This window comes from Magnolia sinica, chromosome 19 (assembly GCF_029962835.1).
Source record: "Magnolia sinica isolate HGM2019 chromosome 19, MsV1, whole genome shotgun sequence".
Lineage (NCBI taxonomy): Eukaryota > Viridiplantae > Streptophyta > Magnoliopsida > Magnoliales > Magnoliaceae > Magnolia > Magnolia sinica.
In genome coordinates, this window is record NC_080591.1 from 21996729 (window position 1) to 22068817 (window position 72089).

At 40.2% G+C, this 72089-nt stretch overlaps 4 protein-coding genes across 7 annotated transcripts in view; 2 read left to right on the forward strand and 2 right to left on the reverse strand.

The window, feature by feature from the left end:
- Positions 1-14761: 14761 nt before the first annotated feature.
- Positions 14762-30484, reverse strand: LOC131234874 (mitotic-spindle organizing protein 1A-like). Of its 4 annotated transcripts, XR_009165816.1 has the most exons (4): positions 30331-30484; positions 29731-30040; positions 29442-29636; positions 14762-15191 (listed from the first exon to the last, which is right to left on the reverse strand). XR_009165816.1 is itself a non-coding variant. In XM_058231863.1 (3 exons), exon 2 carries the CDS (start codon positions 29972-29974, stop codon positions 29735-29737), a length of 240 nt encoding a protein of 79 aa, XP_058087846.1. In that variant the 5' UTR covers positions 29975-30040; positions 30331-30484; the 3' UTR covers positions 14762-15095; positions 29731-29734. The 4 variants fall into 4 exon arrangements, 3 of the variants coding, with proteins under 3 accessions (XP_058087846.1, XP_058087845.1, XP_058087844.1); XM_058231863.1 differs by lacking the exon at positions 29442-29636 and having other exon boundaries at positions 14762-15095; XM_058231862.1 differs by lacking the exon at positions 29442-29636 and having other exon boundaries at positions 14762-15185.
- A 3049-nt stretch (positions 30485-33533) lies between these two features.
- Positions 33534-52407, reverse strand: LOC131234375 (vesicle-associated membrane protein 727-like). The gene is made up of 6 exons (XM_058231203.1): positions 52251-52407; positions 49848-50039; positions 49566-49761; positions 49359-49479; positions 34970-35032; positions 33534-33963 (listed from the first exon to the last, which is right to left on the reverse strand). Exons 2-6 carry the CDS (start codon positions 50035-50037, stop codon positions 33820-33822), a joined length of 714 nt encoding a protein of 237 aa, XP_058087186.1. The 5' UTR covers positions 50038-50039; positions 52251-52407; the 3' UTR covers positions 33534-33819.
- A 7958-nt stretch (positions 52408-60365) lies between these two features.
- LOC131235234 (uncharacterized) lies at positions 60366-64244 on the forward strand. Its single transcript, XM_058232376.1, has 3 exons — positions 60366-60553; positions 60678-60761; positions 64053-64244. The coding sequence occupies exons 1-3, from the start codon at positions 60410-60412 to the stop codon at positions 64080-64082; spliced, it is 258 nt and encodes an 85-aa protein (XP_058088359.1). The 5' UTR covers positions 60366-60409; the 3' UTR covers positions 64083-64244.
- A 5014-nt stretch (positions 64245-69258) lies between these two features.
- LOC131234814 (uncharacterized) overlaps positions 69259-72089 on the forward strand; it is a 13168-nt gene continuing 10337 nt past the window's right edge. Inside the window, exon 1 of the mRNA XM_058231790.1 lies at positions 69259-69425. Coding sequence (XP_058087773.1) covers positions 69276-69425 — 150 coding nt within the window. The 5' untranslated portion in view covers positions 69259-69275. The remainder of the gene's footprint in view (positions 69426-72089) is intronic.

The following is a 72089-nucleotide window of genomic DNA, read 5'->3' on the forward strand; positions in this document are numbered from 1 at the left end:
CGAGAGGAGGACGTCCCAAAGACGGCTTTCAGGACATGTTATGGTCATTTTGAGTTTCAGGTCATGTCTTTTGGACTGACCAATGCACCCGCGGTCTTCATGCAGTTGATGAACGAGGTCTTTCGTCCATATCTTGATCAGTTTGTTGTGGTCTTCATCGACGACATTCTGATATATTCGAGGACCCGTGAAGACCATATGCAGCATCTGAAGATCGCTTTACAGACCCTCCGTGCCCACCAGCTGTATGCGAAGCTGGAGAAGTGCGAGTTCTGGCAGGAGGATGTGAGATTCCTCGGTCACGTGGGGAAGAGGGAGGGTGTCGCAATGAACCCCTCGAAGGTTGAGGCAGTGCGTCAGTGGGGCCAGCCCACGACTGCGTCCGAGATCCGCAGTTTCCTTGGTTTAGCGGGATATTATCGGCGTTTCATTGAGGGCTTCTCCCGTATTGCAGCCCCATTAACCAGGTTGACTAGGAAGGGCGCAACGTTTATTTGGAGTGACGCCTGTGAGCAAGCATTTATGGAGCTGAAGGACCGTCTGACGTCCGCTCCTATCCTCACTCTTCCCTCTGGGAGTGATGGATTTGTTGTATTTACTAATGCTTTGCGTATTGGATTAGGTGTTGTCCTGATGCAGCACGACAGACCTGTGGCCTTCGCATCTCGTCAGCTCAAGGTCCATGAACTGAACTACCCCACGCATGATTTGGAGCTGGCAGCAGTTATCTTCGCACTGAAGGTGTGGAGGCACTATCTCTATGGGGTCAAGTTCGAGCTCTTCTCTAACCATAAGAGCTTAAAGTATCTATTCTCTCAGTCCTAGCTGAACATGAGGTAGAGACGCTGGATAGAGCTTCTGAAGGATTATGATTTCGACCTTTAGTACCACCCAGGTAAGGCGAATGTAGGGCGGATGCCCTCAGCCGTCAGCCACGAGGCCTGGTGGCACATATGATGATTCAGGAGTGGAGAATGCTTGAGGATATAGCAGAGTACAACTTTGATTTTGGTCTGCAGTCTTCTATCGTTCAGTTATCGAACCTGTCGATTTAACCCTCTCTTGTAGCAAGGGTGATCGAGGCTCAGCAGAAAGATGAGTCGTTACAGGATTACCGAGCAGAGGCGGCATCTGAGAGTCAGATAGATTGGCAGATTGGTTCTGATGGTGGACTTCGCTTCAGAGGCCGATTGTGTGTCCTGGATATTCCTGAGTTGCGTAGAGATCTTATGACTGAGGCACATCGATCGCAGTTTTCTATCCACCCTGGCTCGATGAAGATGTATCGTGATATGAGGAGACAGTATTTTTGGGCAGGGATGAAGCGCCAGATTGTCAGTTTTATGGCCGAGTGTGACACATGCCAGCATGTCAAGGCCGATCATCAGAGACCCCCTGGTCTATTGCAGCCGTTGAGCATCCCGACGTGGAAGTGGGAGCACGTATCTACAGATTTTATTATGGGTTTGCCGAGGACTCAGCGCGGTCATGACGCTATCTGGGTTGTTGTGGATCACCTGACGAAGTCGGCGCACTTTCTTGCAATTCGTGCGACTTGGCCTTTGGATCGGCTTGCAAGGTTATTCATTGAGGAGATTATGAGACTGCACGGCGTTCCAGTCTCGATCATTTCTGACCGAGACCCGAGGTTCATATCTTAGTTCTGGAGGAGCTTTCAAAGAGCTATGGGCACTGATTTGCAGCTTAGCACCGTGTATCATCCGCAGACCGATAGCCAGACCGAGAGGGTCAACCAAATTCTTGAGGATATGCTTCGGGCCTGCGTGATTGACTTCGGGGGTAGCTGGGATGAGCATCTGCGATTGGCTGAGTTTGCATATAACAACAGTTATCAGGCGACCATTAGTATGGCTCCTTTTGAGGCATTGTATAGCAGACCGTGCAGATCTCCAAGTTGTTGGACCGAAGTCGGAGAGCGGCGTCTCCTAGGTCCTGAGCTTGTGCAGGAGACATCAGAGATTATTGATATCATTAGGCAGAGGATGCGCACAACTCAGAGCCGACAGAAGAGTTTTGCTGATTGCCGGCGTCGTCCCTTGAAATTTGATGTAGGGGACCATGTGTATCTCAAGGTCTCGCCCATAAAGGGCGTAGTTCGATTTGGAGCGAAGGGCAAGCTTGCCCCGAGATTCATAGGACCTTTTGAGACCACTAAGCACATTGGCGCCGTGGCCTATCGGCTTGCTTTACCATCTCAGTTATCTGGCGTCCACAACGTTTTCCACGTCTCTATGTTAAGGAAGTGTGGGTCAAACATCGTTCCTGTTATTGATTGGCAGCCGTTGAAGGTTCGTGAGGACGCTTCTTACATCGAGCAGCCAGTTCGTATCCTTGATCAGAATAAGCAGGTCCTCCAGACTAAGGTCATCCCCTTAGTGAAGGTTCAGTGGGGTCACCATTCTGTTGATAAGGCATCATGGGAGCGCGAGGCTGAGATTCGTGAGCGTTATCCTCATCTCTTTGATAATTGATCATATGTTATATCATGTATATTGTCTCCGATTTTATTGATGATGCCTTGTTTCCTCTTCTATCATGAGTTAAGTCTGGTTATAATGATTGTGTAAATTTCAAGGATGAAATTTTTATTTGGAGGGGAGAGCTGTAAGACCCGTATCCTAGTCTGTACCGTTTCGTTAGCTTCCGCGGTCCTTCCGGTCAAATTTCGGCAACCTTCGCACCTTATCCGACGATTGCGCGCGATCCTAAACCAGGTCCTGCATACCGAAGTCGATTCGAACCGAAACTTGTATCATAGTGACCGCGCCATCGCCACGGTTCCAACGCTGTGACTTGCGCACTGAACCAATACCCAGACTAGGAGATGTGGACCTACATTCATTCCGAAGAAACGCCACGCATTGAGATTATCGAGGGAATCTCTACGATATGTCCCATCAATCAATGTCAAGTACAAGCCTTACCTCAAGTACAACAACCCATCCCTACTTTTTTCAAAAGTCCACTCTCTTTCCACCTCACTATTCCTCTTTTTTCCAAATTTCAACCACAACCATACCACTTTTACAAATTTTCAACCCAACCCATCAACCATCACACCTCACCCATCCATATCACTCCCATCATCTCTCTCTCTCTCTCTCTCTCTCTCTCTCTCTCTCTCTCTCATTTCTCAAATCTCCCAAGCAATTCAAAGCCTCACACATCCAACCTCCCTCTCTCCCAAACCATAAGTGTGGCCCACCCTCTCATCTCTCATCCACACCATCAATCTCCCATCAACCTCCATCAAAAGGCAAGCTAAGGAGCATTGGAGTCTAAGGGACCAAGAAGAAGGAAGATAAGGTGGGTGATCTTTGAGTTTTCACCATTGATTTCCTGATTTGGGGGCCCACTTGTTGGTGGGACCCATTTTGATGTATGTAATGTGATGAGGGGCCCATAGTGGCGGGGTCCCTCTATCTTACCGGTTTTCTCTTTCTCCCTCTGTGTCTCTTTCTTTGGTATGATGTCTTGTGGCCACCACGGTGCAAGACAATCTTGACCGTCCGATCGTGAGGCCCACCTTTCAGCGGATCCATCGGACGGCTGAGATGAAGGAAAAACACAATATCAGCTTAATGTAAATCAAGTGGGCCACGTTCACGTGGGACCCACCTTGATGTGTGGGACACGAGCATGTGGGACCCACCACAATGATGTTTATCAGGCCGTCCAGCGTCCAGAGACACTAGACGCCTGGGTAACATGGAGTGCATACTAACATGGGTGTGTACTGACAAGCTAACAAAAAAAAAATAACTTTTAGGGTGGGCTGCCCCTGCAGGCCCCACCTTGATACATGAATCCAACCCACGCCGTCCATTCCATTCCTCTCATGTTTTTAGGCGTTAAGCAAAAATTTGAGACTAATCTGATTCTCAGGCGGGCCATACCATAGGGATTTGTAGTGTATACCATTAAAACACACCTTGAAGCTTCTATTTGCCCAAAACAGGCCGCATATTGGACTCATTTAGTCGGTCTTGGACCGTGGAATCCAATGGCTGGAGTGGATTCATCTGATGCGGGCCCTACATAGAAGATTTTGCAAAAAATTTGTTTTCAAAAAAAAAAAACAACAACAACAGCAGCAGCAACTGCTGCCGCTGACAGAAGGCGCAGGCAGCGCCTGCACTGGCTGCCTGACGGACGAACTAGTTGGGCCTCACGGCTCCAGCTGTGGGCCCCACGTGATGCGTTTCGAACATCAACACCTTGCATTTGATGGGTCCCCTTTGTCCACGGGACGTCCCCAAAAATCAATTGTAAATGGAACTCAGGTGGGCCATACCATCTAAAATCATGTGAAGATATGCCTAAACATATCAAATCATTTGGTGGGGCCTACCTGAAATTTGGATGCGGCTGAAACTTGGTCTGAACCGTCAGTCCAGTGGGACACACATAATGGGTGGACCGGATTCGGGGACCACATTCCAGTGGGCCCCCCCTGGTCCATGTGACTTTATCAACAGTTAGATGGCAATAAACATTACTGTGGGCCCATGGTCCACATGACCCGTGAACAGTTTGGATGGTAAACAAACATCACAGTGGGCCCTACCCAAGGTCCACGTGACCTTATGAATAGGTTGGATTGCAAATAAATATTATAGTGGGCCCTACCCAAGGTCCATGTGGCCTTATGATCAGTTGGGTGGAAAATAAACCTTAGGTTGGGCCCTAGGTTGGGTGGGAAATAAACCTTATGTTGGGCCCTAGGTTGGGTGGAAAATAAACATTATGGTAGGCCCCACTTGGGACCCACTTAAGTATATATTGTGATCCACACCCTCCATTAGTGTGGGCCCTACCATGATGCATATGTTTCATCCAACCGTCCAATCATTTTGGAAAATATTTTAAGGCCGTGTGATAAGGCCCATCTTGGTGTGTTTGTGGGCGGTCCGTTGAGGCCCACCTTGATACATACTAGGCCCACCTTGATTTATATAAGGCCCGTATTATGAGGCCCATTGTGATGTATGCAAGGCCCATGTGACTAGGCCCATCTTGATACATTTGTGGCCCGTCGTTGAGGCCCACCTTGATATATATATGTGTGTGTGTGTGTGTGTGTGAGAGACCCATGTATGAGGCCATTTGATATATTAGAGGCCCATGGGTCGAGGCCCAATAGGACGTACATAATGTACCTTGTAGTGTGACTCCACCATAGCATATGTATTGACATTCATAACGGGCCACGCCTTGAGAGCAATGTTGGTTTGACGTCCACATTGAATGGATAATGTTGGTTAAATGTCCGCATTATAACTCTCCCAAAGGCCCACTGATAGGCCCATACTTCTGGTGAGTAGGCCGTCTAAGCCCATCTCCATTATACACAGAGTCCATCTCTTAATACATGTTTAGTATAGACCCATGATTCATGATCATTTGCATCATATGGATGCCTGATGTGAGGAGTGACCGATCATAGCATATGCCTTCGCGCGGACTGTTTATGGGCTCCCTAATAGGCGGAGTTGCCCCATATAAGTGCATGGTACATGCAGGACTGTTGCATGACTGATAGTGTGACTCATGCACTTGCATTTGTGTGATTGTAGTTACTGTATGCCCTAGCGACATCAGGGCCATAGCCTCCACAGACACATCGTGGATGGCAGGATTGGTTACTGAAAATATTTGGTTCTAGCATACGGGCGTCATAGATGTCCCTGGGTAAAAATTCCTAAATCCGATGGTACTAGAGGATGACTCCAACGTCGAGACCGAGTGGATACACAAGCGCGCGAGGGTCGTATACCAGTAGGCCGCATCTCCCACTGTGTCATGGTCGGTTAGAAAGGGGTGTGACCTTACCCGCCTGAGTGAGGGGGTAATTTCTAGGTTGAGTTTAACCAGCTTAAGGAATCGGTCCACTATCGACGAGCCGGGCCAGATATTGGCAGGCAGATAGTGAGGTCTCTTCCACCCTCCCAGTTGTGCGTTCGGATAGGGGCGGCAAGCTGGCGTAGAGTGTACTTGACCCCGGTGATTATCCATACTGAGAAACGCACTGATTTAATGCTCTAGTGAGGAACTGCATTGATATGTGGATGAGGATTGACATGCTTGACTTGCACTCTGCATTGCATGGCTTTGATGTGGCCGATCGCATTCATGTTTTGCACCGCATGGCCTTGCTATGGCTGATTGCATACATGTGTCCATCAGCATGATCCCGCATTTCTCTAACCTTGCATCATGAGCACGCTTATATTGCGCACACACTTACACCACCCTCTAAGCTTTCTATAAACTTATGCACGATTGATGCGTGCAGGTGACGCTAGGTCGCAGCCATAGTATAACAGCAGCAGGAGTGTGCGGTCGAGCCTTGGGAGTTTTGTTATTCGCACTATCTTGTATTTCCCTTTAGACGCATTGTACTTAAAGTTGTTGATCATAGTGGATTTTGTGATAGTGTTCTTGTGGTTATTATTCATGGGTTATGCTTTTGGTTATGCTCATTATAATTAAACTGATGATTTGAAATCCTCCTTGTAGCATCCTAGGATCGGAAACTGGTGTATAGGTGCCGGGAGCCAAGAATGAAGTACTACGGAGGCTGTCGACGCCAGATTCGATGATCAGAAATTTTGTGAGCCCGGTTTCCGAGTTTGGGGCATGACAGTAGGTGCCCCACTAGGAGATCAATGTTTGGATATAACCATCCAATAATCGGATGTGTCAATCAATGGGGAAGGCTCTAACTCAGATTAATGGTTACCGAGCGTCGATCGAACTACAACTATACGAATGCGAGTAGGGTAATAATGTAGCTTAATGTCTTAAATTTGGTCATCATCTAACGATCCGAAAGCTACAACTTCGGCGAAGGGTGAACATTTCACTTAAATTCAGGTTATCACCCAAGGCACTTGCACATTCCATATACTTGGCTTGCGAGTCGAAGTTGAGCGATCCTAGACACTATCTTGGCTTAATATCCACAATGGACATTAAGTCCGGCAAAATGGCCGTTATTCTATAGTTTCGAATTTAATGAATTACAAACATATTATTTAGTTCTAATTCAGTTAATTGAGGCATTTCTACGATAAGCTAAACTTTGGGATCTCTCATGAGTGACCGTTAGCACTAGGATTAGATAAGTTCATAACGCTACATATTCATGATTAGGGAAAATTGGTATTCAACTCTAATTATCTTAAAGATGCGAGTTCCCGTGTAACCAGGGCATTAGTTGGACCAGTACGACCCTACAGTCTCGCTCATAGGTGGTACGGAATTTTTATAGAAACACACTCAGACAACTTAGCCTTGGAAAGGGGCAGAAGAGTATTCACCCCACCATAATGCATGTCTTTTATCCAGGCAGTTCATCTATTTTTCCACGTCATTTTAGGGCTTAAGACTAAAAATGAGACAAATCCAAATCTCAAGTGGACCACACCATATAAAAAAATGATAACTGAATGCCCACCTTTAAAAACTTCCTGGGACCCACTGTAATGTTTATTTTCCATCCAACCTATCAATTAGCTCACACAGAACTGGATGAAAGGAAAATACAAATATCAGCTTCATCCGAAACTTTTGTAGCCCACGAGAAGTTTTTAATGGTGGGCGTTCAATCACCACTGTTTCCTGTGGTGTGGTCAACATGAGATTTGGATGTTTTTTTGTTTCTCGTATCCTGAGATGACCTAAAACATAAGATGAACAGTGGATATACAGAGCATTGTCCAGTAGCCACCTTGCTACCGGCAGAGTTAGTAAGCAATCAGAGTCAAGATTAGGAGGGGTAGAGGATCAGAGAATTAAGAATCAGAGGCACTTTTGTGATTTTCCTTATTCTGAGAGAAGCTAACGGTCCTGTTGATGAACCGGCTAAGGCAGGCAGCTGCATCGTCCCAACAAAATTTCACTTACCTTTCTTTCTGGGAGCTCCCGATTAGAGACAAGGGTCTTTATAGAATAGATAAGTTGGTCTTGACTCTTTAAGAAAGACCTACGGGCTGTGCTCTCTCTCCTGTTTTCTGCACATGGTTGTTAAGGCTCTCCTGGCTCCTTTTTGTCCCCAGGAGTCCCTCATATGTTCTACAAATAAATAAATAAATATTTTAAAAAAGACGGGCGGAGGCCTCACCCAAGATGGTACAGCCCTTATGTGAGGCCCACCTTGACTTATGTATTCTATATCAGTGTTGTCTATCCGTTTTGCCAAATTTTTTAGGACATGATCTCAAAAACAAAACAAATATGGGTTTGATCCAAAACTTTTGGTGTCCCACAACAAGTTTCTAATGGTCAATCACCACTGTCTCCTATGGTTATGGCCCACCTGAGTTTTGCATCTGTTTCATTTTTCATTTATGTAGTTATGTTCTAAAATAATCTGGAAAAAAACGGATGTACAGAAATTGATACAGAATACTTAAGTCAAGGTGGGCCCCACACAAGGCCATATCATCTTGGGTGAGACCGGGCCGCACCTAATCCACACTCTAGTGAGAATCTCGTGAATTTTGGATCCAGATCAACCATTAAATACCAGGTCAGTCCGGGTCAAATCTAGACCACCCATTTATTTAGTGGACCAGACCCAAACCATTTATCACATGTCTGATGGGACGGTTATAGAAATTACAGTTGAGTGTTCACACCCATGATGTTCCAAATCCTTCTGTTAGTGGCGGCTTGTAATGTAGTTGATAAAGAATAAAATGCCCAGCTCGTCCAAATTCAATAGATAAAAATCAGACGGTTTTTTTTTTTTTTACCACACACCCCGACACACTCACGCTAGTGGAATTTCACCACCCATGGATACTCGAACCCTTGACTGGGTGTTGAAACCCCCGAGAGTCTACCACCCGAGCAAGAGTAACGATCCGATAAAAATCAGATGGTTAAGATAGTGCAAATGGTGTGATTTTTGGTGTATTCCCCATCAAAATGGCCCATGATCTCTATGGACCATATTGTCACCGGCGCGGATTGCATACCACCCTGCCAGTACTTAGCTAGAGATGGACGGTCCTGTCAGGGGATTTGTGGGCCCACTGTGATATATTTGTTTTATCCACGCCGTCTATCTAATTTGACAAATCATTTTAGGGGAGGAGGCCATAAAAAAGGCGGATCCAATGCTCAAGTGAACCACACCACAGGAAATAGTAGGGATTGAATGCCTACCGCTGAGGAGCCACGGAAGTTTTAGACCAAGCTGATATTTATGTTTTCCATTCTTTTAGATTTATGTGACCTTATGAAGAGGTTGGATGGCAAATAAGCATCACGGTGGGCCCTAAGAAGGTTTCAGCGGTGGGGTTCATTGTCACCACGGCTTCCTGTGATGTGGTCCACCCGAGCCTTCAATCTACATCCTTTTTTAACTCATGCCCTAAAATGATCTTTCAAAATGGATGGATAGTTTGAATAAAACACATATATCACAATGGCCCCACATAGCCTGAACATGATCCTACTTCTCTAACTTGGTCCTGATGGGGGTAGTACCCAATCCACACCCTATTGCCACAAGTGGTTGGTGGGTAAGAAAGGTGGTTATAAGGCAGGGTTTCTAGCCATGGAAGCCCAACAAGGCTTCGGCCCTTGAACTTGAATGGAGGGCTGTATATATGAGGTTGGTTGGGATAGGGTCAATGATAAATGGCCTTGTCCATCGAAAGAATGGAATATTTGAAGATATGTCTAAGTATAAAAGTATTTTTGGAGTGGGGTTTTGCTTTTATGATCAAGACCACTTGTATGATGGGACTGACTCATCGAGGATAAAGGGCATACCACAAAAATTTTAATTGATTTGGACCATTTCAAACCTTTGATCATGTCATTCTTTCTATCCAGACCGAGCCTTTGTAGTCCAATTAGGTCTAAGGGTCAGGGACTATTGCCACCCCCAGTGGGGCACTGTGCTTAATAAAAGATAGTAGACTATTGTTGTAGTCAAGCTCAAAAGAAAAACTAAAAACCCACATGCTTATTTAATTAATTTTTCTCAAATGTCATGTTTTCAGGCGTTGGGAGTCGTTGGTGAGACAAATGATCAATGGATACGTGTACCCCTTGATAGTGATTAAAGCATGTGATGTGATGTGATGTGCGTATGACATCCAAGTTGTCAAATGGGTGGACCCCACAATGGTTATCATGCCAAAAAAAATCAAGCCGATGTAATCATTAGGTGGATAATGTCATGGAAAACAACATAGACCTAAAAATATTTAGTTCCAAAGTGGGGCCCACATGATAAGTGGATTCACAAAATTTTTTCAGCTTTTTTATCATTGTGGTGAGGTGCACCTTCACGAAATAAGCTGGGTTGCATAAAATGCTCAACCACCAGGCTTTTCAAAAAAATTAATAATAATAAATAGGGAATTTTATAAAATACTCCCCGACGTCTATACAATCTACTTCTAGTGCCTTTTTAAAAAAAAAAAATTTTAAATTGCCTTATTCAGTTAATTCAATTTTATTAAGCTAACTTTCCTTAGATTTTGCTAACAGTAGTTAGATTAAGGGCTTGTTTGGTAAAACTTATTTTCTACACTTATCACTTAAATGAACTATTTTCAATGATTTTTCCAATTCAAAATTCTCCTAGAGTCTACAGTGACGCTTATATAATATCTAACCTATGCAGAAGTTGAATCCCACTAAAATTATTGGAAATTCAAAATATCGGCCCGATCCAAAGCTTCTATGACCCCAAAAAGGCTTCAATGGTAGATATATCATCCCTACTTCTCTCTGTAGTGTGGACCACTTGAGTAATGGCTCAGGTTGGTTTTTGGGAATCACGCCATAACTATAACAACCCTGAATTTTTGTGCACTTAAAACTAAAATAATAAATATTTTATTTTTAATTAAAAATAAAAATAAGTTCATAGCTGAGTTAGTAAAGATACTTGGTTGAGAGAGAGGACGAGTGATCAACTCTTGCCGCCGTGACTCTTGATTTCAGGTGAGATTGTAGAATTGATTCACCCTTGGACCCTTGGATGGCATCTGACTATGTTAAGATAGATCTGAACAAGTCATTTGATCCTAGCACCAAAAGATAATATTACCTTAAATTTTCTGACCATCAGGTTGATCGTGTCAATTAAATGGTATTTGTAGAGAAGTATAAAAAATGTCGTGTGGGCTATTGAGGTTTCAGATCAAATTGATTATTTGGCCCTATTTAAACCATTCCTTAACAGGCTATTAATCGGTTAAGATGTGACTGATGAATTTAAAGGGTATTCTAGATCTTAAATAAGAAAATTCTCAAAACTTTTATTCATCTCTAAAACATAGAGTAGAATTCCAAAGCTTGTCAGTTTGACGCATAGGATCATCGATCAAAACCGACAAAGAGATCCTAACCATATTTGACAGACCATACACTCTACTGATTCAACTCAGGCCTACTGATGGAGGGTAAAAACATACTACTTATACTCCGAATTTAAGAACTTTGATGAATTGAGTCATTTGATTTATGATTAATTATAATTGTTAGGTTAATTGAAATGTAATAAAAAAATAAATGGTAGAAACTACTTTGGTTAATCAAGCGAGCCGCATGAAATGGTTGTAATTACAAACCCTATATCAATGGTTGGATCTGAAGAGATCTAGATTTGAGAATATTGTGGACCCTGTCATGTCCTTGATCAATCAAAGGTGGACCATATCATGTGAATTCATATAAATTAAAATAATGATTCTATGTACATTTGTGTTTTAGGAAATTCTAAACTATCATATTTCGATTATTTGAAAAACAATTCATCCTTGTCAAACCATTAGGTGAGTGATCCCAACATGTTTCTTATCCATTGTTATTAAAATAGACATCCATTGTTTTGATGATTGTGATCTTTTGCATGAAATATTTGTTGAATTTGTTGATAATCAAAATGTCATATATTGTTGTGTGTATATATTTGTCAACTGTTAATACTATGCACCAGTCATTCTCGTCATGCATCGCATAACTATGCTGAATACTTAGGGCACTCCCTAAATGACCTTTTGGTACTTAAGTACAGGGTGACCTAGGGGACCATCCCTGAATGCTCACATTATGTGAAAGCCTACTAAGATAGTAGAAGCCTACCATAAAAAGGGAAGATGCAAGTTGATGGGATCCAACTCAAGCAAGTGGATTAATCAACCCACTTGATGCATTCACGCATCCATACATCTCATGACATCCATGCATTTTATTTTAATTATAATGTACATGAACCATGATGGGTTCAGTCACTGGGCCTGGCCAGCCAACGTTTTATTGATGGAAAAACCATACATATTTAGTGGACAATGAAACCAATTCAAGTTTCAGGACAAGAAGGTGAACCAATGGACAATTCACAAGGACTATGGCCCTATCTTGACGAAGATTAGTTGAATATGTTAAATCATTAACATATCTAGTTGAACTTATAATATTCCTTTAATTATGTTTTTTAATAAATTTTAAGTTGAATAACTGAAAATTATGAATTGTTAGTTCTTTTAGTGAATGGTTTAACAAAGCGGTAGTACTGTGATTAACTTTTGTGAATGTTACTAATATATGGATTGAATGCTCATAAATAACATTTATTGTGGATATATGCGTGTGTGATTGAATTAAATGAGTGTGAAATGTTTTGTTTAAGTTTTGAGTTTGAAAACTTAGTGTACATTTTAATTAAGCCACTGGAAAATGGTATGAATGAATGGTTTTAGTATATATGGTGTACAAGTCATGTGTTGCAACTCATGTCCGAAGGTGCACACACTCTGTATTCGAATTTTGGGGCGTGACAATAACCTGGGTCGGCAGAAATTGTGGATTGAGTGGACGTGTAGGCTGAATTTTTGTTGGACGTGTAGGCTGAATTTTTGTTGCACGGGCTCCTTGGTAACTCATACAAAATCTACAATAATCCGTTTCTCTTCCCAAACGAAAATGTTTGCCTACTTATCAGGTTTCCTTTCTCTAACATAGGATAAACAACTTAACATGCATGAAATCCACTCCGTCCATCAAGTATACCCATCCCTTGTTTGGCCTTGATCAAAAAAAATGGGGCTGATTTCGCACTCACATGGGCCACCCTTAAAAAAATGTTCTAGTACTTCTGCATTCAGGTGGCCAGGCCCACCTAAAGTTCCATAATACAGTTGATTTTTGGGTAATTCTTTCATCCCAATGAGGGTTATTAGATGAATGGATTGGATTGCATATAAACACCATGGTGAACCCTGCACAAAATTAATGGTAGGTGTTCCATCCCAGTTGTTTCTTATGTTGTGACCTACTGAACTTTAGATTTTCATGATTTTGGGCTCCACTATTAAATTGTACATGTGACATATAGCAACTCAAATTAGAACAAGGGTTGTGGCTTGGGCTGGAGTATTGGGCTCGAAGGCCAGGCCTCGGCTTAAAATTCAAGCTTGTACCGTGGCCTGGCCCTTTAAGGTTTCCAGTGGTAACTTACACAATATGTAAAAATCCGCATTTACTCCGTATGTTAATTCTCCAATCCGCCTCTTGCTCAGCCGAGCTTGGGCTAGACTATTTTGGCTTGTCACAGGTCTAGGCAAACTCGGGCCTATCTGAAAAATGCAAGGTTGGGCTTGGAAAGGTTAGCACGGGGACCATGGGAGGATTTGTCTATGGACTTCTATTAGGTCTTCCACAGACTCAATAAAGTATAAATTCTATATTTGTGGTGGCGAACAGGTTCTCAAAGATGACACAGTCATACAAGACGACAATTGTAGCGAAACATTTCTTTAGAGATACAGTTCTATAGAGGGCCCAAGACAACTCCTTTAGATTGCGACAGAAATTCTATTCTTAATTACTTTTAGAGGACTCTACAAAGGCGATGTGTAGCACTCCCAACCGGACGGCCAAACAGAGGTGAACTGAAGAGTAGAGAACATTCGATGGTCTCTAGTGATATGCCCAAGCAATGGGACTTTTATCTTAGTTAGGCGAATTGGCTGTCAATGAAATGAAGGATATAACTCCATAGGCAAGTCTCCTTTTGAGAGAGTGTATGGTCATGTTCCCAAGCATGCATTGGACCTGGTGCCGATACCAAAGCTTCTAAAGGATGAATGTAGCTGCAAGAAGTTGAAAGAGTCCAATGGAGATGGGATCTAAGGTGTTTTAGAAAGGGGACAAAGTGATGGTTTACCTAAGAAAAGAGTGTTTTCTCAGGGAGTGTTTAATAAGCTGAAGAATAAGAAGATTGAACCATTTCATGTGCTTTTGATCATCAATGATAACGGATATGTTGCTGATCTCCATAAGGACAGAGATTACATCGTGGATGTTTAATGTTTAACATTGCAGATTAGTATCATGCATTAGAGGAGCAGTCACAACCACCAAATCATAGTGAGTTCTCTTCAAGGAGGGGATTAATGTAAGTATGGGTGGCGGTTGACTTTATAGATGGCAAGGATTGAAAGAAATTGGGTTACAAGTGTCGAACTAGGGCAAAATGGCTTAACGACACACTATAGCTTATACTGGCCACAACTTTGCAACTGGTTATTTGTTTCGCATGTATAATATACCAATGGAAAGTTATTGGTACGCTCTATGCCTTGGCTAACAGTCCGAAGCTCATTGGCCCCAAAATGGCTTCACAAAATTCAATCGTTTCTGGGATGAAATGAGGATTTTAGTAAGTTTCAGTCCCTGAAAATTACAGACCCAACACAACCACAAGACATGAGCCAACAAAATGACCATGCACCTTCTTGTTTCAGGGATCAAGAACCACAAATAGTTTTAATCCGCCCCTGAAATTACCATGAGCCAACGCAGCCTCATCACATTTTTAAATACTCCTCAGAGACAGTTTATGCCGTTCTATAAGGAACAAGAAACAAAACTACTAGCAAGAATTCCACAATAAGAAATTTAAAAAAACAAAACAAAACAAAACAAAAAACAAAAAACAAAAACCAAAAGAATAAGAAGAAGAAGCAAACTTCTGTCTTACACTCCTCTCATGTAGATGGCCACAATGCAGACTTCTTGGAATTCCCAACAAGAACCAACAACTGAAAAACAAACTGTTAATAGTCATCATCCATGTTATGCCAATACTCATCTGTCTCTTCCAATCCCAATGCTGATCCCTTCACTATGTCCTGAAACTAATACAGGAGAATTTTGGTCAAATATACAAGGATTTTTATCCAAGCCAAGCACAAGAAAAACATTTGGCAGCAGGTGCATTTGGTTGCACCAAATATCATGAAATTTCATGATATTTTGCACAAAATTACACTAATTAATCATGAAATTTCATGATATTTGGTGCATGAGTTGACACAAAGGCCGAGTCAACTTAATTCAGTGGGATTTCGAACGGAGGCTCATGGAAATTTGCTGAGTGGTCTGACTCCGTCAGGTCTTGAAATAACTCATCGAGTCAGCTCAGAAACTGAGCCGACTTGATACAACTCAGCATGACTCGATGAAATCACTGGCCCATTCAGTTTAGCATTGTTTTAAAAACTAAAAATTGCTTGATGCAAGATTCAAAGAGAACTTCATTTATGGAAGAATGAGGATCATTGCTTTATAATGCACAGTTGTGTTTTATTTGGATATTTTAATTATGTTATTGGTTTCCAACAGTTTTAAATGAATTAAATAATAAAATAAAAATTATTAAAATATCAATTTGAGTCTACTGAAGACTTGGTCAAGTCTTCAAATTGACCTGATCCAGCTAGACAATGAGTCAAGTCAAGCTTTCTAGTTTTTGAACTATGATTTGGTGCAATCAAGTGAACCCTCCAGTAAGGCTGCATTTCGATGCACAAGCGAACTGAATTGCGAATGTTCCTAGTATGCATTACAAGGGCCCTCGTATTGTGGTCACATTCCTATCAAACCCACCTCAAAAGTAACATAATTGCAAGTTAGACCCCAATCTTCAATATTAACACATACTATGGTACTCATTTAAGCTATTAATTGTGATTCAGTCCAATATTGCATCCAAAACTCACCCTAAAATTGGATAACTTCAAACATATGACTGCCAATATATTGACCATCAACAAGAGAAACATATTTTTATGTCTGAGTTTGGAAGTTCTGAGAGAAAAGAAGCAGAAGATCCAGCTATGCAGTTTGCGGATATTAAATCAACCAAGAAACTACCATTCTAGATCAAATAGAATGGAGGTGCCTTGCTTGCTTATCAATCGCCATAATTTTCTGTTGTATATGCACTTTCTCTCACCAGTTATCGTAACTTCCTAGTGCGCAAGTGTTTAGAAAGAGTACTCAAACTTAAGGCAACGACATGACCGGAACTCAATCCACTTGCATTTGAAGCACATTTAGCTAAGGAATGGCTAAAATAACTCAAGAAAACTAGACTAACATGTGTGTCCACCATTATTTCATAAATGACAGGTGATGTCCACTGTAAACGTGACATATATGCACGCCAACCCAGACCGTGCAAATAGTCAGCCCATTTGTTGATGGAGCATATCTTGGAAATCACACTTATTGGATTATCCAAAACATTTATTTACAGGGCTTCTAATTGATTCTCTCTAGCCAATTCCTTCTCCATCATTAACAATGCCCTCACCAATTATTCAATTAAAAAAAATCAAAACTTAAGTAAAATACTAAAATGTTTTCAATAGATTCTGTTAATTTCAAGGAACAAACATATGAATCTCATCTCCACAGGGGAACTCTCTACATTTAAGATATGATCACAAGGTTTCATTATTCTAAACATAGCTTGAGTTGGGATTTAGTGTTGGTATATGTGATAATATATGCGTTTATGCAATCGCATATGCAATTTAATAGCATATACTGTATAGTGGCATATGCATTTTATGACTATTGAGAATTATGCGGTCACATATACCATCAGTATGCAATTATGCCATCGGAAACTCATAATTCCCATCAAGATCACATCAACAAAATTTCTAGTTTAAATTATCTCTGTTCAAAATCACATCAATAAACAATTTTCTATTTTATTTTTTTTTTCACATTTTTTAGCATATGCATTCATTTGAGTACTTGTTAGTTGACATGTTATAATATAATAGATGTAATAAACATAATAAAATTTTAATGAAATTGGTAATAAAACTATAATAAACAATTCCCTACACTGGTAGTACTTTTACATATATAAAAAAATTCATTTTTCCTTAATTTTTCTGAATTTAAAATTTGAAAAAAAGGGGTTGTGTAATGGCATATGCGATTGTACGATCAATATGTGTACAGCCCCGTTAGGTCACATATTATCGCATATGCCATTTGACGACAGTGGTCAGGAATCCTTTTCAGAATCTCCCCTACTTCATCTCACAGCCACAAAATCATTTTCCAAATAAATTTTTTTCTTTGTTCTTTTTGAGAAATGGCAAACTTATCAAAATACAGAGGAGGATGAATCACTGGGTGGGCCAAGAATTCTCAACACAGAAATTAGCTGGACTGACGCCCTCTTTGATGAAAGAATCAGCCAAGTCATTTGCCTCTTTCCCCAAATAGGCAAAAGAACTGGTTACGCTGTAGGCAATAAATGTATTTTTATCAACGACAGAAACAACATCCAAGGCTTGGACTTGTTCAAAAGCCAAGAAACAAAAAAAATCTTGGGATTTCCTTTGATGTTTGACAGCATGAGGAAATCTATCAAAAAGATCCTAAACCCCTCCGCGAGCTTTTTTGGATTCCACTTCTGAAGCTTCACCCCAACCAGAAGGGCCAGAGATAATAACTTGTATTTCACACATGGTTCTAAATGACGGGATCGGCCACGCGGAAAAATAATACGATACAGAGTCATGTATCGGTAGGGAGCCCATATCGCCCTATATCAGTCAAATATTTTTAAGCAAAAAAATATGAAAAAATAGGGGGGAAAATGAGTTGTTCAGGAATATATCATTTTTTTGTGTTTTGACCATGTATTCGATGGTGTAGTAGACCATTCTTTGGTAAAAATGTTGTCCTTGTGGGTTAACCTACTGTAAGTTCTGGTCTTAATTTTTTTAAAATACAAATTATTGATATATGTCATAAATCGATATCATATATTGTTAATATTCTAATATGTTTATGATTATATATCAAATATTGGACTATTTTAGTATTAACTATTGAGTGTCCAAGAAATGTCACTACTCGCTACTCTAGTCACCGGTATTGTGGTTGCTTGGAGAATGTGTGTGACTGTGCATGTAACAATGTAAGTGTAGAAATACTTAGTACTTACCAATTTCCTTAAATGTGAATAATCTTTTTTTTTTAAAAACACTACTCTTAAGTCTTAATAAAACTCACCATAATGTCCCGGTGCTCCATGAGTGCCACTAGTGCCAACCTCTCCATGATGCTCCTCCCCCCATGGTTGGTTGTATCGTGACGCAATAGACTCATAAGTTCAGCCACTCGTGTACCACGTCAATGTTCATCAGCCTCATACTCTGTAGATGGTCGTATGGTGTGCTGAGCAACACGAGCAGCAAGTACATCGTCACCACCACCATTGGCATTGCTATGGCTATCAATATGAGTCACACTGCTACTACGCTCACATTCATCAAATTCTTCAATAATCGGCTCTAGAGGACGGCTCTGAGCAGTTTCTGCAATGAGTTTTAGGTATTCAAGTTCCTCACTTTCGGTTGTTTCTTATCTTTCTCCATTTCTTCAAGCAATGGAAGAAGAGAGTCGTCTTCAGCAAAAATATAGTCTAAATTTATTGGACAATATTGTGCTTGGTTTTCACCTTGCCCTCTCGATTTCTTCATATTTTTCAAACGCAGCCTTGTCTTGTAGTGAATAAATACATTTCCTTGCACCTTTAACTCCTTTAATTGATTCTGCTGCTTAGTATGGATACGAGCGAAAGTGCTCAAATTTCTTTTACAACTAGCAAATGATGTATACTAACTCACGATTCTTATTGTAATATTCCACAGCGTAGGTGCAATTTCTCCATAATTGGTCCCCCATTGAGTTGCGTGGAAAACAAAGAAATATATCATATATGTTATTTAGTTTATTAAATTGATAAAAACATATTTTATAGTTAATACTTTATACACCTATTTGGATTGATTCTTTGTGATGCAGTCCATGCAAGTGGATCTCCAAAGCTACTCATTGCCAGTTCATACATCTCTACCTATGAAAGAGTAGCTAATAATAAGTATTATAAGTCGCAGACTCTACATTATACAATCTAAGTATGTAAATAATGGTTAACTTACTTCATTAATAACATCAACCTATCAGTTAATGTTTGGCTCCAACCTTTTAATGACATTCTTTAAATCGATAGTAATCTCATCAACTTCTTTATATGTAGTCGCATATCGGAATTGTTGTATTAAAAAGAAGCCTACAAGTTGATTAAAAGAGAAAATAATAGAACATATCAATACTACATAAAGAACTGAACGAAGGAAAAGGAATAATTAAATTTAATCATTGTAATTTATGTTTACCTGCCGCCTGGAGATCATGGTAAAGTTGTTTATTCCGGTGCCTATCTACGAGCTTCCAATAATCATTGTAGTGTTTACAATCACGTTTAATTGACAAATTTGCTATATCCATAGCTTCACAAAGAAATCTTATCATTGGCCTATCACCACTTTCCACTAGTCAAAGAACCTTAATCAAAGGTTCCATTGCTTTCATAATTTCTTGGACTTTCTTCCAATACTTGTTTTCTCATATAATCGCATACATCTTCACAGGCGTGCCACTCGTCTTTTGTCGATACTTTGAGTTGATCCATTGCCGAAATGCAACCATCTCTCTAAGTGCCCCTCTATGAGTTTACACACTCCATGGCTATGAAATTTGTGGCGAAACTAGTCGCCCCAAGCTTCAACAACTCTCGCCCGCCTGTGAATTTCTTCATAAGATCAATTATCCAATTATGATTGTAAATATATGTTGTGATCAACCTTGCCTTTTCAACTAGTGTCGACACATTAGGCTTTTTTCCAATATCCTCAATGATGATATCAATGCAGTGCGTTGCACAAGGTGACTAAAACAAATGAGACCTCTTCTCCATAAGAAATTTTTATATCGCCTTATATGATGCCTCATCATCAATGACAATTTGCACCGCATTACTCTCCCCAATTTCTTCTACCATTCTATCCATTAGGCCAAATATATAAGTAGAATTCTTCACTTTATTAGATGAATTGATGGCTCTAATAAAGACTATACCCAAGTGGGAGTAGACCATGAAATTTATCATACTCAATCTGGTTGGGCTAGTCCAACCATCACACATTATTGTGCATCCTTTACTCGCCCATATGCTTCTAAATGATTTTACATAAGTCCACACTACACTTCATTTGAATACATCAAATCTATGTCATAAGAACTGGACGCTTTAATCCCAAGCCCCAAATCAGCTGCTGCATCCACAAACACCTGAAAGTATGAGCAATCGGCAACATGTGGAGGAATATTGTTGTGCAAGAATAACTTTGCAGCTGCCTTTCCAAGATTATCCACTATTTGCTTTGACCATATTTGTTTCAGTTTCTTTTACTAATGCCATTTCTAAATATTGTCTCATCACTAAGAGGTGCTCGTGACTCCCTCTCGTCATCAAGATTGTGAATATCTTCGCACGGGGGGGGGGGGGGGGTGCTAACAGCACAGCGTAACCCCGCCCTAGTGCCCCCAAATAATCCTCTGTTGTCATGGCCACTACCACTACCACTCCCCAACACGAACTAACCCAGTCCTCCCAAACATTCGGCATCGCTCCTCATCCTTGTGACGAGATAATAAACTTTCCCCCATCACAATCGTCACCTCCCTATTTGAATCCTCCCTTGACTCAATGTCCTCATCAGGCTACGGCGTAGGATCTCCAAACACCTCTACTTTACATGCATCAAGTGTAGCCTTCTTCTCTTTCTTCCTCATCGTCGTTTTACCTTTGATTTCTTCTAAGTTCTTCATCTCCTCCCTTACTACCTAAGGGACACTTGGACATCCTGAAACTTGACCCTTTTGATGGGCCAAGTGTTGTTTTAACCAGATTGCACCCCCACTCACACTCTTGTTGCAAAACTTGCATATAATTTGATGTCTATTCCCATCTATCTTTACTCCATACTTCCACCCTACATCTTCATTCTCATTCCCAACCATCCACAACAAATACAACAAGGGCCAATCAAATTCAATACACAATAGTAGAGTAGACTTGACAAGACAATGCCTCGAAGAATGAATTTACAGCAAATGATTATTTGGGTGGGAGGAGTGGTAGTGGTGGGTAGGGGTGCACATCAAAACGGTAGAACCGTGGAACCAGACCGGAACCGATCAAATGGTCCAGTTTGGTCCGGTTCTAGAGTGCACCGGTTTCGGTTCCGGTTCCAAATTTCAAAGAACAGTTAGATGCGGTTCAGTTCCAGTTTAGGGGCATGTAGATCCGATCCGAACCGTGGACCCGAACCGTGAAACCGAACCATGGAACTGAACTACAGTTTAAAACCAAAAAACAAAAAAAAAACAAAACAAAAAAAAAAGAACCCCTCTCTCTCTCTCTCTCTCTCTCTCTCTCGTCTGCGTGCTGCCCAGCTCCCTACCCTCTCTCGTCGTCTGCATGCGGCTGCCCAGGCCCACTGCCCTCTCTCTCACTATCTCTCTCTCCCTCGCCGTCTCCACTGTTTCCTGTACGTAAACAGGAATGGATTTATGCATCATGATGGACCCCGGCAATTCATATCAATTGGGCTGGATTTTTAAAAGCCCAGAACCGTGGAACCGAACCAGTTTTCACGGTCCGGTTCCGGTTCGGTTCTAGGGACCGAACCGACCCGTGTGCACCCCTAGTGGTGGGCATGACAGCAGAGGATTATTTGGGAGCATTAGGGCGGGGTTACGTCGTGCATATAATTTGATGTCTACTCCCACCTATCTTTACTCCATACTTCCACCCTATATCTTCATTCTCATTCCCAGCAATCAACGACAAATACAACAATGGCCAATCAAATTCAATACACAATAATAGAGTAGACTAGACAAGACAATTTCTCTAAGAATGAAATAGGGGGAGTGTTAGTCGTGGGCATGAGGGCAGAAGATTATTTGGGAGCGTTACGGTGGGGTTACGTCGTTGCAATACAAAGAACCAATCCAGGTACGTGTATAAGGTATTAACTATAAAGTATGTTTTTACCAATTTAATAAACTAAATAATTGATATATGATATATTTCTTTGTCATCTATGCAGCTCAATAGTGGGTCAATTATGAAGAAAGTGCACCTACGCTGCAAAATATTGCAATAAGAATTTTGAGTTAGTATACATCATCTGCTAATTGTGAAAGAAATTAAAGCATTTTCGCCCACATCCACACTAAGCAGCGGAATCGATTGAATGAGCTAAAGGTGCAAAGAAATGTATTAATCCACTATAATGTGAGGCTACGTTTGAAAAAGATGAAGAAATTAGAAAAGCAAGCTGACAACTAAACGCAATATTGTCCAATAAATTTAAACTATATTTTTGCTGAAATCGACCCTCTTCTTCCATGGCTTAAACAAATGGAGAAAGATAAAGAAGCACCCGAAAGTGAGAAACTTGAATACCTAAAACTCGTTACAGAAACTGCTCAGAGCTGTTCTCTAGAGCCAATTATTGAAGAATTTGACGAATGTGAGTGTAATAGCAGTGTGACTCATACTGATAGCCATAGCAATGCCAGTGGTGGTGGTGGGGATGCACATGCCAATCGTGTTGCTCAGCACACCATACAACCATCTACAGATCATGAGGCTGGGAGCACCGACGTGGTACATGAGTGACGGGACTTATGAGTCTATTAAGTCATGATATAGCCAACCAGGGGGGGGGGGGAGCATCATGGAGAGGCTAGCACTAGTGGCACTCATGGAGCACCGAGATATCAGAAAGCTTACAAACATTATGGATATGGTAACAAAAACACGGTGCTTGTTACATTACTTTCGTGTTGGAGTAGTCATCCTGATCAGCAGTATGAATATAAATATCTGGATCCAAATCCAAGTTATTTGTCATCAATATCAGAGTCTCAACAATACGAGTAACAGTATGGCTATTTGTCTGGCGCTGGTGGATATCCTTACTTGGAATCCGGGTCAGTTCCTATTTAAGATCGATCTTCCTCAGGTTTCGTTGACCTAATTTTTCTATTTGTCTCTGGTTATTATGGATATGCAACACCTATTGCACAGCCACAGGCACAGTCGGATGATTACGAAGACGTGGAGGTCGACCAACCACAACCAGCCAAATTTTCATTTTGTTGGTGAGGTGATTGGTGAGTTTTTATTAAGACTTAAGAGTAGTGTTTTTTAAGAGATTATTCACATTTAAGAAAATTAGTAAGTACTAAGTATTTCTACACTTACATTATTACATGCACAGTCACACACATTCTCCAAGCAAGCACAATACTAGTGACTAGACCAGTGAATAGTGGTACTTCTTGGACACTTAATACTAAAAAGTCCAATAGTTAATATATAATCATAATTATATTAGACTATTAGCAATATATGATATTAATTTATGACATATATCAACAGTTTATATAAAAAAAATCAAGACCATAACTTACAATAGGTCAACTTGCTAGGACAGCATTCTTACCAAAGAATGGTTCGATACACCATTGAATACATGGTCAAAACACAAAAAAAAAAAAAAAAAAAAAAAAAACATAAATTAAAAAAAAATGATAGATTCGTGACTAACTCATTTTTTCTGATATTTTTTGCCTTCAAATAAAAATTCTGACCAATAGAGGCTGGTATGACCCCGATACCGATATGCAACACCATATCGTATCATTTTTACACGCGGCCGATTTAGAACCATGTGATAGACGGCTCAAATTAGTAACAAAACACTTAGTACGGTGTCCAAGTTGGTCATATACCACGCTCCTGATGTGACTTTAGCCCAAGATCGAGTCACGAAAAAAATCATTACCACCATCATCATCATCAAAGCCTAGAATTAGTCACTAGAATTATAATAATAAAACAAACACTAGAATTGATCTAAATTTATACCAATCTGGAATATATGTGTCAACATTAGAATCTGGCCAATACATTCTCTAATACTAATATTTTAGACCTTGATCTTGATTTCAGAGTGAATAAATGTTGTTGGAAGCATAGGCTAGCTCCTTGCTCTTTGTTCTTCTTTCATCTTCATGTGATTTGAAGATGCCTTCAATGTGATTTGGAAGGGAGATCGGTATGAAGCTGATCTTCAACACCGAAGGTGCGACGTCTCTATCTATCCCCACATCCTCATCCATTCATCCACCATCAAGGTATTTCGTTTTGAAGCTCTTCGATCTTTCCCATCCTAAACCATCACCTTTCTTCTAATCTCCACTACCCATACCCATCAACATGCTGAACCCTAAAAAAACCTAAACCCTACAAATCTATTCACACGTGTGACCGTACGACCACACATGTGAACCTCTCGGGTTGGCCGTACAGACACCCTTTGTCCCTCTTGGTTTCCCATCATCCTTGAGTCAAAACCCTGCTCTTTTTTCCTAAACCCTAACCCTAGACCTAGAAATCCCCGACTTTCCTATTTTCCCAAACTACCAAACCCTAACTTCTCACATTCTTCAATCGACCCAAAATCTCTACACCCCCTCTATCCAAAATCCTAATTCCCATACCCTAACACCTAAACCCTTTAACCCCTTCACCCAATTCGATCCCATAAACCCTAATTTCTAGATTTCCCCAATTTTCCTAACCCTAATTTTACCCTAGCTAGTATTAGATCATCTACTTTGAAATAAGCTTTACCCTATGCTAATTGGATGTGCCTACATCGATTAGATCCTAGTTTCCTTTATTTAATAATCTTTTATAACGATGCTTGGTAACCTAGGCTAGGATTGTGCATGATCTTCTTTTGGATTTTTTGGTATCTGTGATGATAATGGCAAGTTTTATGTTTTTCGTTAAATATTTTAATCTTGCTACTTGATCGCACACAATATTTGGGTTCATGCATCGGTCCTACATCAATAGGAGATTACCAAGATACGATTATTGCAAGTTGTCAAAAGTAAAATTTTCAATACAATTCAAAGCATATATTATGAAAACCAGAGTGGGCTATACCTAAAAGCGTTGGGAACAAAACTTTGAGGTGAAATCACATGTTTTAGAGCTATTGCAAGAGAAACGAGATTCATAGAGGATTGACTGCAAGATATACCGCACAACATAATCGCATTGCGGAGCAAAAGAAAAACATATTTGTGGAGATGGCTCAAAGCATGCAAAGCAACAATCTTCAAGTGAATTTTGGGCAAAAGTTATAACTAATACGATGCATCTACTTGATGGATCTCCAACAAAAGCTAGTCGAAATAAAACATTGTGCGAAGCTTCAATTTGGAGAAAGATGAAGGTAGCTAATGAAAAATGTTGTTGGTAGTAATGTATATGTTCACATTCCTTCAGTAAATAGAAGAAATTGATGAAATTATGAGAAAAGCATTTTATTGGATATAGTGATCTAAACCAGTGTTTTAAGTAGCGTGTAGCGTACGCTACATAGCGTAGCGTAGCGAAAATGCTATGTAGCGTAATTCCCTGGAATGGTAAGCTACATGGCATGTAGCGTAAGCTACGGTGCATGTAACGTAACGTGGTGTGTAGTGTGGATAGCGTAAGCTACCTAAAATCTCATTTTTTTGTGTTTTTTCTATGTTAGTTTAACACCTATTTTAAAATGATGATGACTTATACCTATGACATATGGCACTACATTAAATTAATTCGGACCATCCAAATTGTGGTCCATATCATAGATAGAGCACCTAAAATCTCATTTTTTTGTGTTTTTTCTATGTTAGTTTAACACCTATTTTAAAATGATGATGACTTATACCTATGACATATGGCACTACATTAAATTAATTCGGACCATCCAAATTGTGGTCCATATCATAGATAGAGCACTTAGATCAATCCAGACCATCCAAATTGTGGTCTATATCATGAATTTGTGATGTTTCAATAAATAAATAAGTCATACTTAGAGATGTCTAAAGGCAAAGAGAGAGAGAGAGAGAGAGAGAGAGAGAGAGAGAGAGAGAGATTTTACATGGAAATAAGTGGTTGATGATCCATATTCGTAGTCAAGAACTCATAAAAATATGCATTTTGTAAATTTTATCATATTTTCTATTATTTTAATTAAAAATATTAAGAATTGTGTAGCTTACACTACACAATATAGAGGGCCAAATGTCATGCTATACGCTACACGCTATTTAAAACACTGATCTAAACAAAGCATATCCTCTTTAGAATCCCCTCCCAAAGAAAAAAAATAAAAAATTGTTGGTGGTTTACTAGGGATGTAATCTTTCTATGAAATGGATGGAAACATTAATTGGATCGCAACGTGAAGCAGGTTTCATTGTCTCTTGAAGTGGATTTTTTTTTTAGAAAGATGGCAATATTATCAGGTTGAAAGGCCAAAAAAGAAAAGGATAACAAACAGCAGAAGCTAAAGAAAGGAAAGAGAAACAAACTCTACAAACAGGGGACCCAAACCCTGAAACGAAGCCCCACACCCACACAATAATCAAGGAACACACTCCCTTATGTACAAAACCACCCTACTATATAGACACCCTCAGGGGTGGACAAAGCATCTTGGAAGCACCTATTTTTCCTTTCCAGCCAGACTGCCCACAAAAAGGCCAACAGCGTCACCTTCCAATGCAACTTTCTTATGCTGCCCACCCCTCCAAAATGCCAAGAATAAAGAGATTCTGTCGTAGCAGGCATAGCCCAGGATATGTTGGCCTGGTGAAGGATGCCTGACCAAACAGAGGTGGAGATGGGGCAGTGAATGAACAAGTGTTTGACAGTGTCTTCCGCCTTGAGGCACAGGGGGCAAGCATTAGGAAGGCAGTCAAAGCTCAAGTCACTAAGTTCATCCTCTCCTAAAAGTCCCAACTCCAAGAAAGATAAGATCATTCAGAAAAAAATGAACTTTTATGGAGGAATTTATGAATCATGTCATGTGGCTCCTGCTGCTTGTGAACCTCAAATTTTTTAATATGACATCAAAGAAGATATATGGATAAAAGCAATGGATGAAGAGACAACAGTTAGTCATGGGTATCGTAGATGGGAGCTTGGTAATAAGGAAAAGAAATCATTGGATTGAAGTGGATTTTCAAAACAATGTACAGTTAAGATGGTTCTATCCAGAAGCACAAAGTTTTAACTGGTAGCTGACTATCTATCTATTTGTAATTTGTAAGTTCTAAATAGTCCCAAAAGCAATACATCCTTTAAGGGTAAAAAAAGCTACAAAAAGCACAATGTGCAATATTGATAGGGGAAAAGATGGGGATAAACATTATAGTATAGGACTCCACATGAGTACTGAATGCGTGTGACACTTTTAACACTCCCCCTCAACTTGGAGCATAGATATTGCATTAGTAACCTTGAAAAAGATATCAGCCAACAGACTATCAGAGTGAATAAATGGCATGGTAATAAATTTCTTTATTACTTTCTCTGAAACAAAGTGATAATCCACTTCGATAATTTTGGTACTTCCACGAAATAACGGATTATTGGCAATATGAATTGCAGCCTGATTGTCATAGTGAGAAGGAATAGCAGTGCTAGTGTTAAGACCCATTTTGTGGAGAAGTGATTTCACCCATATGAGTTCGAAGGATGTATTTGTCGTTGCTCTATGTTCTTTTTGGTTTGATTCCTCTAAAATGCCTATTTCTCTGCGCAACTGTGACCAACTTGATCAATGGACAGATAGGAACATCTACATGGGACAGGGATTTTATCAATTTTCAGGCTGGGTCGTGTCATATTGGACCCAGGCCCAAGCAAAACAATTTTTTCGAGCTCGGTCTTGGGCCTCCTGTGCTAGGTCCATGCCAGGCTTGGGTAGACTTGGAGCTTGGTCTCAAGTGTCAAGCCGGGCCCAGCCCATTACCAGACTTAGTGATGAGTTCAAGAGCATGCATAAGTTGGCTTGCTATGCTAACTTCATAAGTGATATTTGACTGGTGATAATAGAGAAGATGGATTTGCCATGAAGATGCTAATAAGTACTAATCTCACTGGGTATCTGATTTGTCTTCATGAAGCCGATAATTCATTTCAATGGGACAGTAAGCTAGCTTTGCTCCTAACTATGGCAGCAGTGTGGATACGTTTTCAATTCTGACAAGTGATGCCCATGGTTAGGTAATCTAGATCATTAGTCTGTTGAGTCCAACCATGGATTAGAAATGCCCCTAAATGCACTACTTGGAAGATCCAAATGACCAATATTAGGAACCTTTCCAGTTGAACATGGCTTGTTGCTGTATTTCTCTTCTTAACTATCTACTGTAGACTGGGAATTCATTTGGAAATCCTGGGCCAGTGACGGTTGGTGTGCTAGTAGTTAGTACAGGACCACAAATGTTAGGTGAAATTTTTTGGTCCAGTTAGTATCCTCGATTCAGACAAAGTAGAACAGTTGCTGTTCTCAAAATTGGTTAAGTTGGTAACTCATCCAAACCTTTTACCTGCGACTATTGAAGGAGATTCTTCTAACGCAATCATGTGGGCCCGGATTGGGGATTACACATGGAGCCTTGTGGTTATTTAGAAGAAACTAGGGATCTTTGCCAGGACCATCCAATTTCGTTTGGGTCCATCTCTAGAGAGGCGAGTGCCTGAGGCAAATTCCCTTGCCGAGCAAGAAGCCTTTTGTGTTGAGATGTCTTTTTTTCTTTTTTGAAAGATTGAGATGTCTATCATTGATTAATGGATACTAGTGGCGTATAGAGTGTGGGTCATTTGTTTTGCTTCTAGCAAGGGGTTGCAGGTTATCTCCTCCTTTTGTTGTATCTTTCGATTCTTTTCAATAAAGCTTTTTATTATCCATCAAAAAGAAAAGAAAAGAACAAAAAAAACCTACTGTAGGCCACAAATCAAAAGGTTTATATTGTGCAATCAAAGAGAACTTTGAGGCATTGTCTATACAAGATGGGAAGCAACAAACCACCAATCTGGTGGCCCCACTTGTCCGAATTTTAAATTAATTAATTAATTAATTAATTAATTAAACCATCTACACTGTGCAAAGATGCGCGCCACATATCATATAACTCGTCTTAACCAAATAGTAAAATTTTTCCATAACATTGATATTGAGTCCCAGGGCTGCAAATTACGAAATGCCTGGGAAGGAATCCAACAGCAATTCAAGTGCTACTTGTTAGGAATGCTTGAAAACATACATTAATTTCTGCAAATGTCCTCTTACTTCAAAGAATACTCGCAATTCAATTCACATATGCATCCAAAAAAGCAGCAGTGGGTTCCCTGTCCATCCAATTCAAGGAAACAGAGAACAACCCCGCAGTGACAAAAGGTCAAAAATCAAAAGCCAGCAGAGCGCCATGCTTTCAGTTTTCTTTTTTACACCAAATGCAACATTGATTGTTTTGCCGATATCCACCTGAATTGCGATTTGGGGTAAATCCAAGCTCACCAAGACATCTCATCGAGAGAGAGAGAGAGAGAGAGAGAGAGAGAGAGAGAGAGAGAGATACCAATCTAGGGATGATGATGATGAAGGGAATGATGGGATGATGGAGATGATGGTGGTGGTGGTAGTGGGGCATTCGTACGGAACTCCTTGACGAGGGCGGCAAGGGCTTCAGGATTGAAGCCTTGGTCGCAGAGGGCGATTAGGATGGAAAGCGTGTGGCGATCCAACCCTGTTTCTAGAATGTTCGACATCTGGAACACCAGCTCCAGCGATTCCCTCGCATTGCGTGCCGACTCCGGATCCATCTGCAAAGACAGAGAGATTTGAATGGTCTTGAATTCCAGGAACTATATACCACGAAGCTGAATCTCCTGCAAAAATTATAGAAAGACCTCTCTTTTGAATGACTGTAACTCTTCAAATTGTAAAAAGGTAATGAGTCGTTTGGGAGGTTGGAATTGGAAGTAATTGAAAAGAATTGGAGTATTAGAGGCGTTTGAGAACTTGGAAATGGAGGCAACTGGAATCGAGTGTAATTGGAATCCTCAAGAAGAGGACTTTTTTGGAATCATCTCCAAAAACCGACGAATCAGGTGGGGAGGAATCGGAATCCTCTCCAACATCTCACTCCCAAAATCGCTGGAATCCAGAGCTTTCTTACCTGCTCCAAGACGCCGGAAATCTCCCTGCTCAGTTCGCCGTACCTGCTCCTACGTCTCTCTCTCTCTCTCTGCTCTGACGTTTCCCTCTCTCCCCGCGGGCACGCACCGAAATCCTACGGAGAAGCGATTGATGCTCTGGCAGTGTGATGAAATGACACACAGGCACTTAAAAATTAATTATAAACTAAACCGTCCAAAAAATGTTATCAAATGTAGAAGTATTATGAAATAAAAACTAAGCTTACCTGATTTATCTGACTATCGGATTGCTGGATGTTTAAGGATTCTGTTTTTACAAACAAGTGTCCACAAATCAGAGGTTAAGATTGTTAAAAAATGTAATCCTTAGGTCGTGACTTTGAGGCAGTTGCGTTCCCAATATGATCACTTTAATTTAAGTTAATATTTTCGAAGTATAGAATTTCTTAGTGCCTGTGTATCAAGCATCGTATAGTGTTATCTAACCCCTCGGGTCCTAAAACCATATGCGGATTCCCTGGTGACCCAACTGTAGGGCCCATTAATGATGTATGTGTTTTATCCCAGCCCTTCATTTTTTCAGCTCATTTTAAGACATAAGTGTACTGATAACTTGTATTTTATTTATGTTGTCCATCTAATTTTTTTAGCTCTTTTTAAAACATGAGCCTATAAATGAGGTAGATTCAACGCTCAAGTGAACCACATAACAGAAAAACAACAAGATTGCATGGAGTAGAAAACTTCCTTAGGCCACAAATTTTGGATCAAGATATTTTTGTTTTTTCTTCATCCAGTTCCAATTTTGGCTCAAGATATTTGTGTTTTTCCTTACCCAGTTCCATCTGACCTTATAACTAAGTTGGATGGCAAATAAATGGCATGGTAGTCCCTGGTAAGTTTTTGGTTGTGGCTATCATTTTCTGCACCGTTTTTATGGTGCGGTTTATTTGAGTTTTGGATTTGCCTTATAGTTTCAATAATGCTATAAAATATACTGGCATACATCATAATCAACCTAAAAAGTATGCAGAGTTATTTGATAGTCTAACAGAGTATGATACTTGATACGGTTATCCATTATGTTATGTTATCCTTGGCCATAAAAAGAATAAATCAAGCCACTCTAAAACTGAGGTGGACCACACCACAATGAAACATTTGGGATGAGCACACCCCCAATTAAAATTATGCATTTTGTGGCCCTTCTCATGTTCACTATAGATTCCCAATAATCATTCGGATCCAAAACTCAGGTGAGACATACCACGCATTTAATTTTTGGGCTCAGAAAATTTCTGAGCTTGAGAAATCCCTAGTCTAGCTGGAGACAAGCCACCGGCTGAACCTTCCACAGCCTTAAGGCCCATTGGGATGAGCCCTTTTTTTTTCTTTTTTTTTTTAATTACACATGAACACACGTGGTGGGATTTCACCACCTACGGGTATCAAACCCAAGACCTCGTGTTGAAACTCCTCAGAGTCCACTACTGAGGTAAGGATTCCAACCCGATTGGGATGCACCCTTAAAAAAGGGCATTTGATGTCTAAAGTCTATTTCGAGCCAAATCATTATTCGTATAGTGTCTTTGAATGCATTTCTTTGAACCCCTGATGATCACCCACTCCACAAAATGACGGTTAAAAAGGCCACTCACCACCAGAACAAGCTGAAAACCCCTTTTTGTGAAAACCCCTTTTACGGCAGTTGCATCGGAACCGCTAGCACACGAGGATTAGCTCTTTCCCAAAAGGAAGGGTTAAAGCTGCTCTTCAGAGAAAAAAGGGATTATACAAGCAGGGCCCATCATTCAGTGATCCAAATGGTTTTTTAATAGGCTCCAATGTGCGTGCCCCATGTACCAAAGATCTTCCAAGTGGAAAATTCCCAAACTTTCAACTGGTGGCCAACAAAGAAACAGCAAATACAGCAATTTGAGGCCAAAATTTTTATGGCTAAGATCCTCTGAACTATCGGCCCCACTGGTGTAAACTGAAATCCATACCGTACAATATCAAGATAGAAGCACCATATTAACACTTCCCCAAGGAAGTTATAGGATCCTTACGAGTCCTATGCAACTGGACCGAATAGTTTGTTGACCCTGACTGTTGATCCGATGGCCATACCGCGAGTAAGGGATGCCACGAAAAATCCCAGTTTGGAAAATCCTAGCCCTTTTTAAGGAAAAAATGCAGCAACTTTCTGACAAATAAGAATCCAATTATTCGACGGCTAGGATCTTCCAATTCAGAAGATTTTCAAAGCATCCTCTATCCACGATGGACCCGGCATACCGTGGCATACCGTTTTCTAGATCAGTGAACCATGGGACGCGCTAGTATGGGCTGGGGATGTAAGGAAACGATACAACTGCTGATACTTCAAAACCTATAATTCCTCACAGAAACACCCAAAAACCTCCTCTTTTCTCTCTTTTATTCCAAAGGCTGCGTTTTGTTGCACCGAATATTATCATGATATCTCGTGCAACCAAACAGCCTAAAGAAGCACCGAGGTCCTAGTTCGATATGGACATACAGATTTCAGCTGTTCTAATACAATGGTTCAAGGGGCCGGGTCTACAATTCAGTGTCCAAACCAATGATTTTTTAGGCCACACTAGATGACACATGCACCTAATTTCAGGCCTGGCATTGGCAATGGGTTGGGTTTGGTCTGGGTTGGTGTCTGCTACACGCTGACCCATTTAACAAATGGGTTAGGAAATCTGGCAGTAGCCTGAATTGCTAACCACTACCCAATGACCCAACCCACTTAAAATTTCCAAGACCCGAACCTGACCCAACCCATTTAATTGAACTCAACCAGCCCAACGCATATACTAACTTCAATTTAATCTCTGATGTTACACTTTCTTGGCTATTCTTCTTCAGTTTTCATGTGTATGTAAAACCCACTATTACACGCTCATGAGATTGAATATTTTAATGAGAAGTGTACGTTTCATCCCATCTACACACTTGAAGAAGAGCAGTCGCAAAGCCTACATTAGGATTACTTTGCTTCAGTCAGGTCAGGTCAGGTCATCCGGCCAGCCCATTAATTCAATATATGGGCGGGATGGCACTGGCTGGACTTAATCTAGGTGGGTTACTTTTTTTCACCCCGAGCATGACAACTCAGGTTTAGGTCTGGGCCGATTGACCCATGGGTCGACCCAACCCATTGCCACCCCTGCCTAAATACAATGTTTACAAGGAAATAAAGCCATGAGTTCACATTCAACAAATAAAAATATAACAGCTAGGAATATTCAAATCTGGGGGATTTTTATTTTTATTTTTTATGCATGGCCCATCAGTGGTAGTGCCCATCCTATCAACCGTCTGGATCACTAAGTCATGAGGCCTGCTTGTAAAAACCGAAAACCTAAACATGCTATGCTCTGGCCCCAAGCATTCTTTTCTATTCTATCAATCTCCATATACACAAAAGAGGAAATATACAGGGAACAAGGCGTGTAATCTACTGTTCATTCATTCCATCAGCACTTGAAACCTCTGCATACCATCAGCCATAGTATGATAACAAGTGCCAGGGCAGCCCCTCCAACCATCACCTTAAATCTTACGTTCTGCAGCCACATCCTGCGCCGCAGTTGCCTGCCCTGCCTTTGGAACCCATCCGCCTGAAACAAAACAATGGCCCACCGTGTACAGTAGATTGGATAACTCTCAGACAGGTTTCTAAAAAAATTTAAAAATTTAAAAAAAAAAAAAAAAAAAAAAAACCCAGCCTTAATAACAGTTGCTATACCATGTGGATGTGGTGGTATATCACAAAAACACCTGCTAAAGAGAGATGATCTGGCCTGCTAAGCGCATGGAAATCTTTCCTTGTACCTTGTTGGACTTGGACTTGGACTTGTTGCCATCCATATCATCCATCTAGACCGTCCATTTGGTCCAATCCACTCTTCTTCCACTTCCTCATAAATAACATACTTTTTGGGGGGAAATATCATATTCATCGGATGGTTGAAGCCATCGAGTTAGTGGCATCCATAGATGACCGACAAGATATTTCATAGAAGATAAGGTCCAGTCACAAATGTTTAGGACCATCCCGATCACTATGATGTGTGTAGTGGTGGAAGGAGATTTGACTGGACCTTATGGCCGATCCAGATAGACGAGGTGAATGCCAACAAGTCCAAATGCAACTACATAGAAAGGTTTCCATAAGCTTATCCCACTGTATCATTTCTCCCTATCAAATAACAAAGTATGTACACAGTATTGTGCTTCTAATATAATAGCATTGCAGGACCTTGCATTGTCGGTTTTTCTTTTTTCCACCCCTTTTCTGTTTCGTAACAGCGTTTACTCTTACATAAAGGTGCCGCTTGTAGGCTGTTATTAGGACGTACCACCAGTTTTATCCTACACGTGGGCCAATGTTTATCATCCAGATAGTTGATTTGATGGTTTGATTAGTAGCCCACAAATAATCTTGGTAGGGAATGGAATAAAGCAATGGCCCCCATACATCAGAAAATAGGCCAAAGATTAAATAACTAGGATCTTCCAATTTGGGAGATTTTTTTACTGGCCAATTAGATCGATGGTCTGGATTACCGAAACATGGCCTCAGGACCCTATATGATCTCTCTAGTATAAAAAGCTGGAACATACCTGAAACTGTAAACTTTCAGTTTTATCCACCAGAAGTTCAATCCTCTCACCACGATCCAGAACCTACGGAAATAAGCTCTAATCAGATTACTTACTAATCACTGCTTCACGCATTACAGTAAATGGGAGAGATTGAACTGTTTGCTTTTTGGATACATATAATCATGAAAGAGAAAAACTACAGTACTCTGGCAGAGTGTGATAGATGATATGCACGTAAGTCAAATTAAATCATCTATTTTGTGTATGCAAGTTTAGATCAAATATAAACCAAATGTTAAGCTATTTTCTTATCAAATTGTAAGATTTGCAGACATTTATTGGAAAGTTAAAAATGAAAATATCCAATGGTCTCATTTCAACAAATAAGTGACAGTGAATCAGACACTAGTATTGTGCAACCAATCTAATTTTGGGAGTGAAACTTTATCAGGTGACTTCCACTATTTAGCCTGTTTAATTGAGTTAAATGTGTACATTTCCAAGTGCCTGTGTGTCAAGCGTCATACGCAGCCAGAGTATCAAACAATTCCCCATCATGAAAATATGAATGGGTAACTAAAACAATTATTTTAAATGGTATCAACATGACAGAACCCTTTTTATGAATAAGCTATTTTCATTAAAGGGAAAGGAAAGCAATATCAGAGACTACAGAGAAAACAGCCCCCAAACAGTAAAACACAAATCCACAGCACCTGGAACCCAGGAAGACCGAAAACAAACAATTAAAACCCCATAAACCACTACTAGCAATCATCAGAGATGGACTTATAAGGCCATTATTAGAAAGGAGATCAGCATTCTCATTAATCTCCCTCAGGAAATGGTCAAAAACCACTTGACAAGTGCTGCACAAATCACAAACTTCCTCCAGCATATCCGCCAATCTCTGCAGGAAAACAAAAGTAGTTGCCCAGGAGATAGCACTGCGGGAATCCCCTTCAATGATCCACTGAGATGGGAGGAAACTCAACACCACATGAGTCCCTTGCAGCAAAGCAGCCACTTCCACAGCGTTGGAATCTTTTGCACTGCTCAAACATGAAAATTCCAGCTGGACAGCACTGCTGTGACCGTGCACCCAAGCCCAATACCAGATGGACCCGGATTGGCAGATTCCTCAGCAAGCAGCCATCAAAGTTAAGACTTTAATACCTCCAGGCGGGGGAGGCAACCACTGACCATATGCAAAGGCCTGTTCCAGTTGCACTCAAGACCCAGTTAGACTGCATTATGGGGGGAGGGGATACTTTGAAACCTTGCATCCATCTTCGCCCATGAGCAAACTAGTCTGAAGATCTTCTTGGAAGTACCAACAGGTGAGCTAGCTCTACCATTAAAGATCGTACGATTCCAGTCCGACCATATCAACCACAATGCTGCTTCCATGAACATACTCCCATAAGAAGCAAACTGCCTCAAGCAGCCAAAACCCACCCTTCAACCAATGCGAGGACAGACTTTGGGACTGACAATGACATACCAAATCTATTGAAAACCAACTCCGAATCTCAGAAGCAAAGCCACAGTGAATAAACAGGTGATTAACTGGTTACTTGCTAGCCGAGAACATGAAGCACCTCTCAGGAAGAGGAATACCCTATTCTCGAGATGGTCAACGGTTGGTATTTTGTCCGGACAAGCAGTCCAAAGACTCCAAACTAATGCTCTCGCCTTCATAAGGCCAAAAGTAGCCCAAGTTTTGGAGAAGGCACAGCATGAGGGGAAGTCCCACTATAAAGGGACCGGTATGGGGATATCACAGAAAAATCTCCATCTGGCCAAGGGTCCCAAACCTTTTAAATGGCACACAGGGTGACCTATAGTCAATCTGAATCACGCATTCATTCATTCATACAACTAGGAGCAAGCCATGGTGCAAGAATCACACCGATCAGATGATCCTAGCCCTTTGAATGGGGCCAATTTTTTACAACTGTCCGTGGTTTACAAGCCATAAATCACATCATTAGAATCATCAAATCAAAGTGTTACTGTAGAATCACAAGAAATTTTAAGTGGGATCTATCTACTAGATGTTTCATGATGATGATCGGACCTATTTTGTTTCTCCGGTCAATCTTGACTGTCCATTTTCATGCTATTGATTGGAAGCTCAGGATCATCAGATTGGCATGATTTTTGAACCATGGCTTGCTCCTAGTTGTATGAATGATGAATGGTTTGGATCGACAATAGATCACCCTTGTGCCATTTAAAAGGTTTGGGAACGATGCTAGGGTGTACATGAAGGTGGGGACATTAGCAAAACCATCACACACACACACACACACACACACACACACACACACACACACACACACAGAGAGTAATGCTCTCCTACAAACTGTAGTGTAGGGGAGCTATATGCGCACCTAATCTAAACCACAGCTTTCCAAAATTTCCAGATTGTTCGTAAGAGAGCCTCCAAAGACTCCCTCTCACTTGTGTTTCAGAGTGTCCGAAAGAGAGCCTTCGAGACTCCCTGTCACCCACGACTCTCTCTCTCTCTCTCTCTCTCTCTCTCTCTCTCTCTCTCTCACTTGGCTCTCTCTTGTTCCCTCCCTAACATCACTAAGTTTTGTAGGCCCCACCATGATGTATGTGTTATATCCAAACGGTTCATCCATTTTGTGAGATCATTTTAGGACATTGGCCAAAAATGAGGCAGATCCAAAGCTCAAGTGGACCACACAAACAGAAGGCAGTGTGCATTGAACGCCTACCATCGAAATCTTCTTCGGGCCATGGAAGTTTTCGATGAAGTTGATATTTGTTTTTTACCCTTAATCCAAGGCTGTGTGACCTTCTGAACAAGTTTGATTGCAAATAAATATTATGGTGGGCCCTAGGAAGGTTTCAATAGGGGTCATCACTGTCCCCACTAGTTTTTGTGGGATGGTCCACTTGAGCTTTGGATCTGTCACATTTATTTTGGCTCATGCCCTAGAATGATCTCGCCAAATAGATGAACGATTTGGATATAACATATACATCATGGTGACGTCAACCCACCTCTGAAGGGGTGCAGATTGGGTACTACCCCACCAAGACGTAGCTAGGACGAACTATCATGTCAAGGGCTCTGTGGGGCCCACCATGATCTATATGTTTGATTCACTCCGTCTATCTATTTTGATATATCATTTTAGGGCATGAGCCCAAAAAGAAGACATATCAAAGGGTTAAGCAGACCACACTAGATTATGTAGTGGGGATTGAACTCTTACCATTGAAAACATCCTAGAGCCCACCGTGATGTTTATTTACAATCCAACGTGTTCGTAAGGTCACACAAACCTGTCTGAAGGGAAAACATAAATATCAGTTTGTTCCAAAACTTCTGTCCCCCAAGAAGTTTTCAACAGTAGGGCTTTAAATCGTCACTGCTTCTTGTGGTGTGGTCTACTTGAGCCTTCAATCTGACTTCTTTTTTGGCTAATGCACTAAAATGATCTATCAAAATAGATGAACATCATGGATAAAACATATAGATCACGGTAGACCCCATACAACCCTTGACATGACCGTCTATTGAGGCATAAAAATGAAGATTCAAGGATGAATCAAAAGGAAAATTAAAAGAAGTATAGAAAGAATGTAAGGAAAATGAGGAAAAGAGGGTGGGATAGTGCAAAGGATATGATGGGTTGCGCGCTCCTGCACAACATTGGTGCAGTCAAGATGATTCGGACGGTTGAGATCTAATGAGATGTGGGCCCATAGCATGAAGATCGAGGGTTCGCACGTGTGGAGGCCTATAAATACCCCACTCCCCCTCTCATTTGGATACGACAAAGATTACGAAGAAGATCAGAGCTTCGGAGAAGAAGAAGACTTTGAAGGTATCAAGAGGAGAAGAGAGGAAGAAGAAAGAAAAGGCTTTGTGCCCGACCACGCAACACCATGTTGTTGCACAGTAATGAATATAAAGGAGTTGGAATGCTGCCAAGATGATCAAATGGAATCAGATCTTTCTTCCATACAGGAATATGAGCTCAAGAAGGAGATATAAGATGATCATATCCGTATAATATTCCTCTCAATGGGATGAACAAATTACAAGCCGAAATGCTGCCGGATTTGATATTCAAACTCCTTCAATACTTGTATTTTGGGAAAGTCTATCTTAGAATCAAGGGAAATCAAAGGATGTAAATGAACTTAGAATGAATAAATATGATGATTGTTCTCTTTCTATTCTCTCTGTTATGATTAAACAAGATAGTCGCCCCTAAACCAAATGCAATTGTTTCTTGTCGAAACACCATCCATCTATAGTTGCATCCTAGTTGGGGGTCCCAATTCGCACCCCCTCCAAAGTCGATGGTGTGGCACTCATCAAAATCCCCTTCATAGACACGGATTCTCTGCAAAAGCCCCTGGCAGCGAGGGAAAGCTAGTGGGGCCCACCATGATGTTTGTTAGATATCCAACCCGTCCATTCATTTTTTCAAATTACATTAGGACATGGTCCCAAAACTGAGACAAATCCAAAAACTCAAGTGGGGCCGCACGAGAGAAAATAAAGAGTATTGAATGTCCACCATTGAAGCATTTGTAGGGCCACAGAAGTTTTAGGTCAGGCTAATATTTTTGTGTTTTTAGTTCATCTTAGTAAGAACGAACTTATGAACGATATGGATTGCATATAAACATTATAGTGGACCTAGGTAGGTTTCAATGGTTGGCATTACCCTACCCACTTATTTTTTGTTATGCAACCCACTTGAGTATTGGATCTACCTCATTTGTAGCCCCATGACCTAACATGATATGGAAAAACGGATGGATGGGGTGGATATCTCACAAACATTACGGTGGGCCCAAGCTAGCTCTCTGGTCGTAAGAAGTCGCTACCAAAGGCTTCCGCAGGGAATCTGCGGACAGGGCTTACATGTCCCTACCCACTAATTTTCTGTCGTGCAACCCACTTGAGTATTGGATATGCCTCATTTGTGGCCCCATGACCTAACACTATGGAAAAATGGCGGACCGGGTGGATATCTCATAAACATTATGGTGGGCCCCACCTAGCTCTTCGGTCACAGGAAGTCCCTACCAAAGGCTTCCGCAGGGAATCCGCAAACGCAGATTGCCTACTGATTCTGTTAGTAGCCACTGGATGGTGCTCTATGGGCCCCACCATGATGTATGTGTTTTATCCATGCCATCTATCCAATTTTCCATAATATTTTATGGAAAGGGCATAAAAATGAGGTAGATCCAAATCTTAGGTGGACCACATCACAGGAAACTATGTAATTAAAACCCGCCATTAAAAACTTCTTGGCGCCATTTGGATGAAGCTGATATTTGTTTTTTCCCTTCATCCAGGTTTGTGTTACATAATGACCAGGTTGGATGGCAAATAAACATTACAGTGAACCCCATTAATTTTTTAATGGTGGACATTCAATCACCACTATTTTCCTGTCATGTGGTCCACCATAGATTTGGATATGCTTCATTTTTGGGACCATGCTCTAAAATGATATGGAAAAATAGATGGATGGAATGGATAAAACACATATCATGGTGGACTCCATGGGGCACTATCCAGTAGCCGCCTCGCTACTGGCATGTCAGTAGGCAATCCACGCCTAGAATCCGTGTGGAAGTGGATTGTGTGGAGTACCGACTTTGGTGGTGTGTTGACGTCAAGGTCTACAGGCCCACCATGATGCAAATGTTATATCCAAACCGTTCATCCATTTGGCGAGATCATTTTAGGGCATGAGACCAAAAATGTGGCAGATCCAGAGCTCAAGTGGACCATGCCATAAAAAGCAATGGGGACAGTGACAACCTCCGTTGAAAACTTCCTAGATGGTTATTTGCAATCCAGCCTGTTCAGATGGTCACGGGGACCTGGATTAAGGGGGGGAAACAAAAATCAGCTTGATCCAAAACTTCAGTGGCCCCAAGAAGATTTCCATGTTAGGCATTTGATCCACACTACCTTCTGTGGTGTGGTCCACTTGCGCTTTGGATCTGACTCATTTTTTTGGCCCATGCCCTAAAATGATCTCGCAAAATGGATGAATTGTGTGAATATAACACATACATCATGGTGGAGGCCACAGAACTTGGTCACGTCAAGGACGGAATAAGAGAGAGCTTAGTGAGAGAGAGTAGTGGAGTAAGAGAGAGTGTTAGAGGCTCTCTTTCGGACACTCTGAAACACAAGTGAGAGGGAATCTTCAGAGTCTTCTCTTTGCAAAAACTTGAAAAGCTACAGTTTAGATTATGTGTGCATATAGCTCCCCTACACCACGGTTCGTAGGGAAGCATTACTCTATATATATATATATATATATGGGAAAAGGTACTATGCGCTCGACCTCACAAGACCGTCCCATGAGGTCGAGTTGTGTGGGCCCCACCGTGATGCGTTTCGAACATCTACCCCATCAGTTAGATGCACCATTCCATCGTGGGCCTAGGTCTCAAAAATCAAGTCAATCCGTGACTTGTGTGGGCCACACCACATACAGAAGTGGGGAGGGGCCGTGCACCATTAAAACATTCATAATCATTTTTTGGGCCCACCAAGATGTGGTTTGCAAATCCAGCCCATCTATTATGTGTGTCCCACTTGGATGAGGGTTTAGACCGAGTTTCAGCAGCATTCAAAATTCAGGTGGGCCCCACCAAGTGCTTTTATATGTTTTTGGCATGTCTTCACATGATTTTAGATGGTATGGCCCACCTGAGTTCCGTATACGGCTGATTTTTGGCATATCCCATAATTTAGAGGGGACCCATCAAATGCACGGTGTTGATGGTCGACACGCATCACGGTGGGGCCCACACAGCTCGACCTCACGGGAGCTTATCGTGAGGTCGAGCGCATAGTACCTTTTCCCTATATATATATATCGGTGGACGCGGAGCCCCACATACCCATGGAAAGCTATTAGCTTTTCAGTATCCCAGAGGTGAACAGAGCTGGTAACCCACAGTTGCTTTAAAACCTGACGTGCAGTTCCAAGAACTCTTCGAAGAGCCTGTTTGTTGAGACCTCCTGACCAAATACTTATTGGATGTACTGAGACACATGATCCTACCCTTGGCATAACACCTATTGGAAGAAGTGGTGTATGCATAACCTTGATTCATAGCAACAGTCATAAAAGAATAAAAGACAAGGTCTGCAAACTGAAATGGTTAAAAACATGCAACTACTAGTTTTTTCTTTTATTTTAAAGTTTTATTTTTTATTATATTATTTCATCATGATCATTATCATCTAAGCTTTATCCCAACTAATTCGAGTCAACTACACAAATCACGTTCCAGCATACGCTCTATCAAGGACCATATTCTCAGTCCCGCGTAAATCCATAGGTCATCAGGTCTTTTCTTACTACCTCCACCCACATCCTTTTGGGCTTCCCCTTGCCCTTTGACAACTGGTCCTATCCATGAGGTGGCCTATCAAGGGATTGATTGACACATTCATCCTTGTGTAGGGTTGAAAGCTGTCTGGTAAATGGCAAGGGATGCACACAGGATCCATCCTCCTCATTACCTAACATGAACTAAGTAGAGCCGTATTGCAACTGTGGCTAAAAATTACCAACTGATAAAACATAGGTTACTCTCCCATCCAAGAGCTCTGCAAATCCTACTTGCACCTTTGTACCCATGAAACCTGCTCACAGCAAGTGGTTCTGTGAATCATGCTAGTACATACGCATCAGGTTGCCAAAATATGTATGTTGAATATAGATTGTTGGCCCTTCTCTTCAACCGTCCATTGGTTTTTGGGGGTTTTTTTTTCACATGTACAGCCATCTGATGATTGGACTCCGTTTTTTTGGGCTGGGATTCTAAGAAAGCTAGACTGTACCTGCAAATCGGGTTAGGGAACCTCCACATCTAAAAGAAAAGTTAAGGGAATAGAATATGTATGTATGTCCAAAGAAATATCCTTATCTGATTACCTAAAAAGGAATTATTTGATACGCTGAGAGAGGACCACGAAACATGCACATGGAAACAGCCAAAGCAAGCATGGACCTCAATCCAAACTGTCCGAACAGTGGACCCCATACCACTTTAGATGGGCCATAGACCCAAAATCAGATTGGTAGGGTAACCCTTATCTCTGATTAATAGACACTTGTTTATTGAATTTGGACGGTTGGTTTTTAATCATCCATTTGATGGACACCAATCAAACAACGGTTCATGTATGCCATCTATTGGGCCCCGCAGTTTTGGGTGTTACTAGTTTCCCACGTCTACATTGGCAGTCCACATTCCGACCGATCATGAAAATTTTGCCAGTATCAGGTAATTGCCCTACACTGAAAGAGGAAGTTTTCTGGCAGAGTTTGACAATCCATAGGAATGCACACGGCCACCATACACGTAGCATGCAGGTACCTCGATTGAAACAGACCAGATCATGGGGCCAAATGTAGATGGTTATCAAATGGATGGTTAAAATGATAAACAATAGCTGAGTGAGTTCCCTGCAACTATTTGAAGTGTGTAAGGGCAGTGCTCGAGGAGAAATGCAAAGACTTCACAAGACAGCAAGTTCTGTCCACTCTTGGAAATGCTTGTTCCATGGTGCACTACATAGTGATAATGCTACTGAGTTCTTAATCAAATGAGTTTGGGGCCTGATTGAACTATCGTGCTTTATTTTATTTTATTTTATTATTTTTTTTGGTATAGCTCATAATTTTAAAATTAAAAATAATAATAATAATAATAATAACCAACAACAACAAAGTTGGGCACAAGAAAATGCATTCGAGAGGAAAAACAGATACTCAACAATATCCAAGTAGAGTGTGTTGAGAGCATAGATAGCAAAACTCCATATTTTTTTACCAAAAAAAAAAAAAAAGAACTCGTATAATTGATCAAATGTTTAAAACTCTGTATATTTCGGAAGATTGGGGGAAAAAACGTTTATGGGCAAATCAATTAAACATGATTTTTTTCAAAAAAGAAAAAAAAAAATCTTTTGGAAGCAATTTTAAAATTAATTAGAGATTGGTGGTTGCTACCCATTGATACAATTGAGTAGAACGTGAAAATTTTTAGTAAATATGGATTGATTTATACAAGTATTACTCGAAAAGGAAGGATTAAGGAGAAGCAAAGAACATTCGAATATCTTTATACATAATTGTTCATATGTTTAGAAATTCTAATTTATTTTAACTAAAAAATTCTGTTTGAACATTATTCATATATGATATAGACACACACATATATGAACATTTACAGCTGTTTTTTCACTCCGTTTTTCCGTCCAAACTGTATTGAACCCAAAATTTTCGTTCTCTGAATTTTTGGCATTTCTGTTTTTTTACCAAAATTTTTTAAGTACCTTTAATGATCAAAAGACTGAATTAAACACAAGCATTTCCCGTATTTTTTTTTTTGGCCATGTGCCGTTTAGCTAACTATGGTGGAGAGTAGAGACAACTGCACTCATGATCAAACTGCCGCCTCAAATGGGTTCACGCCATCATGTGCAGTGTTAAGCAGCCATCAGTTAGGTGCTTTCAAATGTTGTTGTTATGTCTGTTGTGTTGCTATAAAATAAAGGAGAATGTAGTCAAAGGACGTGCAGGATGCATTTGAATGCAGCATCCAGTTAGATTGGGGTAATTAGTCTGACCATTGTGGAAGTAACCAAATTGTGATTTCCTTAACATTCATATTGAGGTCTAAGCTCCAAATTGCTGAAGCTTTACTTTGAAGATGGACTTGAAAGGAATTTAATTGCAATCTGGGGGGCCGGGGGCTACTTCCTCAGGCTGGCTACTAGGAAACATCATTTTCTCTTTATTAGAATGCATCTTCACAATTTAATCAACTCATGCGTCCAAAACAAGGTGCAATGATGTATGTTGCTTTGGAGATAGAAGCATGTTTGAATTATACTAGCACCAAGGAATGCACCTCTCAGTAAGATTGATGTGTTAGTTTGATGATGAGATCGTGGTGCAACCAGGTTATCAAGTCAATGAGATCTCGACACCCGAATCACAAAGAGGGAGAAATAGGTTATTGATATCAAACTTCTTACAGTACCTAAGAAAAATTCAAACTCAAAAATTCAGAATGCCTACCTACTACATCACCACCAACCCTTTTATTGATCCTAAATGAATCTTTAATAAGAATCTTTGGAAAAGCGAATATAGGAAATAATCCTCAAAATATTCAATCACATCTTTAAATCAACCCCATATCATCCACAACATCCCCACACATCTCCCACAAATAATAACTTGCAGCTTTTCGTATTCAGGCGTCAAATCTATAAATAAAGTCCAAAATTAGCACATGTTGGGGCCCTAAATAGGCCGTGGGCCTGCATCATTCCCCTCGGATTAGAAAGATCTCCACAGCATCCCCACACATCTCCCACAAATAATAACTTGCAGCTTTTCGTATTCAGGTGTCAAATCTATAAATAAAGTCCAAAATTAGCACATGTTGGGGCCCTAAATAGGCCGTGAGCCTGCATCATTCCCCTCGGATTAGAAAGATCTCAACTCTATAAGTTGGACACTTCAATCAAGTACCAGAGGTTCTTATCCAATCTCTTCAATTCGTCACCCATGATCCATGTGCATTTAGAATAGGCATGTTCTTCCATTTCACCAAGTATTATTTGTATTGGCCCTGTTAAGTGTCAATAGTCTTCATTTTCAACACTTGTTCAACTTCTTCCCTCTTTTCTTCTTTCTCTTTTCTTCATTTAAACTTCTTCATGTCAGACCATTAAATCTGCAAGATTTTAGCTTGTTTGGCTGAATTCATTTGGTAATGCACAAGAATCGACATGTTCAAACCTAGTGCCTAGTCAATATGATACCAAATATTTCTCATAAGAGAGAGTCCAACTGGGAGTACTTTGAGCACCAAGTCTTGATATTCATGAATGAACTTCTGCATGAGAGGCGGAACATCTAATTGTTTTATTTCTCCTTTAGCAACCAAGACATAAATGATGCCAGTCGCCTTACTTTCTTTTTCAACTTTTCTATAATAAAGGATTTCCAACCCTCTTTATCAGATTTGGGTGTTCATTGGATGCAATGTGATATTAACACCATTATTGATGAAGGAATAAGTGTTAGCCAAGTTAAATGTACAATACTTCGGTCCCACTACCACGATCTCCCAAACAAAATGTCGCATGCATCAAACGGACAATGTCACACCACACACCATCCTTGCACTTATATTCAATAGAGAAGGAAATTAAGCACCTGGAGTTAACAGAAACTTCTCTCCTTTTTTAAACCAACAAATCTGATATGGGCGTTGATGCTTAAGTTCTTTGAGGTTTTCTTCATCGACCATTTCTTTTGATGTTCTTATTGCTCCCCCCGTCTACCAAAATCTTGCATACCTTCCCACCAGAAGTGGGAGTGGTGCAAAAGATTTTGTGCCACAAGCATCATCCCTTATCAGTCACCCAAGGTCTCCATACATAGTTTGTTGGATAAACAAACGACTCGCCCCTATCACCATACACATCCGCTAGATCTTCCCCAACATACACCCCATCATCATATGCAAGTTCTTCATATTGTGTGTTATCTTTAGCTTTCATTTGCATGCGATCAGGAATGTCTTCAATATATTCTCCTTCATCGATTAAATTTACTTTAATTGTGGATTGATGTTCAGGACAATGAAAAGAACAATGTCCCAATTGCCCACAATTAAAACGCATGAAAGTAGTGTTGGTGTGCCTCATCTTGGGCGCACTAACTCCGCGTCCATAACCACCACCCCCTGGGTTGGGGTTTGGCTTCATTATTGGGTGTTGGCCCATCGTCTCCCAACCTATAGCAGGTCCTTTAGTCACCTTATGCAAAAAGTTAGTATATTGCTTGATCGTCGATGACAGTCCTCATGGGGCACCAAATCGTCTCCCAAATCTCCAATTAATTATCTCATTGGCTTTTTATGCAAGTGTGTATGCATCAAACATCCTAAATACATCTTTGAAAGCCAATTCACTTCTGATATCCGCTTTAAGAGCATTAAGATATCTTGAAATCTTTTGGTCTCCATACTTAGGAAACCCTACCCTTAATGTCAATGTATGGAACTCCTTAGTGTATTCATTTACTGATTTGTTCCTTTGACCTAGATTGTAATGTAGGGACATTTTCACACCGGGCTCGAGTGGGGTAGCCCGTGGGATGCGGGGACACACTCGGGGTGGATGACCCATGCGATTTGGGGCCCACGGGGGAGTTCTCATGTTCGAAACTCCTCACCGAGGGTGATTAATGCACATTTCACAACGGGCTCGAGTGGGGTAGCCTGTGGGATGCAGGGATACACTCGGGGTGGGCGGCCCATGTGATTTTATGGCCCATGAGGGGGATTCAGCCGAGGTCCTAACCCATGAGATGTGGGGCCTGGGCTATGAGATAAAGGGATTAATTCGTCATACTCTAATAGTTCGAGCTTTTAGAGCAAGTGGTTAATTGTCCTACATCAGATTGTACCATCTTCATAGAGATCATAGCCATAAGTCACGAGTAAGAACTTCCATTTTAACTTTTTTCATCTTTTTTCAAGAATTTACTTTCTCCTTACCTTGAAAATTCGCTCAGCTTGGAAATTGTCCCACTATGCTAACATGTGACTAGAGAACTTTATACTCACTAACTTAATCTTCCGATTGTCCATGATTTCCTTGTAGTCAAACACCTTTTCCACCTTGCTTAGCCAATAGATGAAGTCGTCAACATGCAATTGGCCATGGAATTACAAAATTTCTACCTTAATTTCAGGCTATCCATCACATTCCAACAATTGAAGGATTTGATTATTGATGTATTCACAAGCTAGGGCCGCCCGTTGTTGGTTAGGACCTTGGTGTGGACCACCCACTATGCGTCCACTTACTCTAGCTTTGGTCTCTGGATTCCCTCCACACCGGAGCTCTCTCACTTGTTTAGTGAGATTGCCTACCATATGCGTGAGTTTATTCACACACTCTATGAGTGCATGGATTAACTGGGTTACTTGCGTAAATCCTTCCTATGTCACCCCCTTTGAAGCCATTAGGAGATTATGTAGATTCGAAAGTCCCCGAAGATTACCCACTCTGATACTAAAATAGTGCAACCCGATTATCGAGTCAATGAGATCTTTTTCAAGAATTTACTTTCTCCTTACCTTGACAAATTCATTCAGCTTGGAAATTGTCCCACCATGCTAACAAGTGACTAGAAAACTTTATACCCACTAACTTAATCTTCCAATTGTCCATGATTTCCTTGTAGTCGAACATCTTTTCCACCTTGCTTAGCCAATAAATGAAGTCGTCAACATGCAACTGGCCATGGAATTACAAAATTTCTACCTTAATTTTAGGCTCCTATCACATTCCAATAGTTGAAGGATTCGATTATTGATGTGTTCACAAGCTAAGGCCGCCCGTTGTTGGTTAGGACCTTGGTGGGGACCACCCACTACGCATCCGCTTACTCTAGCTTTGGTCTCTGGATTCCCTCTACACCAGAGCTCTTCCACTTAATTAATGAGATTACCTACCATATGCATGAGTTTATTCACTCACTCTATGAGAGCATGGATTAATTGCATAAATTCTTCCTATGTCACCCCCTTCGGTTGGGATGTTTCACTTAAAATAGGCTAAAATTTTATGCTTTAACTTCCCATACCACTACTTTACTACCAAAATTAAGCATGTCCTACCTCAAGAACTCTTTTATGGTTTGAATGTGTGTTTCCAGATTCAAGCACATCTCGATACCCTAATATAGTAATAGGCTCAAATGCACCTCTACAAGTCTCAATGTTTCTCTAACAATGCTTTTGTACAAGTCCCAAAGCATTTTGGTGCCTTGTTTTTTGGAGTGGCACATGCTTTCAAAGTCCCAAGTCTGACAGTGAAACATGTGTCTGCATCCGAGGTTGTATACCGTATGTTATGTTTCTATAGTTCTTTAGTGGCTGGCTTCCCCAAGATATGATTGGATTCAAATTGGCCTCAATTCCAGCCTCGTAACATCCCTTGGCATTGATTACTAGCTTATTTATCGAGAGAGAGAGAGAGAGAGAGAGAGAGAGAGAGTGGATGTTTACTTAAAGAAATTTTAAATATTTCAAGAGCTTATGCTTGATTTTAACATAGAGCCCCAAAGGGTTTTATGCATGGACGTAAACATACAAAACCTGATTAATACACACGCAATAACCTAGAAAGAGCTTTTCAAGATGAACCATGATGACAAAAACCGAAATATGTAAACAAAAATGCTATAAACATATATATTAGAGAAAATCACAGGATCTATCATAATGATAACTACAGAAGTGAACAATCAATATTGTTGTATGCGAAAAAGAACACCTTCTCGATATTGTCCATCATTATGCCTTTGACCTCTGTTATCTGAGCCTTCAATTTGGATAGCTTACTCATCTCTTCTGGGTGATCGATACAATATTGCATATGCTCCTTAAGCCTAGGGCTGTTTCAACCGCTCACAATTCAGAATGCATCACAAAATCATAAGATTACATCACTAAAAAAGCTTATAGAGGTTCATATACCTACCCGAATTCCCTGTCAAGATTATATGCAATATCAAATTTATCCTCGAACAAGTATTCATCATCTTCATCTGCAAGTGGGTGAGGCCCTGCAGCACTGATGTTTGCTCCATACCGCTGCATAAAATCATCCTTCACACGCTCTAGAAACACAAAAGGTAAGCTCCTCCCAACTGCTTCATCAGAAACCACAAGAAAAACTGCACATCCAAGGACAACCAACTCAGACAAGTCTGCCTACAAAACAAAACTAGATGCACCATGGCTCGAAAACAAGAACACATACCGAACCCATTGTCCACAAGATAGTTAAATGTATGACCATCACAAGAGTAAGTGAATTTGTTGCTGTTTGAAGGTAGCTTCTGTAGGCATTGGACGGCAATAGTACTAAAGTTTCCAGAAAACGATGTATGCTCCGCAAGAACTACAGTTCCCTTTGCGACAAAACTATATATCAAAGCGCGCTGACTCATGGCTGCCATATGAATGTCAAATGTATCAAGAATTTAGATCATTTTTCTTGATATAACTACAGAAAGCATAAGACCTTCATATTTCACAATTTCAAATTCGAATAGGCAATTTAAAATAATATTTAAAAAAAAAAAAAAACAAAGATAGAACTTTCCTAGACGCCTGAAAAAATAGTAATTGGTCAGTTATATTTTTGAAGACAGCAAATAGAAAAAAGTTCCATCTGACAAGAAGCTACACATGGAAAGTTGCCCCACTACTTACCCAACTAATTGGGGTCAGCTACACACGGAAATTACTTTTTAATTTTTATTATTTGAAGATTGTACAAGCAGAAAGTTGGCCGTATAAAAAATACAAAATAGGTACTTCCCAAACTAACATACCAAATTTAAGCAATCCATCATTCCAAAAGCAATTATATCAGGAAACAAATCACAACTCTATACCCAAAACCTTGTATAAAAGCAATTACATTCACAAATAGAATTAGCAAGTCTACGCAGTTAAGTCCCAAACATGTTTTTAAATGTCGATCAATAAGACTCGGTAAGTCATATCACTTTCGGTGGGAACCGGTCAGAGGCAGACCACCTATACGTAAAAATTGGGTGACTTGATCCGATTTGGTCCTACTCGCAGTGAAACGGGATGAGTCAGACCAGATCAGGACGAGTCGGACGAAATCAGGATGAGTCAGAGCGTATGACTGGATCAAACTCATAGGACCAAGTCCAGACCAATATGGACCGAGTCTGACCAATCTCTTTCTTTTTTAAAAAAAAAATTATTTAACATCCAGATAACTTGTCCTCTAGCAAATGACTCATGTCGGTATCAGCAACACAACTTGGTCCGATACCATAACAAGTCATATTCCAAAACTGAGTTTTAAAATCATGTATCTTACGATTCAGGACCTATCTCATTCAAACCAATATGGACAAAGTTGGGACTGATTCAGACCAAGCCCGGCCAATCTCATTTTTAGATCTTTTTCCCCATGTCGTCCAGAATCTCCAGATGACTCGTACTGTATCGACGAGTCATATCAGTATTGGCTACATGACTTGGCCAGTATCCAGACGAATCACATTCCAAAACCTAGTTTCAAAACCTTGGTCCCACGAGAGTCACTTAATCCTACAAATACACAAAAGCATGCAATATCATTTATTGATGCATAGAGATATGGAGCATTGATTAGCACATCTTCGAAGAATTGAGCTAGGATATCTTCTTCTTTTTTCTTTCTTTCTTTTTGAATGGACAGATTACTTATCAATACTAAATCAATTATAAAGTCAAAACCTCCAAGATTATGCCAAAAAAATGGATGATCTCTTCACTTAAAGCAGAAAATCTCTACTTTATATAACAAGACTAGCCAATGGCAAATTTTGCACTTTGGCATGCATGGTCCAAGGACATGCAAAGGGTTTTAAACATGGTTTGACAAATCGTCCCAAACCGGTATGTATCACTCAATACATGCTGGTATCGTCCATGAACGATACGGCTTTATCAGTCCATATCGGCTTGACACAGGGGCAATATGGGGTGCCCAACCGCGTAGCAGTGGTGATTGATATGGTACACCAAAACCGATTTGCAAACCTTGGTTTTAAACAAAAAGAAAGGGCATTTAGGTAGTTTACTAGGTGAAGCCATCCAGCGAGCAATGCTCTCTGTCTAAGAGGAGCTATCGTTTACATCGGGACTGTCGCCATGGATCTGCGGTAAGGTCACAATGATCCAAACCGTTCAAAAGATGGGCTACACCGTGGATGGGTGATAACCAGAACAATCTTCAAGATTAGAATACCCTATTGATAGCCCACAAAACAGAGTTTAAAGGAGACAACAACAACAAACAGAACATCTCAACATGCATCAATTCCTAGACTTGAAAGATGAATTTTGGAAAAAAAGGTTAAAATTTTCGAAAGATTAAGGCCGTGTTTGGATGCACAATTGAATTGAATTGCGAACATTTTTGCTTAATCATAAAGAGGAAATAGCCCTCAAATTGCAATCCTTTTCAAGTCCAATTTCCACTTCTTCTACAGATTAGTAATTGTAATTCAATTGAATAGTGCATCCAAACGCACCCGAGAGACTGCAAATCGATCTGATTCAGATCGTCGGCTGTTGAATTCTTGAAACAGATGAGGAGAATCCATGGGGGAAAAAAAAGAGGGAGCGATCTAACCTGAAACCCTAATTTCTTGATACCCTGATTCCTTCTCCTTCTTCTTTTTCTTCTTCTTCTTCTCTCTCTCTCTCTCTCTCTGTCTGTCTGTCTCAGACGACTGTTGGAGTCGGTACCGAGGAGAACTGATCAGGTGATCAGAGGCGTTATAACGGATCCGCCACGCCTCACGTTACGAAAATGCTTGCGTGACCACGCGTGCTCATATGCGGGCGTGGCTATTACCTGAAGTGGCCTGAGAACTACATGTGGATGAGATCCAGACCGCCCATCAGGTGATCCACCTTGTGTTTTGACTGATAACCAAAATACCATTCAGTTTCAAAACTCAGGTGGGCTACACAGATAGGAACAGTTGAGATGAGAAGTCCCACCATTAAAATCATCCAAATTGTATGTGGGGTCCAAAGTAGTGTATATATTCCATCCAATCCACTCATATGATGAAATACGCATTGATGAACGGGTTACAAGAAAATCAGGATATTCTAGGACTTGTATGGGCCATAACATGTAATTTAAAGTTTACACTGTTCTAGAGGCTGTGGCCGATCTATGTCTTTTATTGGACTGATTTTAATGGTACATGGTGAAAATCTGTATCTTCACATGATGGACGGATTGATCTGATTCATATGCTCCCCCACTTGTAATTTCGATTAGTTGTAGGCACGCCCTCCCTGTAACTGCGACGTAGTCAGTCCCTACTTTACGAAAACACTTACGTGACTACGAAGGCAGAGGTGTGACAGGTAGCTTATCCGGATGGACGACTTCAGATGAAATCCACGCCGTTCATCAAGTGCCCTCATATTAGGCCTTGATATAGAATATATCACACTGATCCAAAACTCAGGTGGGCCTCAACTTATGTGACGCGGGCCATCCATTTTGTCAGCTCAATTTAGGGCATGAGCCCACAAATGAGGTAGATCCAAAACTTAGGTGGACCTCACCACTGGAAAAGCCTGGATTGAATGCTTAGCCTCGTTTGGCACCGGGATTTGGAGCACTTGATTTGGAATAACTAATTTTCCGGTTGTGTTTGTCACCTTGGATTCAAAAAATCCAAAATAATATGTAATTCAAAAATAGCTATTTTATGTAGCATATATAGGAGTATTAGAATTTAATTATTTTGAATTTAATTATTAAATCAATTTTAATCTGTTGACACTTGGTTCCTTTTTTGTCACGTGCGAGGTGTGCGAGGTGTGCAGGCGTGTCAAAATTGATATAATGGCTCAATTGAAATTGAACGACTTCGACCATAAATGTTAAAATAGGCAAATATGTCAAACTTGTAATATATAATTGAATATGAGAAGATCGATCACCTGCTCAACCACTTGTAGAATATCTGTAATGATCAGGTGATAATCGGAAAGTAAGGTTCTTCCTTCAATGATGGTTGCACCTTACCTTTTTATAAGAAATAACTTTTCAATATACTGGTGCGATCAAATAAAACGAAAAACTTACAGTTGATCACCGAGAACAACTACATGAATACTTATTCTTAAAGAACTTCTTATATTAGATAAGAATCAAGTTCAACATATGAGCATAAGCTTGGATTACAACTAAAAATTTATTGCTATTGAATTATAGCTACTCTTAAGATAGATTGAGGTAAGATAAATTGATGGATTTAATTCGTTTGTTAGATTCAGTTTTGTTGTTTGTTATGCTAATCTTCATACTAGTTATAAATTTCTTCTATTATTATTCTTCAAACGTTTCTCTTCTTTATTGAACGAATATGGTAATTGAGGCATCACCATCTAGATTATTTTCTTGTTATGTTTCTCATTTTGATTGTTCCTCTTCTATTGGCCAAGCTCTATTCTTCTCGGTCACTGTTTGCTCTCGACCACGTTTTACCTCTGGATGTCTCGGTCGCACTATTTTATCGATTACCTTCTATCTCTCGTGTAAAGCCACAAGTTACCTCCCTATTGGCTTTTCCTGAAACAGTAAAAAATAGGGTGCAACATTGCCCCCCACGTTGCTTCACCTTTCAGGTAAAAAGGTGAAAGCGAGGTTATTAGGTTGCCCGATGCAATAAATGCGAATGATTGTTCGTCCATGTGTCAATTTTCCATTGATTCATCCGATCGAGGCTAAACTAAATAGCGATCTTTATCTCTTATATGTCAGTTGTCCTTGTGATATATTGCACACAGTTGCCTTGTACTAAAGTCATAATTATCCTTTCATTAATGTGCACGTATCGTGTCCGATATATAAACAATACGTATGGTTAATGTTTCCCTTCGTGCACATCTTACTTTTTCTCTCTGGCTCAAAACTTCTTTCTTCATTTGATCTTCCTCCAACCACTATGGTTGCATCTTCCTCCTCTTCCATTCCAGTCTTTCACCAAGAAACCTTGGTAAAGGATTTAGATGTCATTTCTTCATGAGCCGCCAATGACCTCGTCTTCAATGCTTCTATTGAACCAAACAAAGCATACTTAATACTCGGTATGGCCTTTCATCCTAGAGTCACTCACGAACAATTTTGGAAAGCACGTTTCCTAAGGTGCCTTGATAAAATGCTACTCATTTAATCCAGTCATTTCTCATATCTTGCCAATGCTTTCAAAGCTTGGAGATCATGGCTGAAACAAATGAATAGTTGGGCAGAATGGTATACTCGTGCAGAAGCACATCATGGTGACACATAGAAATAGGCCGGTATATATGATTGTATTAGTCTTTCTTTGCATGAATATCTAGTCAATGCTTTCTCTTCTTGTAGCGACCTCAATTTTTTTGGAGTCGATAAACCAATATTTTCCATTTTGGATGCGGCCCCATGGGTCCAACATCATGGATTTTTGTGGCTCTACCCATCTTCTTCCTTTTGATGAGCCTATTTATTCAGGTTTTGCCTTAGAGGATAAACATTTATTCGTCCCTCCAGACAAGACCATCAAAGCCTATTCCACTTTCATGACTATCCAATGCAAATCTCAGGATGAAGTTAATGATCAAGAGCACATGTTTTTTTTTCTCTCTCCTAATGTGGATTTGACGATTTTTGCTTTGTATGAGCACTTTTCACATTACAAATGAATACATTCATCTGACCGAGGCACTTGCTCAAGGACATCAACTTACCCTTGCCCATACGTGCTCGGCCACTTTATCTTAGAGTATGTTTAAAGCCACCACCAACGGTTTTTACTATTCTGTGGACTTGTTTGGCTCGTTCAAATGCGTCTTTATAAATATTTTGGGCTATCTTTTGTCAAATTTGTTCCCACTTATTTGAATTGTGGCTTTATAAATATTTGGGGGCATCATTTGTCAAATTTGTTCCCACTGATTTGAATTTCGCATCTTTTGCCCATCACAACGTCCTTTGCCTTAAAATTCATCATTCTTTTACTGAGTACATGAACTTATTTCTTTCTCTTAACATCGATAAATCCAACCATTCTTTTTGTCCTTTCAATGGTAAAGAATTCGGTCCGACCTAGTTCACAAAAGAATATGAGTCGGCCGATGTCGAGATGGTTGGTCTCAAAGAACAAGCTTGAAAAAGCTATTTGATTTCCAAAGAGATTCCATGTGATGACATAATGATTCAAGTGTCAATGTTAAGGTCAGGATTGAACAATACTACTCCAATCTCCTTGCTCATCAGTTCAATTTGGCTCAAGACATCCCTTATCAATTCATTCATCAAACTTGCAACCAACCTTCAAATGATCTACCAGTTGTGGATTTGGTCAATATGTTCCATATCCTCTACAATAAATTTGACTATGTGAGCTCTGCTTTCATGCTTTCTCTCTTTCCCATATGTCCCTAGCAATTATCTTTATTTTACCATTAGTGAATAAATTACTATGGGACCTTAGTCAATGGATCCCGTGAGTTAATCACCGCCCGACTCGCTCATTCTTCATCTAAAGTAGAAAAACCTGTGGGCGAGATGAAAAAACAACTACTGAGGGTACTATAAAGTCGAATATACATCAATCGGTCATGTCTCCTATTCAAGTATCTATAACCTTATAAACAAGTTGGGGCATAGAAAGGTTTCGATAGTTAGCACTATTATGGGAAGATCTGAGTCCCTTCAATTCCGAGAGCCAACGCCACACTAATCGGATTAGATACGTAAGAGTAAAACTGTGCACCGAGGTTGTTGGTTCAGAGTAATTTAAGACCGAGGCAGTCGGCGTGAAGATCATACCAGAACCTACTTGCAAGATCTCGGACCGCCCCACTATTGCCCAACCAGAGACGAATCGTTCAACTACTCACATCTGTGTCACCCGTTGGGGGGAAACTCAACTCGACGAGTCAAGTCCGCCACCCACCTCGGAGCTCGGAGGAGAGACCTCCAAAATACCTGATTGACAAGCAAGGCCGGATCTATCATAAGTTTAGACCGGAGCTCAGCTCGGACTCGGGACGCGTTCTTCGCTTAATAACTCAATGACAAAAGCCCATGTGTATGCTGGTCTAGGTTCAAGGCTCGGAGTTAGGGCCTCTTTGTCCTGAGATCCCGAGCCGAGGCCGAGGCAGGATGCGGACGTTTCATGCGCTAAACTAAGAAACTACCTTAAACGGCCACGATCGATTGTCTCACCCGCAGATACACACGATACGCTACACGACTCCCGGATTACGGATAATATCTCCACAATCATAGAATCCCATTAATTGAGTGAATCGTGTTGAGATTAACGGACCCAGACTGTCCGATAGGCAAGTATAAATACAAAGGGACTCCATTGCTACAGGTACGCAACATCTCACACCCTCTCTCTACAACCAACTTAGACCCAAAATCCCTTGACCTGACTTAGGCATCAGAGGGTCCCCCAATTTAGCCAAGGTCTCCTTTGCTCACTCTCTGTGCAGGGCTAGGGTTCCTTGGAGGTTTGATGTACCGAGCGGAGGGTGGTTCAGATTTTGGCATCAACAAGCACCATTGTCATCTTGCCATGTGATTAACTAGAGCTTTATATCTACCTCATTTTTTTTGGCTCGTTCCTTAAATGAGATGGCATAGTGGATGGATAGTGTGGATACAACATGCTAGGCAGTGTGCCCATAGGCCATCTACTAGCCCAAGGGATATTCATAGAGACAACGTTGCACGCAATCCACTACAAAACGTGTGTACGACGGGTTGTGATGTCATAGGCTATGGCTTATCTAAGCCCATATCCTTATCTAAATATCTAGAGCCATGTTTAGCCTGGATTGCTATATAAGAATATAAGTCTACATCTGGCCCATTTTTCTAGAATAACTAGGGTTTGTCCAAGCTTGCAAAGTGAAACTCGTGCACTAGCCCTGACCAACAAGCTTGATCCAACTCGTGATGACTATGCATGGCCCAATCTAGCTGCTTGCATTTGTATGAGTATTAAGATGTTCATTACATGTAACCTTTCTGCACGTTATATGACAAAATAAGCCCTGAAATCCTAAACAGATGGGTTTTTTTTTTTTTTTTTTGGTCCAAATGGTCCCGTAATGTGACGTGGTTGTAGAAGCCCGTACGGACCTAACTAAAGGTTTTTGTAGCCCTGAAACTACTTTTTTATTTTTTAGATGATGAAAATGCCATCTGCACAATGCGTCATACAATGTGCTCTTGTCTAAAAAAGAAAAATGTCCTTTAAAAAAGAGACGTGGACCACAAAAAATAAAATAAAATTCGGCCCACCCCTTGGCCAATCTAATTCATTCATTTTAACCAGACAATCCTAAACTCATAATAGAACTTTTTCTGTTTTCTATTTGAAGTTCTCTATTACCTACAATTACACTAATGTTGTGCATTAATTTTAAATTGTTTTCTCCTACGTAGTTTATCTGTGATGAGTTTTTCCCTCAAACTTTGATCAATGACATGAAATTAAAACCTTTTATGTGTGAATGTGTTAGATTTTCTTTACTACAACCCAATGGGTCCCACAGAAGATGTGGATGACTTTAAAACGTGGGGTCCTTTTGCACTATGGTCATTTTGTTGTTTCCTTCTTCCTTCCTCATTTTTTTTTTCATGGGAGGGGAGGATAGTGTATTTCTGTTCCCTCCCTCCAACCTCCTTCCTCCTTCCTTCTTCCTTCTTCCTTCTTCATTGGTTTCTTTTATAGTTGTGTTTATGTTTTTTTTTTTTTTTTTAAATATAATTTAGTATGAATGGTGGGAATTTATGAAAGGGAATAGGGTGTGGAAGAATACTATAATGAATGAATTTTTATAATGGAAAAATGTTGTGATGCATGAATTTTGTAATAAAAGAATGTTGTAATGCATGAATTTTGTAATAAAGGAATGTTGTAATGCAAAAATTTTGTAATGAATGAATGTGATGAACGTTGGAATGAATGACTATTGTAATGAATGATTTTTCATAATGGAAAAATGCTGAGATGGAAGTATATTGTAATGAATGAATGTTGTACGGTGGATCATTGATATCTATTGTGGATTGCCCATATTCACCGTAGATTGTCAATATAAATTATTATGGACCGTCGATATTTAGTGTAAATAGTCGATATTCACTGTGGACCACTAATATTAAGAGTGGGCTGTTGATATTTATTGTGGAATGCTGATATTCACTATGGACCGTTGATATTCATTGTGGATTATTGATATTTTCACCGTGGATCATATATATTTATTGTGGGCCATCAATTTGACGAAAACGATTATAACTCCCTCGTTACATGTCTAATTTTGATGATCTTGTGCTTGTTGGAAAGGCAATTTGATGAATTTTCAAATAACTTTATAATTATCTTATTTTGACACCATTTAATTGTACAAACGTGATGCCAATGTCTATCAAAATCAATATGGATCGTTGATATTCACCGTGGGCAATCAATCTGACGAAAACGATCATAACTCCCTCGTTAAATGTCCGATTTTAGTGATAATATGCTCGTTGGAAAGGTAATTTGATGAACTTTCAAATAGATTCAAAATCATCTCATTTAGAGACCATTTGATTGTCCAAAAGTGAATTCAAAATTCATCAAGATTATTGTAGATTGGTGATATTCACTGTGGGCCATCAATATGATGAAAATGGCATTAACTCCCTCTTCGTTACATGTCCGATTTATATGATCTTGTGTGGTTAGGCCACAGTAAGGGAATCACCGTCTTAGGTGAGGCTGGGCCGCACTTAATCGCCGCACCTAGTCCGCTTTATAATTGGATAGAGTTGATGGCTCAAGCAGGCTCAATTGCTAAATCGACTTAAATTTTGGGCCGAGGCTGGTCTTTGGGCCTAAATTCCAGCCCGAGCTGAGCCCAAAGCGAGAAAGGAACAAAAGACGGATGGGTCAACCCAACCCATGGACAGCCCTACCTAGCACCCCAATCCAAAACGTGTCATATTAGTAGAGCTGTACATGAGTCGAGTTAGCTCGGTTAGCTTGCTTGACTCGACTCGAAAAGGTTTGACTCGCCTTAATTTGAAATTGGATTTGGACTTAGTCGAGTTGGTTTTTTGAGCTCAAAAAAATTTCGAGCCTAGTTTGAGCTTGCCCAAGCTCGACTTAACTCAGATCGAACCTCAACTCAAATCGACTCGAATGGAATCAACTTAGTGACTCGATTATTTTGATATTGATACTGCTCGCCGAGTGTTTGATGAAATGACTCGACGAAGTATTGTTTCAGGGTGTGTACATTATACGTGAGATCAATTGGTGGTGAGGAAGGAATGAATAAAAAACAAATCATTAAAAAAACTTTACATTATAAAATTGTCCACATATTTTTATTTTGATTATTCTCACCGAGTGTTAGATGAAATATCTATAAAGATTTGTTACTGTTTTGCGTTCCATGAGAAGTTGAAGATGCATTATTTCTTTGAGAAAATGTCACATGGGCTCAAATTCGGCTCGAACTGGTCCGAGTGCTGACCGTACTGAGCCGAGTTGTGCCAAGCTCGAATCGTGTACAGAATATATTAGTCTGGGTGGACCGGGGTTTTTATCGGGTTGGCATAGTCCAAGCCCAGGCATCACCAAACGCGGTTCGACTGCATTTGTCCCTATCCAAGTTTTACGAAACCGCTTCCTGAAGCCCCAGTTTACGAAACCGCCTCTATAAAAACCTATAATCCCATTCTTTCTCTTTCTGGAAGAAACGAAACCTATGGCGATGCGATCTGCAGCGATCCCTCGAGCTTTTATCTCACGCGTTATGGAAGCTTCTAGAAGGACCTCTCGCTACTTCAGCGATGGAACGGGCAGGGTTCTTGGCGAGGAAGAAAAAGCTGCTGAAAACGTCTACATCCAGGTATGCTCTCTCTTTCTCTCTCTATCGCTCCTCGATCAGTTGGTCTCTTGATCAATGATCCAGATTATTATTATTCGATTCTCGACCGTTGGATATTGATTTCTTTATTCTTCTTTTTCTGAAGAAAAAGGAGAGAGAGAGGTTGGAGAAGCTGAGGCTGAAGATGGAGAAGGAGAAAGGAACCTCGGAGAAGGAGAAACCTGAGAAGGTATGGAAATGATATCTGCACTCTCACCGATTTATAGATATGCTCTCTGTTTTGACTTTTGGTAATACAATAGTACGGACTTACCATGAGGGATCATTTGGATGCCTAACTTTTTAAGTTGCAAGGGATCACCTGAAATAAGTTTTTCACATGCTGCTTGCTTGGATGTAAGTTAGAGATTTTTATTTTATTTTAATTTTTAATTTTAATTTTAATTTTAAAAGCTACAAAGTGTTTACAGGTGAGAAAGTATCTGTTCAAACCGGCATAAAAAAAAAAAAGAAAAAAAAAGGAAAAGAAAAAAAGAAAAAGCAAAGAAAGTCCCTTTTATGTGATTTGCTAATTTTGATGGGATTTACCGCTCTAATCTCTATCTGGTGTGAATATCTACTTAATACGTTGTAAACACTTTATAAGTTAGCCAGACAGATAAATTTTTTTAACCTATAAACAGATTACCACTCAAAAACCAAACATAATAGCATCTAAGCAGTTTACACTTGAAACTCTTTTCAAGCTTTTCATGTGTAAAGTGTTTACAACTTAATACTTTAGAGCCATCCAAACGACAAGTTAAACATAAACTTTAATAACTATGGTCCAAACGAAACCATAAAGAACTCATCTAAAAAAATAAATAAAAATAAAGTACATCCATAACAATAGTAATTGGGGAATCATCTTCTCCAACCATGCATGTTTGAGGCCAGGGTCAACTTTAAGGAACACTGCCGCCAAAGTGGCCATATGGGGTGACGCATCTGATGGTTGTAGTGGATATCGCATACACATCATGGTTGGCCTTGAATAAAACCAAGGGTAGGTGTTCCCCTCCCAACCGTTTTCCATGATGTTGCCCACCTGAATCATGGATTTGGGCTGAACTTTGGTCCATGAGCCTCACATGAGCTGACACATTTGATGATTGGAGCGCAATTTACGTGCACACCATGGTGTGGGTCACCCCAAGAATGCCTAAGAGTTCGCATGTTAAGCTCCTCCGCACCACAGTTTGCAGGGGAGCATTACTCTGTGTGCGTGCGCACACGCGCATGTCACACATTTGGAAGAGAAGTGCTCATTGGGGTCATTTGACAGTCCAATTGATCGATTTGAACTATCTATTAAGTCCATAACTTATTACATGGGTACCAGGCGAAAATCACTCTAATCAGGTGATCTGATTCGTCCCTGATGTGGCCCTATTTTCTTGGCCAACCTTTTTCCAAGTCATGGATGGGATATCTAGGATTGCCTTACAAAAGTGATCCTTTGGAATCATAAGCAATCCACGATGGGCCCTAACAAATACAATGGATCAAATGTTGATTGGACCTATTTTTGTGTAAACGATCTTGACTGTCAATATTAAATGCTATTGGTCAGATGGTGAAGATTTTCATATTGGTATGACGTTTGCATGGTAGCCCATGAAATGAGCCTTGAACATAATGAGCAGTTTGATTGGATTGTATAAGTGTCCCAATGCAGCTAGGAGCACTATAACATATATTGCTCTAGGAGCACCATAGCATTTCTCAATATGGAAAAAAAAGTAGGATAAATGAAACTTAAATTGGTACCTTTATGACAATTGTTTCCTCAATAGATGTAAGAATTTAATCCATGCTGTTATTTTCTAAAATGAATATCTAGAATATCCAGTTTTTTTTTTTGATGCATTCCATGCTTTTGTACTGCCAATGTGAAAAAAAGAAGACCATATTTCTGTATCTCGGTGACTTGACTCAAAACTTCAACAGGTCAACTCAGGTTGATGAGATTTGAACTAAGTTGTTCAGAAACTTTCCTCTCAATGCCGGCTGAATCGTATGGGGGAGATTCAGTCTGAATCACCATAACTCGAACAAGTTGACCTGTTTTGGATAATATGGGGGCCAATTCGGGCCATGTCGCCCACCTCTTTTTTGATATGGACGGGTTTTGGATAATATTTAAACATTGGTTGAGACTGGAATGAGTCAATTGATGTAATTCTAGGTCAATTGTTTTGTTTATAAAAGTGATGAAGGCAGGTCGAATGAACAACCTTCACCAAGAAACCAAACATCATAGCCTCCATATCATCTTCTTTGGACATTCCAATTATTTGAAATACTTATTTTTATTTAATTATAGGCTACTGAGTCAAGTGAAGATTTGGTTGAGTTTTCGAGTCAACTTGGTCTAGCTGGACATCATATCAAGTTTTCATGTTTGCTTCTATGACAATGTTAAAGTTCTCCTCAAAAAATTACAGCAGGTTGAGCAAGAAGAAAAATGAGTGCAGCTATGCTTGGCATAACATCTAAAGATGGATTGAAAAAGCTTGGCATAACTTCTAAAGATGGATTGAAAAAGGCATAAGCCTTGGGTAATTTGTTGAAGAAAAAGCTACTTGAATGAAATGCAAAATTTAGACAGGTACATTTTTTTTTTTTTGAAAGATTAGACTGATACAGATCAAACTAAAGATAAGCATAAGTGCATAACACATCTTTTTCTTGGAGTGAATGTCGTTTTTATTTTCGCATCCCGTAATTTCACATTTTTTAATTGATGATTCTTTTGTTTTGTTAAATCCTTTCTTTTGCTCCTAGTTGACCAATTGGATTGTATCACTGGTACATGTCCAATTTCTCTCTTGTTTTGCCTCAAGACATAAGCTTGTCTTTTGATTGGTGTACAATCATTGTTTAGAGGAATGCTATTATGATTGCCAGCTTCATGAGTTCCATGAAGTCACCACGCACTTTTATATTTCTCTGGAGACTTGAGTCGACTAGTATAGGGGGAGAACAGAAGAGTTGTTGGGTGGGTCATATACAAAGAACGAATTGGGTTTACTTATACTGGCTCGTGTCCTGGCCAAGCCACATGCCAAATGACTATTTAAAACCATGATCCGGCGTACATGAGGCATGTGTCAATGGTGATCTGGATTTTTGACTAGGTGGCCCATGGCTGAAATGAGGTGATCCGACCGTAGTAGCTATCCAATAAGTGGCTTGAAAATGGATGGTGGCAAACAGTTGAGCAATGGTCTGCATTCAAGAGGAAGGAAAAAAGTCTTAACCATCGGCCATTAAGGTTCATTCGATCACCAGGATCTTAGGCTATGGTCCGTAAACTTTGTGGTCCACCAGATTGATCAGTGGTCAGGATCACAGGATTGCATGCATACTTGATGGAACTTCCATGAAGGCACACATCATAATAGCATATCACCAATTTGTTAATCATATCTGATTCTATGTCGCTCTCTTGCTGATCCTGTTCTTCTGTTCTCAGAAAGCTGAAGATGAAGTCCACAAAGGTTGATCGCTGTTGGTTCCCAGTACTGATGAGGAACAAATAAAATGTATATAGATCTTGGATAGGAGACTTCTGCAGGTTTGGTGTTCTTTGTTCATAAAGAGTGGATGCATGGTGATGGGTTTCTTCTTTTTCTATGAAAGAGCAGTTACCTTCCTTACCATGCTATCTTTGGTGTTATCTATCTGCTGACTTACCATGTTCTTGATGTTGCGAATCTGCTGACTACGTAATCTAGCTTTTCATGATGATATCTTTGGTTGGTTGTCTGCATATAATGTCGGCTTCCTCAATTGAATTATCTCTTTTTACTGCAATATCATCTTTTTGGAAGATTTCATTTCATTCTTATTTATATGGATCAGCTACACGCCATGACATGTGCCAGTTTGGACATGGTCTGTTCTGTCGGTCTGGCCTAAAATCAGGTTTGTCTACTCATCAGGCAGGCATCATTATTAGAAAAAGGCACACGGCATATATAAGTGGATGATGGTCTGTCTGTTTCATGAACTGTCTATCTGGTAAAGTAGACTGGCCTGGGCATCTGGTCGATGGGACCCACTTGATGGATGGCTGAGATCCTATACCTTTGTTGCATGATGGCATGTAGTGAAATGACTTCATCTATATATCATATGGGCCTGTTGGGTTGGTCACTTGAAAATGAGTTCCATCTCATTTTGGTCAACATCAATTTCATGTTAGAGATGATTGTTTATTGAAGGATTAGATGATGAAAGGCATCCATATGATGGTGAAGACATCTAAACAGCTTCATCTTCTTGATGAAGCCGGGGGATACTTTTGACTGTCCAATCCACTGATCTATTCATTAGGTCCATGCATGTTTCATGAGCTACCATGCTAACATCACACTGATCTAACAATCGCAACCGTTTGATCAAATAGCCATTAGTATGGATACTCAAGATTGTTGACACGAAAATAGGCCCAATCAATGGTTTGATCCATCCATTGTTTAGGGTCATTCAATGATTGCTTGTCATTCTAAAGAATTGCTTTTGCTATGTAATCCTAACCATCCGAACAATGGCTTGGAAAAAAGGACGGCTACAAAAGATAGTGCCAAATCATGAATGGAGGATCATCCAATCAGGATTATTTCTTTGTATGGTAGTCCTTGAGATGTGTTCGTAATGGACAGTTCGGAACGATAAACTAGACTGTCTAGGTGACCCAAGACAAGTAGCAGCACTGTTACTTACAGTCCTCTGAGGGCACTTCAGCTTTTGGGAGCAGATTAGGTGCTGCCCCGTCCTCACCCAACATGGTGCAGCCCTTACTGTTGGGCCCACCTTGATGTATGTATTCTATATTCACACTGTTCCTTTTGACATATCATTTTAGGGTGTGATCCAAAAAATTTCAGCAGATCCAAATCGCAGGTGGACTATACCTTAGAGAACGGTGGTGATTGAACACATCACCATTAAAAACTTCCAAAGGCTCACTGTAATGTTTATTTGCCATCTAACCGGTTGATTAGGTCACACTAACATGGATGCAGGGAAAAACAAATATCAGTTTGATCCAAAACTTTTGTGGCCCACAATAAGTTCTTAATGGTCAATCACAACTGTTTCCTATATTATGTTTCACATACATAAATCTGTTTCATTTTTTTAAAATCATGCCCTAAAATGATATGGCAGAAGGGATGGATGATATGGATATAGAATACATACATCAAGTTGGGCCTCACGTTAGGGGTTGCATGGTCTTGGTCTTGGGTAAGCGCCTCATGGTAGGAGCTTTTCTCTTTAATCAAGCGCCCGTCTGGATACCACCACATAAGTTACTTTTTCTGCTTACAGTAGTAGATAAGTAACTTATTTCAAATAAGTTTGGTTTATGATTAGTTATAAGTAACTTTTTTTTACGTAAAAAGAACTTAATTACTTTAACTGATGTTTTTAGCTTTTCTATTGGTTTTTTGATTAGTTATTTGTAACTTTTTTATTTAAAAGTACTTAATCACTTTAATTCAATTTTTTTAACTTTTTTGTTTTTCATAAGTTGCTAAAGAGAGGAGAAGCTGATAAATATGTTGTTTACAAAACATAATAATTCTTATTAAAATCTTCTTAATAAGTAAAAACTAAGATAAGCTATTTGTCACATAAATAACATATTTTAAAATCCAAATGCCCTCTAAAGGACTACAGCCCCTTTCAGCAAACCCCTAGACACCAAAGCTGTGGGTTTGACCGAGCTCTCGATAGAAAGAGCTACGTGAGCTGAAGATCAAGGAAGAAAAAACAAACTTAAAACGTACAGTCAATCCCCATTGTTTCCTATGGCATACATGCCCTACTTCAGATTTGGATCTACCTTAATTTTGGACTTATGCCCTTACATAAGTTAGAGAAAATGGACGGAATAGATGTGAAGGGCATCGGTTGGCGATTGGCCTCACCTAACTTCCACCTGCAGGAACATGCTATAGGCATGGATGGGCACATGCAAAACACAACCTTTATGATGTTGAACACTAAGCTGTCCACGTACTGGCCCATATGAGCTTGGGGTAATCCTGATTTTTTTCTATTGACGTCCAACATCATCTTGATCTAATGATTTAACGGATTGAATCTCACATACTCGTTATTGCGGACCCCCATGGCCTTTTGCTGCATTGAAGTTGGCTAGCCTCACCCATGGCCTTTTGCTGCATTGAAGTTGGCTAGCCTCACCCATGGCCTTTTGTTGCATTGAAGTTGGCTAGCCTCACCCAAGATTGTGCGACCCTTATTGTGGGCCCCACCTTGATGTATTTATTCTAAATCTACTTTGCCCATTCATTTTGTCAGATTATTTTGCCGCAAGATCCCAAAATTGAAGCATATCTAATTCTTAGTTGGACCGTAGCATAGGAAACATTGATAATTGTCTATTAACGGGCCACAAAAGTTTTGGATCAAGTTTATATATATATATATATATATATATATATATATATATATATATATATATATATATATATTTATTTATTTATTTATTTATGGGTATAAATTGAGTTGAGTTTGCGTCAAATAAATATTCAGGAAACATTCCAGTGGGCCCTAGGAAGATTTTAATGGTAGGACGTTCAATCGCAACTGTTTCTTATAGTATTGCCCACCTGAGATTTGGATGTTCTTCATTTTTGGGCTCATGCCTTAAAACTATCTGGCAAAATGGATGAACGGTGTGGATATAGAATAAAGACCTCAAGGCGAGCTACGCTCCTAATGCGCGCTCCTCGTTGCACGGGCTCCCTGCCGTCCTGTCACAACCCGACGCGGATTGCGTCTGTGGGCCACCCTGATGTAAGTGTTTTATCTATGCGGTTCATAGTTTTCCTCGGATCATTTTAAGATATTATCCAAATAATGAGGCATGTCCAAGGCTTAAGTGAACCATAAAAACTTCTTCAGAGCTAAAGAAGTTTCGGACCACGTCTACATGACCTTATGAATAGGTTGGATGGTAAAAAAAACATCACGGTTGTCATTAGAAAGGTTTCAACGGTGGGTGTCATTATCACTGCAACTTCCTTTGGTGTGTTCCACTTGAGCAAAGGATCCTTTGGTGTGGTCCACTGGAGCAATGCATCGCCCTCGTTTTTAGGGTCAAACCTTAAAATGACACGAGAAAAGCAATAAACGGCATGGACAAAACACTTATATCACGGTGGCCCCACATAGCCCTGCCAGTACGGATTACCGTCCGGGTGGGGTAGGACGCGATCCGCGTCCGTCACAACCCATGTTCCACGGAGAGCGGATTAGATGAGACCGAGCCTCACCCATGACGGTGCGGCCCTTACCGTGGGGCTCACCTTGATGTATGTATTATGTATCATTACCGTCCATCCGCTTTTGCAGGTCATTTCACAGTATTATTCAAAAAATGAAGCAGATCAAATTATTAGAGGGACCATACCATAAGAAACAGTGGTGATTGACCATTAATAAGTATACGTGACCTTATCAACAAATTGAATGGTAGCTTAACACTACGGAAACATCAAGGTACGCACTAAGAAGTTTTTAATGGGAGGGCACTCAATCACCACCGTTTCTCATGATATGGTTTTTGGGATAACACCCTAAATACATAATACATACATCAAGGTGGGCCCCATGGTAACCCCACAGTAAGAGCTGCACCCTCGGTAAGGCCAGGATCTCACCCGGGTAACAGATAAGTGGGTGTTACCCTTACCGTGTGAGGCCCACCTTGATGAATTTGTTTCATTCCATGCCGTCTATCCATTTTGCTAGCTCATTCAAGGACTTTATACCAAAATTTAAAAAGATCTAAATCTTTGTTGGACCACACCACTGGAAAAAGTAGCGAATGATCATTAAAAGCTTTTTGTAGGACACAAAAGTTTTAGATCAAGCTAATCGATGTACCGTCCCTTCATCCAGTTGTGGTTGACATTATCAACGGGTTGGATGGCAAATAAATATTACCGATCTGCTTACTGTTGTTCTGGGAAAGTTTTTAATAGTGAGCGTACAATCATAACCTTTTCTTGTGGTGTGGTCCACCAGAGATTTAGATATGCTTAATATTTGAAACCTGTCCTTAAAAACGGATGGACGGAATAGATATACAATATATGATCGAGGTGGCCCTACGGTAAGGGTAACAGCCACTAAGCTGTTACCCACCCAATGTAAAATCTGGCCTGATATTTGATCAGGTTCATTTTATTATTATTATTGTTGTTGTTGCTGCTGCTGCTGTGTTTTCACTTCATTTGGTGAGTTGCACATTGTTAACGGATTGGATGAAAGATGATACACAATGATGACACCACACAAAAACCTACGGTTGGCATCCCATCCACATTGTTTTATTATGTGGCCCATCAGAATTGTGGATCTTTCTTTCAACCCAGCTCCTAGAATCGAGGATAAAACTTGATCGACGGAGTGGATTTTACATGCAAAACATCTTGGGCCCCACAAGTTTGTGTGTTTTACGTTCTCGTGAGAACAGTCATTGCAGAGGATTCCGGCCCTTCACATGACATATTCTAAGGCCCTGTAAGTTTAACACGTGTCCCAAAGTTGCCACGTGCACACACGTGTCAGGATGACCGTTGCAACCATACCAGGAAAAAACCAACCGACCTCTTGTGGAAATAATAGATAGTACGGACGTTTTCAAGAACCCAAAGAGATGGCATCTCCGGAAGGAATAGGCGGAAATCCTGACGGAAATCTGACATTTCCGGCGGTCAACGCCGACGGCGAATTAAATCCCCGCAAAGCCCAAGACTTTCCGGTCGACCCTATCTCCTCAAATGTGGCCACATCTAAGGCCATCAAGGTATTTTTTCTTTTTCTTTTTCTTTTTCTCATTTCCATGGTAGGGTCCATGATTTGTTTATCCAGACCGTTGATGAGATGGGCCTCACAATGGATGGGAGATTCCCAAAAGAATTTCTAGATTAGAGATTCCTAACCCTTTGATTAGCGGTCGACAAATAGACGGCTCAGAGAAAACATTGCAACGGATTTAGGAAAAAGGCCAAAGGTTGGACGGGTGAGATCTTCCTACGTGGAAGAGGTTTTGGGTTGTTGCCCATCTGCGGTTGGACATAATATGATCGACGATCCATGGGCCCACTTGCTCAATTTAAAGTTTAAACAATCATGGGAAGGGAGCTTGCCAGTCCCACGAGCAGCCACACGTGCTAACATAGGACATGCGTCGGACATCCCATCCGTTCATCAGGTAGGAACGACTGTATAGATGACAAGACAAAAAATTCTGGCTATACAGCTATGTGATTGAGCCTGGCCGCTCAGCCATTGCAACCCGTAGGTAGGCTTCGATTGAACGAACTTCATCAGACGGTTGGAATCAAAACTTAAAATAAAATAAATAGATATAGTTACAAATACATGCATCTGGTTATTTTGTATAACATGTGACAGCTTGTTTGGACAATTTTACCCTGCTATTAACTTTCAATGGTGGATATTAAGGGGATATAGGCAGATATTTCAACTTAAGGGAAAGATATTTTGATAACTAAAAAACTTTATATGCCATGAGGCATACCGTTCAAATTTTGCTATGAAAAAGATGGGAAATAAATTATATCTTACCCTTAAAATTGGTCAATTTTGTTAAGGAACCAAGGAAGCACGTAGAGATGATTAAATAAAGCACATGCAATCGCACGGCCAAGTCCAAATAAGAACAAGCCGAATTTTATGTGGAAAATCCTTGTGGGAAAAAATCATGACATAAAGCGATGAATAATGCAATATGAAAGTGAAAATTACAAGAGATAGAGTCTTACCGATTCAAAAAAACTTCGAATCTCCTTCCTCAAACCCTAGCTGTATCCTTGAATCCTTAGGAATGAATTAGAAAGCCCTAATACACCTTTTCTGTATCATAATCCCGATTGCACTAGATATATATACTATCACAACTAGAATAGGAAACAACTTACACACTTACACAATTCTACGCACATCTTCAAAGAAACCTTCGATGACATCGATATCCCATCGAGGATCTGTTGATGGCATCGAACTCATTTGATGCCATCGAGTAGCAACACCAGACTGTTCAAGCAACCAACATTGATTTTTCAGATTTTCTCGATGGTATCAAGTAACAACACCAAAATGTTCCAGTAATCAACATGGATTTTTCAAATTTTCTCGACTGCATCGAGTAGTCTGTCGATGACATCGACGTACCCCTATTACTGACAGATTTAAGACATCAACAACAATCTCTACCATGTCTTTAATCTTCATTCTTCATACTCCCCATCAATCATCATCTATAATTCATCTTTCTATTATAACTCCACCATCACTTCTTGTGCACACTCCGTCTTCCATTAATGCCTTCGCTAAGTCCAGAGAAGTTATACAGAACTTGATCTTTTTTGTGGGAACCACCTTTATAAGCATGTCATCCAGATTCATGCTTATGTGAATCTTCTCTAGAGTTATATCTCTTTTTTCAAGAACTTGTCAGATAAAATGATGACACACATCAATGTGTTTAGTATGTGAGCGATAAACAAAATTCATAGTCAAATTGATCGCTCTTTCATAGTCATAATTGACTAGCATGACATCCTGCTGAAGCCCTAATTGATTTATCATTCCTCTAAGCCTTAATTGATCGCACTTTCGCAGTCATAATTAACTAGCATGACCTCCTACTGAAGCCCTAATTGATTTATTATTCCTTTAAACCAAACACATTCCTTGAACGCTTCTGTCAGTAACATATAATTATCTTCGGTCGTAGAAAGAGCCATAAAAAATTGAAGCTTCGACATCCAACTAATCGCTCCACCCGCTAGCGCAGACGAGTAACCGGAAGTCGACCTTTTAATCTAAATCCACATAGCCTATTAACTTGTCCCCTGATTTTTCAAATGATAAGATGTAGTCTTGCGTGCCTCGAATATATTAAAGTAGTCATTTCATTGCTTCCTAGTGTTGCTTGCAGGGATTGTATATGTATTCGTTAACAACATCCATCGCATATAAAATATCCGGTCTTGTACAGATCATGGCATACATCAATCTGCCTATTGCGCTTGAATAAGGCACACATAACATAACTTGTTTTTTCTTCATCTATTTCAGAACTATTCAGAAGAAAGCTTAAAATGAGCCGCATGGGGAACACTGACTGACCGGCTTTACCTTGTCTTTCCCATACTTCATCAATACCTTCTCAAGGTATTTCACCTGAGATAACCATAACTTGCTCATCTTCTTGTCTTTGTATATATCAATGCTGAGAACCTTCTTTACAGCCCCTTGGATATTTAATCTCGAATGTCCCTCATAGCTGAGCCTTCATTATGTCGATCTCAGACATGCTATGATTAGCGATAAGCATGTCATCAACATACAATACGAAGATAACGAATTTTTCATTACTCAGTGTCTTATAATAGACACGATGATCGTACTCACTCCTGATAAACTTTTTACTCACTATGAA

Bases quoted from the DNA above. Each gene is read 5' to 3' on its own strand.
- LOC131234375 (XM_058231203.1), bottom strand. From the start codon at position 50,037: ATGAGTCAGCGCGCTTTGATATATAGTTTTGTCGCAAAGGGAACTGTA. The intron at 35,033-49,358 runs GTGTTCTTTTTC...TTATTTCCGTAG, and splicing joins TGATGGACAATATCGAGAAG to GTTCTGGATCGTGGTGAGAG. The intron at 33,964-34,969 runs GTATGTTCCAGC...GTTTTGTTTCAG, and splicing joins CTGAAAGTTTACAGTTTCAG to GCGGATGGGTTCCAAAGGCA.
- LOC131235234 (XM_058232376.1), top strand. From the start codon at position 60,410: ATGGCGATGCGATCTGCAGCGATCCCTCGAGCTTTTATCTCACGCGTT. The intron at 60,554-60,677 runs GTATGCTCTCTC...CTTTTTCTGAAG, and splicing joins CTGAAAACGTCTACATCCAG to AAAAAGGAGAGAGAGAGGTT. The intron at 60,762-64,052 runs GTATGGAAATGA...TTCTGTTCTCAG, and splicing joins AGAAGGAGAAACCTGAGAAG to AAAGCTGAAGATGAAGTCCA.
- LOC131234874 (XM_058231863.1), bottom strand. From the start codon at position 29,974: ATGGATCCGGAGTCGGCACGCAATGCGAGGGAATCGCTGGAGCTGGTG.